This window comes from Magnolia sinica, chromosome 1 (assembly GCF_029962835.1).
Source record: "Magnolia sinica isolate HGM2019 chromosome 1, MsV1, whole genome shotgun sequence".
In the NCBI taxonomy this organism is placed as follows: domain Eukaryota; kingdom Viridiplantae; phylum Streptophyta; class Magnoliopsida; order Magnoliales; family Magnoliaceae; genus Magnolia; species Magnolia sinica.
In genome coordinates this window covers 27,164,302-27,236,390 of record NC_080573.1, presented here as the reverse complement: position 1 = coordinate 27,236,390, position 72,089 = coordinate 27,164,302, and the positions used below count along the sequence as shown (strand labels likewise).

At 40.5% G+C, this 72,089-nt stretch overlaps 3 protein-coding genes and 1 pseudogene across 4 annotated transcripts; 2 read left to right on the top strand and 2 right to left on the bottom strand.

The window, feature by feature from the left end:
• Positions 1–18,644: 18,644 nt before the first annotated feature.
• LOC131245168 (phospholipase A1-Igamma1, chloroplastic-like) lies at positions 18,645–19,409 on the bottom strand. Its single transcript, XM_058244442.1, has one exon. It carries the CDS (start codon positions 19,407–19,409, stop codon positions 18,645–18,647), a length of 765 nt encoding a protein of 254 aa, XP_058100425.1.
• A 95-nt stretch (positions 19,410–19,504) lies between these two features.
• LOC131245160 (peptidyl-prolyl cis-trans isomerase-like) lies at positions 19,505–27,207 on the top strand (annotated as a pseudogene).
• A 27,668-nt stretch (positions 27,208–54,875) lies between these two features.
• On the bottom strand, positions 54,876–55,556 carry LOC131245155 (phospholipase A1-Igamma3, chloroplastic-like). The gene has a single exon (XM_058244417.1). It carries the CDS (start codon positions 55,554–55,556, stop codon positions 54,876–54,878), a length of 681 nt encoding a protein of 226 aa, XP_058100400.1.
• A 4,969-nt stretch (positions 55,557–60,525) lies between these two features.
• LOC131238216 (probable sugar phosphate/phosphate translocator At1g06470) lies at positions 60,526–62,070 on the top strand. 2 transcript variants are annotated; one of them, XR_009167775.1, is made up of 4 exons: positions 60,526–60,628; positions 61,143–61,312; positions 61,765–61,850; positions 62,016–62,070. XR_009167775.1 is itself a non-coding variant. In XM_058236191.1 (4 exons), exons 1-4 carry the CDS (start codon positions 60,917–60,919, stop codon positions 62,019–62,021), a joined length of 375 nt encoding a protein of 124 aa, XP_058092174.1. In that variant the 5' UTR covers positions 60,856–60,916; the 3' UTR covers positions 62,022–62,070. The 2 variants fall into 2 exon arrangements, 1 of the variants encoding a protein (XP_058092174.1); XM_058236191.1 differs by lacking the exon at positions 60,526–60,628 and adding an exon at positions 60,856–61,029.
• The last annotated feature ends 10,019 nt before the right edge of the window (positions 62,071–72,089 follow it).

Here is a 72,089-nt window from a genome sequence, read left to right as displayed (position 1 = left end):
GAAAACAATACTAATTGGATATCCACCATTAAAATCCTCCTAAGGCCCATTGTACTGTTTATTTGACATCCAATCTGTTGATTTGGTCAGACAGACCTAGATGAAGGGAAAACACAAAAATCAGCTTGATCCAAAACTTTTATGGCCACCAAAATTTTTTTAATGGTCGACGCTCATTCAACACTGTTTCCTGTAATGTGGTCCACTTGAGATTTGGATATATCTCATTTTTGGTCTCAAATATTACAATTATATGTAAAAATAGATGGACGGCATGGATGAAACACATACATCATGGTGGGGCCCATAGAGCACCGACCACCAGCCATTGGCTGGTGTCAGGGGGAGTAGCCAGTCCGTTCCCCCGTTTGGCTGGGTGGATTGAAAGGGATTGAAAGGTATTATGGTGGATGGCCTGGATTTCTAGGTATTGATGGTGTTGTCAGTGGATTGTCTTCAGATACATGGGATTGCTATATCCCTGGATTGATATATCCAGTCTGTTTAGCACACCCGGCCAATACTGGGATTAAACCTTCCCATCCCTTCCAATCCCTCGAGCCAAACGCTTCTCAGGCATTGGCTGTTGATCACCGACTCTGTTTGGCACGCCCGACCAATCCCAGGATTTAACTTCCAATCCCTTCCAATAACATCCAATCCTTTCCAATCCGACCGGCCAAACGGCCCTTAGATTTCAGAAACAGAAGGGGCAAATCCTTCCAATCCCTTCCAATAACATCTAATCCCTTCCAATCTGACCGGCCAAACGGCCCTTACATTTCAGAAATAGAGAGAGGGGAATGCGGATTGAACCTCTGAAAGATTTGAGAAAGAGATAAAGAGGGAAAAAGAAATATACTCACCGTACGATGCTTCTTCTTCTTCTACTTCATGCAGCGAAATGGGTTTCGGGAGATGCGGAATGCGGCCTTGAGACAGTGAGAGAGGGTGAGGGAGATCGGGAGATGAAGAGAGGGCAAGGGAACGAGAGAGACTGAGTGCGAGAGAGAGAGAGAGAGAGAGAGAGAGAGAGAGAGAGAGAGAGAGAGAGAGAGAGAGAGATGGAGATGGAGATGGAGAATGGGTTTTTGTTTTGGAGGGCGGGAGATAATGGCGTTGGGTTTTGTTTTTGGAGGGAGAGGGGGTTTTCGACGGGCGCGTGACGGACAGCCCTGAGCTGTTTTAGGATTTTAGTTACGTGGGGCCCACTGTGATGTATTTCATATATCCACTCCATCCAATAAATTTAAATTATTATTTTAAGGATGATAAAAAATTCATTTAGATCAAATCTTTAAGGTGACCACACAACAAATTAACAGTAAACATTTAATTTCTATTATTTCTTATGGTGTGGTCCACCTAGATATTCAATCCACATAATTTTTGGGCTCATGCAACAAAATTACATATCCGAATTTTTGGACGGCTTAGATCAAATACATATATTCCAGTGGACCTCATGGATCTCCCTAAGCACCATATAGGTTATAGGTTGAGAGGTACGTTTTAGCTACAGAGAACCTAGGCTATAGCTACGGATTAAATCCGTAGCTATTTTGCTACGGATTTAATCCGTAGCTAAAAGCTTTCAACTTCCATAGCCATTACTCGATTTTTTGGTAGTGCACGGTACCATAGCCTACCCACTTGGGGCTTTATTAAACTATTCACTAACAAAAGCTTTAACTATTCATAACTTTCACTTACTCAACCTAAAATTTATTCAAAGACATAATTAAAGGAATAACATGAGTTCAACCAGATATGTTAGTGATTTAACATATTCAACTCGTTTTCATCAAGATAAGGCCATAGCCCTTATAAATTGTCTATCGGTTCATCCTCCTACCCTGAAACTCAAGCAGTTGTTTCATAGTGCACTAAATTTGTACAATTTTTCCATCAATAAAATGTCGGCTGGCTAGGCCCAGTGAGTGAACCCATCATGTTTCACATATATCATAATTAAAATAAAAATGCATGGATGCGTGAATTCATCAAGTGGGTTGATTAGTCCACTTGCTTGACTTGGATCCCATCAACCCGCATCTCTCCTTTTTTGGGGTAGTGTCACGCCCCAGACTCGGTAACCGGACTCACAAGGAACCCGATGGCCGGTTCTGGCCGCAACAGCCTCCGTAGTACCCCATTCTCGGCTCCTGAGGTAGGTTCCGATCCTGGGATCCTACAAGGAGGATTTTCATAACAATATAATCACTTCCAATGCGAGCATACCCAAGATCACAGCAAGTACATCTGAGAATAACAAAGGCACACATCACAAAATCCACTAAAAATTTGAACTTTTACAATCATCCAAAAGGTCTAAAAGGACATACATGAGAATAAAAGGAAAAGAGAGAGAAATCAGCAACACTGGAGTCCTCACTGCTCAACTCTACTCCATGCTCTGCTGCTATGGCGCCTACCTAGAGTCTCCTGCACGTATCAATCGTGCATAAGCTTATAGAAGCTTAGAGGGTGGTGTAAGTGTGTGACAATGGTGCACAGAAGAATAGTAGGAGGTATAAGGAGAGAAGCATAATCAATGAACATATCACTAGTCTTACCAAGGCTTACCATGAATGCGATGCAATAAGTAATGAGTGCCATACCAAGGCAATGTATGAAAGGGGGGCTTGTACAGCCAATGCTAATGCGATGTAAGTGATGTCAATGCTCATATCCAAACCATAAGTCAAGTACATTTTCAATCATAAGGAAATCACCGGGGTCCATTACACTGCTGAATGACTGCCGCTCTGCAGATCCCGCACAGTCAAACGAGCGTAAGAGACCTCACTACCCACCTGTGGACAACCAATCACCAACAAGGCCTGAAGGTAGCGGACCCATTCACGAGCTGGTCAGACTCAGCCTAGCAATGCCTCCTCACACCTGGCAGGTAAGGCCACACCCCTATCCAACCGACTACACGACAGTGGGAGTCGCGGCCTAACGGTATAAGGCCCTCGTGCGCTCATGTATTCCACCCGGTCACGGCGTTGGAGCAGATCCTTGGTACCATGGAAGTTTTGGGAATCTCACCCATGGGCATCCTATGCACCCAGTATGCTCAAGAAATATTTCCGGTGTCCACACATGCGGCCATCCACAAATGTCCCTGTGGAGGCAAGGCCCTGATGAAGCAAGGGCGGTATCCTCATGAAATGCGATGCCAATGCATGAGTCGCACACACAAATCATGCACAAGTTTCAGGCACTCAATGTGCAAAAAGGAAGAAACTCCATCCCTGAATGACCACTATACAATGCAATCAATTCATACAGATGATGCATATGGGTTGCAACGATGTAAGTGTGCTACCTGAGGAATATGAAATCGTCTGTCCCAAGGAGGGTCAAGATCTAGGCACATCGACAGGTATTCTAAGAAGAAGAGAAGTCCTCTAGTGGGAGCCCAGTACTTTGGGATGACCCACAAACTAAGAGAGTCAAAATCTTAAGGAGGAACAGTCCTAGCCAGGCCCAAGGTGGGCCTTTAACCACCTATAAGGGCCTCTATGGGCCTACCTTAGGGCCACCAAGGAGGACATCCAACCTCAACTGGGTCCCAAAAGGTAGCCTACTATATATGCAAAGAAAGGTCCAAGGCACAATCAACCCATGGCCTAGTGGGCCATACACTAAGCCCAAAAATAAAGGCAACCTGGTGGGCCCTTAAGCAAGGTTAGGGCCCAACCATAAGGGTCATAGGTTCATTCATTGTGGTAGGCCTAATGGGCAGCCCATTATCCCAACATATGGAAAATTCTTAAATTTTTAACACATGTAAGTTGGGCCTCACATCTCGGCCCAAGTATGGATTTATTATAGTGGGCAAACAAGGGCCCAACTACTTGAGTATTTAGCCCATAAGGCCCATCACAATGACATGGTAAATATAGGACCCAAGGGTTCAATGGGCCTATCAAAAGTTCCAGCCCAACCAAGGCTATAAGGCCCTTACTTAACTAAGAGACTAGCCCAAGAAGAATCCTATTTGGGATGGGCCTTTAATCATACACTAATTAAGCCCAAAAAAAATAAAAATTAAGATGATAAGATACTGACATAAATCCTCCTCAAATCTAGTGGGCCATATTGCCCCAAAGAACATCTATAGGCAACAATTATTGGGCTCAATGCCAAATTCCAGCCCACCCAAATTTCTGGGTTGGTTGGAGTTCAGCATTAGAAGTATTTCTTAGTATAATTAATTCTGGATGGCTCACACACATCACTGTGGGCCCCACCAGATGAGAGAGGATATACAATACATATATGAAATGGGCCAGACTGTTAGAATGCAAGCCCAGCAGTAGCCTAAGGTAGGGATGTCCCATGTGTAGGCAGTCCTATGGGCCTGGGGTATATGGCCCAAAAATCCACCTAATGTGTTCTAATTGAATAAAAAGGGGGCAAGTATGATCAATCCCCTAAGGACCCTACATGGATGGGTGGTGGGACATTCAACACATCGAGATGGGCCTACGAAGCAGGCTAGATGCCCCAGCCTGGGCGTCCCTGCCTAGCAGACCACTTCCAGCCATACCACGGGAAACTCAAATGTATTTTGGATCTGAAATTTTACAAAGTGATACTTCCATAGGTGACCTACACCCCCACAAAATTTCAAGATTTTTGGACACTTATAAATATTTTAATTTATTTAAATAAAATAGACTGTCCAGAAAATCGGACTGACCTGGACGTCCCAACGTGGTGGGCCAGTCCGGCCCTTGCCACGGTGTACACAGAGGTCCATTGGCCATGAAATTTGGTAAGTGGGTCCTAGAATGGGTGGAACATATCTCCACAAAATTTCAGAATTTTTAGACATATATAAATATTTTAATTTATTTAAAGAAATCAATCTGTCCTAAAAATCGGACTGATCTGGACACCGTATTGTAATGGGCCAGTCCAGCCACCACCATGGTGTGTACAGGTGTCCATTGGCCCCAAAATTTTGTAGGTGGGTCCTACTATAAGTGAACCACCTCTCTGTAAAATTTTATGATTTTTGGATACTCATAAATATTTTAATTAAATTAGGAATTTCAATCTGTCCAGGAAGGGATGTTGCTGTCCATGCATTGTTTACCCAATAAGGTGGGCCCAACCTTCATCCAAGAGGGGAAAAATGGAGGTTTAGTATTTTCTTCATAAAATAAAGTAAGGTGGGGTCCATAAAAGTGGCCCATCCTTCAGAGAAACCAAGCTCAAGTGTATGTTTTCCCTCCATACATGTGGGTTGGACAGCCCAACAAGGTGGACCGCCCACCCCTATGGGCCTCCTTTTTGGGTACCATATCATGGACCATCTGAGGTATGACCCATCACACCTCATGGTGGGGTCCACACCTTCTCATTACACTCCATACTTATAAAGAAAATAATGACAATCATGATCCAAAAATCCATGCCAAAGATTGAACATGACAATCCATGCAACAGTCCAAGTTTTTGGACAGCAATACATGGCTGGACACATCAGCCTATATCTCAATAGTCTCAGCCATAAAAAGGGTGTGTGGCCTTCCTCAGTGGGCCCCACATAAGTCCAAATCACATACTAGAACTAGGACACTTGCATGCATTTGATTAAGGTGTCCGATGATCATGGAGTTAGGTGATAAGAGCATCCCACCTTGCTGGATTTTTATTTTTATTTATTTTGGGACATCCAAGGCCCACTATAAATGGGCCACACACACACTATCATCCATACATCAGAGAAAGAAAAGAAGGAAAGAGAGTAATCCGGCCATGGGGGTAGGGCCCCGCCACTAGTGGGCCCTCCCAAGAGTGAATCATACCCATACAACTACATTGATTTTACATGCAACATAAAATCACTACATGCATGATATATAATTGTTATGGATGGTTGGGATGCCATCCCAACATGATCCTTAGGGTCTAGATGACCTTAAGATGGAGTGGATTATAAAATACATCATGATGGGGTCCATGGAGAATGGCCTCATCATGGATCATGACATGCATGTAGGATGGGCCAAAGGGCCACATCCATGGGATCAAATGGGATCCCCACCATGGATTGGTGGGTCCCATATGATCCATCTAGAAAGAAAAAGATCAAAGGTTAGAAAATAAGATCAACAATTATAATCACCCACATTGAATCTTCAAGCTACCACCAACACTAGGTACTCCAAGCTCCAAGCTTAAAGGTTCAATGGTCAAGATGAGTTTGTGATGGCTAGATGGAGGAAGAAAGGAAGGGAAAGTTGCTGGAAATTGGGAGAGGGAGGGCTGGAAATTCTTCCATGAAAGAGGAAAATGAGAGAATGAAGGAGGAGAGAGAGAAAGGAAAGGTTGTAGGGGAGTCATCATTACTCTCCCTCCTTGGTTAGAGAAAGAAATCATAACCTATGGTGATACAAACAATGCTTGCTAGGGTAGGTTAGGTGTGGGTAGTGTTTAGGATGGGTAGTGTTTATTCCATGGGAATTGTAGTGTGTGTGGGTGGTGTGCATGGGAACTTGTGCCGGAGAGTGGTCCATATGCTTTTGTACAAAAAGTGGGCCACATGATGAAATGCTCACAACTTTTGATCTATAAGTCGGATGAATGCACAAGACGCGTCGTTGGAATCGCAACGACGATGCGGTCACAATGGTATAGGTCTCAACTCGATCCGAGTCGGGTCTTCATGATTGGGCTCACGGATGACCGCAAACACTATCCAAGGGTCACGGGTCGCCGGGATTCGACCGGTAGGACCGCGGGATCAAGATGGACGGAATGCATACTCACACACACACATGCACACATGCGAACTCGGGTCGGGTCTCACAACCCTCCCCACCAACAAAGAAATTTCGTCCTCGAAATTAAACAATCTTAGACAAAATAAAAGACAAAACACCACCATCATATAGCAATCATCATATAAGGAAGGCAATACAAACAATCATATATCAATCAATCATCAAACAAATGGGGATAACGCTCTCTAATCTCGGCCTCACGTTCCCAAGACGCCTCGGCCTCGAATGATGACCCCATTACACCTTCCCAAAGGGAATGACCTTGTTCCTAAGACTTGCTCCTTCCGATCAAGGATACGAATCGGCTGCTCAATATAAGAAGCATCCTCACGGACCTCAAGTGGCTGCCAATCAATCACAGGAATAATGTCCGACCGACATCTCCGCAACATAGAAACATGAAACACGTCGTGGATTGCAGACAACTCAGGAGGTAAGGCAAGCCTATAGGCCACAGCGCCCACGCGCTCGGTAATCTCAAAAGGTCCGATGAATCTTGGGGCAAGCTTGCCCTTCACACCAAAGCGAACCACGCCCTTCATAGGCGAGACCTTGAGATACACCATGTCCCTGACTGCGAACTCGAGGGGTCGACACCGATGATTAGTAAAAATCTTCTGCCGGCTCTGAGTTGTGCGCATCCTATACCTAATAACATCAATACCCTTTGACGTCTGCAGCACAAGCTCGAGACCTAAGAGACGACGCTCTCCAACCTCAGTCCAACAACTAGGAGATCTGTATGGCCTACCATAAAGTGCCTTAAAAGGAGCCATGCTGATAGTCACCTGATAGCTGTTATTGTATGCGAACTTGGCGAGGTGCATATGCTCGTCCCAACTACCCGCAAAGTCGATCACACAAGCCCTGAGGATATCCTCAAGGATCTGGTTGACCCTTTCGGTCTGCCTATCTGTCTGTGGATGATAAGCGATGCTGAGATGCAAAGTGACCCCCAATGCCTGTTGAAAACTCCTCCAAAACTGAGACGTAAATCTGGAGTCTCGGTCTAAAACGATCGAAACTGGGATGCCGTGCAGTCTCACTATCTCCTCAATGAATATTCTCACTAACCAGTACATCGAGCTGGAGGCACATCTTAGAATGAAATAAGCCGACTTCGTCCGCCCATCGACGATAAACCGAATGGTATCGTGACAACACTGAGTCCTCGGTAAACCTGCGATGAAGTCCATCGATACATGCTCCCACTTCCACTCTGGAACGCTCAACGGCTGCAAGGGACCAGGGGGTCTCTGATGATCGGGCTTGACATGTTGGCATGTGTCACACTCGGCCACAAAACTCGCAATCTGGCGTTTCATCCCCTGCCAGAAGTACTGCCTCCTCATATCACGATACATCTTCGTGGAGCCCGGGTGGATAGTAAGTCTCGATCGGTGTGCCTCGGTCATCAAATCATGACGCAACTCTGGCACATCCGGGACACACAACCGGCCTCTGAAGCATAATCCACCATCAGAACCAATCTGCCAGTTTGACTGCTCCATGGATGCGGCCTCTGCTCGGTACTCCTTAAGTGACTCGTCCGTCTACTGAGCCTCGCTCACCTAGGCCACGAAGGAGGGTTGAATCGACAAGCTCGAAAGTTGAACAATGGAAGACTGCAGACCGAACTCAAAGTCAACCTCGCTACATCCTCGAGCATCCGCCACTCACGCACCATCATCTGTGCCACCAGGCCTCGTGGCTGACGGCTGAGCGCATCCGCCACCACATTTGCCTTACCCGGGTGGTACTGAAGGTCAAAATCATAATCTTTCAGCAACTCCATCCATCGCCTCTGTCGCAGGTTCAACTCGGACTGAGAAAATAGATACTTCAAGCTCTTATGATCCGAGAAGAGCTCGAACCTAGCCCCATATAGATAATGCCTCCACACCTTCAGTGCGAAGACGACTGCTGCGAGCTCCAAATCATGAGTGGGGTAGTTCACTCATGGACCTTGAGTGGCGCGAGGCATACGCCACCGCTTCCCATGCCGCATCGATCGACACCCAAGCCAACTCGGAGGCATCAGTAAAAACAACAAAACCCTCACTCCCATCAGGAATAGTGAGAACAGGAGCGGACGTGAGGCGGTCCTTCAACTCTGTAAATGCCTTCTCGCAAGCGTCACTCCAGATGAACTCGACGCCCTTCCGCGTCAACCGGGTTAGCGGTGCTGCAATACGGGAGAAACTCTCGATAAACCGTCGGTAATATCCCGCTAGACCAAGGAAGCTGCGAATCTCGGACGCGTTCTTGGGCTGGCCCCACCGACGCACTGCATCAACCTTCGAGGGGTCCACAGCGACACCCTCCCTCGTCACCACGTGACCGAGGAACTTCATCTCCTCCTGCCAAAACTCACACTTCTCCAGCTTCGCATACAGCTGGTGGGCACGGAGGGTCTCAAGCACAATCCGCAGGTGCTCAGCATGGTCTTCTCGAGTCCTCGAATATACAAGAATATCATCAATGAATACCACCACGAATTGATCAAGGAACGGTCGAAAAACCTCATTCATCAGCTGCATGAAGATAGCGGGCGCATTGGTCAGTCCAAATGACATGACCAGGAACTCGAAGTGACCATAACGTGTCCGGAAAGCCGTCTTCGGAATGTCCTCCTCTCGGACCCGAATCTGATGGTAACCAGAACGCAAGTCTATCTTAGAAAAATACTGTGCACCCTGCAACTGATCGAACAAGTCATCAATACGTGGAAGCGGGTATCGATTCTTAATGGTGACTCTATTGAGCTCACGATAATCTACACAGAGTCGCAACGAACCATCCTTCTTCTTCACAAACAATACCGGGGCTCCCCAAGGTGAACTACTAGGACGAATGAAACCTAACTCCCGGAGCTCATCCAACTGCTCCTGCAGTTCCCTCAACTCCAATGGTGCCATCCGGTAGGGGGCCTTCGAGATGGGCGCAGTACCGGGCACCAAATCAATCTGGAACTCCACCTGCCGACGCGGCGGTAAACCCGGTATCTCCTGAAACACATCCGGGTACTCACAAACAACTGGCAGCTGCTCAATACTCTCTGCCACAGAATCCTCAATGACCGAGCCCAAGAAACTAGATAATGGCTCTTCTCTGGGCTCGGCGACGAACTGGAACACTGGCAAGCCTGGAATGTGAAACGTAACCGTCCTCGCGGCACAGTCTAAGATGGCACCATACTCTGCAAGCCAGTCCATACCTAGAATCACATCAAAACCTGACATCGGCATCACAAACAGATTGGTAGGAAGGAACATCTCGCCCACTAACACCAGACAAGAAGGACAACGATGGGTCAACATCATAGACTTCTCCATGGGAGTCGAAACGGTCAAAGCCTCAAACATGGACTCCGATGGAATACCGGTCGATCAGTAAAACTGCTCGTCCACAAAAGAATGGGAGGCACTAGAATCAAATAAAACATGAGCAATGCAGGAAGAAACAAGAAGAATACTCTCGACGACTCTGCCGGTCGATGACTACGGGTCCTGGCTTGGGGCCTGCTACGTGGGATAAAATTGACCCTGAGCTGGTAGGGGAAGTAAACTGAAAGACTGTGGATCTGGAGTCTGTGCCTACTAGGCTGCAATACACACTCGACCCAAGGACTAAATATATGGATAACCCCTCTGCTGATACTGCTACTACTATCTCTACTACTACTGTCTCTGCTGGGGAGGTCTACTAGGCTGCCTCTGCTACTAAGGAGGATCCTTAAGAGCGGCGGCTGGAAGCTGCGCTCGCTGCTGCTGCTGAGGAGGACGAGGAGGAGGTAACTGCGGTGGCCTCTGCTATTGTATGGGGAGAGGGCAATCACGCCTCCGATGCCCGGCCTGTCCACAACCGAAGCAAACATCGAAAAAGGGGCTGGAAGATGAAGCGGTCAGCGGTGCTAATGATGATGAAGAAACTACTATCTGAGCCACAGGCTACCGAAACTTTGCTCTGCCCCTCCTTCTCTACTGACAGTGCTGCATGGAACTACCAGCCGGTGCTCTCCTCTTCCGGTCTCCACCGGAACTCTTCTCTCTCGATCTCAGGGTCATATCCTAGTCCTCCTCATAAACCAGTGCCCGATGCATGACCTGGTCGAACGTCTCCAAACAATGCCCAACCACACGGCTGCGAAGTGCAGGACGCAAGCCAGTCATAAAACAACGAGCCTTCATCTTCTCATTGCTAGTGAGATGAGGAGAAAATCTAAAAAAGGCCAAGAAACGGGCCTCATACAATACTGACAAATCACCTTAAACTAGGGTCTCAAACTCGATCGCCCGCTGAATCTGAACGTGCTTGGGGAAGAATTTCTAGTGGAAATGTACCACGAACTCCTCCCATGTCCAAGCAAACTGAGGCCCGACCATCCTAGATACGGATGACCACCAGTGACGGGCCTCACCCTGAAGAAGATATGTCGCAAGGGATACTCTCTGACCCGCAGGACACTGAATAGTGTCAAAAATCCTCGCGAACTCAGTGCGACAAGCCTCAACGACAGAAGGGTCTGATTCACCACTAAACCTTGGGAGATCATGCTGCCGGAACTCTTGAGCTATTACACTAGCACATGGTAAATCAGACTGCCCATAAACCTCAGCTGTAGCTGTCTGAAAGGTCTGCAATGCTGTGGCAACAAGGTGCATCAACTGCTAAAAATTCTCGGCTCCAATACGTACAGTTGGAAAGGCAGGGGTGGCACTCGCCTCAGGCGGAGGCACGGGTGCGATCGGCGGAACAGGAGTCTCCGAAGCCAGAACTGCAGGCTGAGGAGGGGGGATGGTGGGGAACCGAGCAACCGGAGGTATGGGCGCTACGGGCTCAACTGGAGGAACAGGCCGGATCGGGACCTCAGGAATCGGATCCTCAACAACGGGAGCCGGATGTGCTCGAGTAGAAGGGGTAACTCGGGCACCTCGTCCACGTGCACCACGACCACGGGTGCCACGACCACGGGAGCCACGTCCACGCGGCATCGTCTACAAAATAATGACGACTCAAGGAATCAAGACAATTACAGGCTCAATACGGAGCGAAAGGAAGGATCTCGGGACACTACTTGTCCCATGTTCTTAGTAGACCTGCGATGTCATCCTTAGTCTTTCCAGAATTACCTGCTATGCTCTGATACCAACTCCTGTCACGCCCCAGACTCGGTAACCGGACTCACAAGGAACCCGATGGCCGGTTCTGGCCGCAACAGCCTCCGTAGTACCCCATTCTCGGCTCCTGAGGTAGGTTCCGATCCTGGGATCCTACAAGGAGGATTTTCATAACAATATAATCACTTCCAATGCGAGCATACCCAAGATCACAGCAAGTACATCTGAGAATAACAAAGGCACACATCACAAAATCCACTAAAAATTTGAACTTTTACAATCATCCAAAAGGTCTAAAAGGACATACATGAGAATAAAAGGAAAAGAGAGAGAAATCAGCAACACTGGAGTCCTCACTGCTCAACTCTACTCCATGCTCTGCTGCTATGGCGCCTACCTAGAGTCTCCTGCACGTATCAATCGTGCATAAGCTTATAGAAGCTTAGAGGGTGGTGTAAGTGTGTGACAATGGTGCACAGAAGAATAGTAGGAGGTATAAGGAGAGAAGCATAGTCAATGAACATATCACTAGTCTTACCAAGGCCTACCATGAATGCGATGCAATAAGTAATGGGTGCCATACCAAGGCAATGTATGAAAGGGGGGGCTTGTACAGCCAATGCTAATGCGATGTAAGTAATGTCAGTGCTTATATCCAAACCATAAGTCAAGTACATTTTCAATCATAAGGAAATCACCGGGGTCCATTACACTGCTGAATGACTGCCGCTCTGCAGACCCCACACAGTCAAACGAGCGTAAGAGACCTCACTACCCACCTGTGGACAACCAATCACCAACAAGGCCTGAAGGTAGCGGACCCATTTACGAGCTGGTCAGACTCAGCCTAGCAATGCCTCCTCACACCAGGTAGGTAAGGCCACACCCCTATCCAACCGACTACACGACAGTGGGAGTCGCGGCCTAACGGTATAAGGCCCTCGTGCGCTCATGTATTCCACCCGGTCACGGCGTTGGAGCAGATCCTTGGTACCATGGAAGTTTTGGGAATCTCACCCATGGGCATCCTATGCATCCGGTATGCTCAAGTAATATTTCCGGTGTCCACACATGCAGCCATCCACAAATGTCCCTGTGAAGGCAAGGACCTGATGAAGCAAGGGCGGTATCCTCATGAAATGCGATGCCAATGCATGAGTCGCACACACAAATCATGCACAAGTTTCAGGCACTCAATGTGCAAAAAGGAAGAAACTCCATCCCCGAATGACCACTATACAATGCAATCAATTCATACGATGATGCATATGGGTTGCAACGATGTAAGTGTGCTACCTGAGGAATATGAAATCGTCTGTCCCAAGGAGGGTCAAGATCTAGGCACATCGACAAGTATTCTAAGAAGAAGAGAAGTCCTCTAGTGGGAGCCCAGTACTTTGGGATGACCCACAAACTAAGAGAGTCAAAATCCTAAGGAGGAACGGTCTAGCCAGGCCCAAGGTGGGCCTTTAACCACCTATAAGGGCCTCTATGGGCCTACCTTAGGGCCACCAAGGAGGACATCCAACCTCAACTGGGTCCCAAAAGGTAGCCTACTATATATGCAAAGAAAGGTCCAAGGCACAATCAACCCATGGCCTAGTGGGCCATACACTAAGCCCAAAAATAAAGGCAACCTGGTGGGCCCTTAAGCAAGGTTAGGGCCCAACCATAAGGGTCATAGGTTCATTCATTGTGGTAGGCCTAATGGGCAGCCCATTATCCCAACATATGGAAAATTCTTAAATTTTTAACACATGTAAGTTGGGCCTCACATCTCGGCCCAAGTATGGATTTATTATAGTGGGCAAACAAGGGCCCAACTACTTGAGTATTTAGCCCATAAGGCCCATCACAATGACATGGTAAATATAGGACCCAAGGGTTCAATGGGCCTATCAAAAGTTCCAGCCCAACCAAGGCTATAAGGCCCTTACTTAACTAAGAGACTAGCCCAAGAAGAATCCTATTTGGGATGGGCCTTTAATCATACACTAATTAAGCCCAAAAAAATAAAAATTAAGATGATAAGATACTGACATAAATCCTCCTCAAATCTAGTGGGCCATATTGCCCCAAAGAACATCTATAGGCAACAGTTATTGGGCTCAATGCCAAATTCCAGCCCACCCAAATTTCTGGGTTGGTTGGAGTTCAGCATTAGAAGTATTTCTTAGTATAATTAATTCTGGATGGCTCACACACATCACTGTGGGCCCCACCAGATGAGAGAGGATATACAATACATATATGAAATGGGCCAGGTGTTAGAATGCAAGCCCAGCAGTAGCCTAAGGTAGGGATGTCCCATGTGTAGGCAGTCCTATGGGCCTGGGGTATATGGCCCAAAAATCCACCTAATGTGTTCTAATTGAATAAAAAGGGGGCAAGTATGATCAATCCCCTAAGGACCCTACATGGATGGGTGGTGGGACATTCAACACATCGAGATGGGCCTACGAAGCATGCTAGATGCCCCAGCCTGGGCGTCCCTGCCTAGCAGACCACTTCCAGCCATACCACGGGAAACTCAAATGTATTTTGGATCTGAAATTTTACAAAGTGATACTTCCATAGGTGACCTACACCCCCACAAAATTTCAAGATTTTTGGACACTTATAAATATTTTAATTTATTTAAATAAAATAGACTGTCCAGAAAATCGGACTGACCTGGACGTCCCAACGTGGTGGGCCAGTCCGGCCCTTGCCACGGTGTACACAGAGGTCCATTGGCCATGAAATTTGGTAAGTGGGTCCTAGAATGGGTGGAACATATCTCCACAAAATTTCAGAATTTTTAGACATATATAAATATTTTAATTTATTTAAAGAAATCAATCTGTCCTAAAAATCGGACTGATCTGGACACCGTATTGTAATGGGCCAGTCCAGCCACCACCATGGTGTGTACAGGTGTCCATTGGCCCCAAAATTTTGTAGGTGGGTCCTACTATAAGTGAACCACCTCTCTGTAAAATTTTATGATTTTTGGATACTCATAAATATTTTAATTAAATTAGGAATTTCAATCTGTCCAGGAAGGGATGTTGCTGTCCATGCATTGTTTACCCAATAAGGTGGGCCCAACCTTCATCCAAGAGGGGAAAAATGGAGGTTTAGTATTTTCTTCATAAAATAAAGTAAGGTGGGGTCCATAAAAGTGGCCCATCCTTCAGAGAAACCAAGCTCAAGTGTATGTTTTCCCTCCATACATGTGGGTTGGACAGCCCAACAAGGTGGACCGCCCACCCCTATGGGCCTCCTTTTTGGGTACCATATCATGGACCATCTGAGGTATGACCCATCACACCTCATGGTGGGGTCCACACCTTCTCATTACACTCCATACTTATAAAGAAAATAATGACAATCATGATCCAAAAATCCATGCCAAAGATTGAACATGACAATCCATGCAACAGTCCAAGTTTTTGGACAGCAATACATGGCTGGACACATCAGCCTATATCTCAATAATCTCAGCCATAAAAAGGGTGTGTGGCCTTCCTCAGTGGGCCCCACATAAGTCCAAATCACATACTAGAACTAGGACACTTGCATGCATTTGATTAAGGTGTCCGATGATCATGGAGTTAGGTGATAAGAGCATCCCACCTTGCTGGATTTTTATTTTTATTTATTTTGGGACATCCAAGGCCCACTATAAATGGGCCACACACACACTATCATCCATACATCAGAGAAAGAAAAGAAGGAAAGAGAGTAATCCGGCCATGGGGGTAGGGCCCCGCCACTAGTGGGCCCTCCCAAGAGTGAATCATACCCATACAACTACATTGATTTTACATGCAACATAAAATCACTACATGCATGATATATAATTGTTATGGATGGTTGGGATGCCATCCCAACATGATCCTTAGGGTCTAGATGACCTTAAGATGGAGTGGATTATAAAATACATCATGATGGGGTCCATGGAGAATGGCCTCATCATGGATCATGACATGCATGTAGGATGGGCCAAAGGGCCACATCCATGGGATCAAATGGGATCCCCACCATGGATTGGTGGGTCCCATATGATCCATCTAGAAAGAAAAAAGATCAAAGGTTAGAAAATAAGATCAACAATTATAATCACCCACATTGAATCTTCAAGCTACCACCAACACTAGGTACTCCAAGCTCCAAGCTTAAAGGTTCAATGGTCAAGATGAGTTTGTGATGGCTAGATGGAGGAAGAAAGGAAGGGAAAGTTGCTGGAAATTGGGAGAGGGAGGGCTGGAAATTCTTCCATGAAAGAGGAAAATGAGAGAATGAAGGAGGAGAGAGAGAAAGGAAAGGTTGTAGGGGAGTCATCATTACTCTCCCTCCTTGGTTAGAGAAAGAAATCATAACCTATGGTGATACAAACAATGCTTGCTAGGGTAGGTTAGGTGTGGGTAGTGTTTAGGATGGGTAGTGTTTATTCCATGGGAATTGTAGTGTGTGTGGGTGGTGTGCATGGGAACTTGTGCCTGAGAGTGGTCCATATGCTTTTGTACAAAAAGTGGGCCACATGATGAAATGCTCACAACTTTTGATCTATAAGTCGGATGAATGCACAAGACGCGTCGTTGGAATCGCAACGACGATGCGGTCACAATGGTATAGGTCTCAACTCGATCCGAGTCGGGTCTTCATGACTGGGCTCACGGATGACCGCAAACACTATCCAAGGGTCACGGGTCGCCGGGATTCGACCGGTAGGACCGCGGGATCAAGATGGACGGAATGCATACTCACACACACACATGCACACATGCGAACTCGGGTCGGGTCTCACAGGTAGACTCCCACCATCTTGGTAGGCTTCCACATATTGTGGCCATCTAAGGATGGTCCCCTAGGTTACTCGGTACTGTAAGTATGAACCTACAGGTCATTTAGGGAGTGCCCACAGGTATTCAACACAGTTATGCAATGTACGACATGGATGCATAAGAATGACTGGTGCATTGTATTAATAGTTGTCACACGCGCGCGCGCACACACACCCACACACAAACAACAACAACAACAACGACAATAACATATGACATTTCAATTCTCAACAAATTCAACAAATATTCAATACAAAAGATCACAATCATCAATATAATGGGATGAATATTTTAATAATAATGAAGAGGAAACATGTTGGGATCACTCACCAATATTTTGGTGATGTAGATTTCGAATTGTCGCTTTAAAAATAATTAAGTGACAACCACCTAAATATATAATACAATAAAATATATTTATGGCTTTCAATAGTTTATATAATCCATCTCAACTTGTTAATTACCTAATTTAAGACCCACACGAAGAATTTAACAATTGATTTGAATCCCTTCAACTTTCATTCTTAACATGTGATCATGGATGATTATTCTTCACTGTGGGGCCCACTTGATTAACCTAAGGTGATCTGACCACACTGGCATTTTAAGATGATTTCCACTAGACCTCATGGTATTCAGCCAAAAATAATAAGTGTCCCATTTGCCTGAACCAAGTTGTTCACCTAAATTTTCTAAGCATCTTTCTTGTTGGACACGACTTCCAAAACTCATCGGATCAAAAGTTATGATCAATTACTATAAATAATAAAAACGAAAATAAAATGAATTTTCGACCGTTGATCTGATGGAATCTCACAAATTCAGCGTGGGCAACCCCGCACTGCCAGGTTGGGTGACTAAAGTAGCTTCTCCTACCTCAAAATCATATGGCTTAGATAACTCATTCCAGTTTGCGAGATATGCCCGTCTTAAGATCCTAATGGTCTGGATCACTTCCGCCTCCGATTGGGCCTTTTCTGGTCCATATTGTCCATGAAACTGTCTGCGAACCGCTCTACATACATGTGGAAGATTAAGGGAATGAAAGAAGAAGAAGAAGAAGAAGAAGAAGAAAAAGGGAATTGTTACAAAGGGCTTTTACATGACAAAATTTGGGTTTTCTGCATTCCTCCTGAGACTCACCATATATATGTACGTAACAATTCTCTATATATCATATATAACTTTCACCCGATTTCTGGAAACTCTACACCTCTGGTCTCGTAGATGCATTTCCACGCATCTTCTTCACTCGGTTCTAGATGCTTTTCCACGACCTTTTTCACGTACTTGCACAAATATTTCTTGACTAAGACGTTTTTTTATTATTATAGATATTTTGAACATATTACAAATTTGAAATTACTTTTCAACAGAGCTTTATTCACAAATGGCACATCCACCGAGCATCCACATGGAAGTTCGGACGCTGAACTATCGGAACCATTCACAAGGGACAGTTATGTCTTTATTTTATGTGCTTTGGGCATAGTAACTTCATCTGCATCCAGCGTCAATGGGGTCCCAACATGTGTGAACAGTGGATTCTTCCGCCCAAATAGTTTGAACACCCTGTCCATTACATTATCCTTGATAAGGGGCAACATCGGCTCCAGGTCTTGCTCTATCACAACCCGCAGTGTCTTCACTTGCATTTGGTCGAGCTTGTCTCTAAATGCCCCGTTACCGACTTGTGGGGCCCCGAAAGCGATGACGCTGAAATGGCAGTTGAGGTCATGGAGGGAGGAGGCAGCCTCGTAAGCGTTGAGGAGAGAGAAAGCTCCACCTAGGCTGTGACCAGTAATGGTGAGGCCCACCTCTTCACCTTTCTCTTTGTACGACTTCACAAGACCTTTCACTGCTTCCATCACTTGTTCTGATGTACTTAACTAACTGGAAGAGTCACTCCTGGATTTATAGATGCTATGGAACCCAGATGCCAACTCCACATAGACATCATTGCCAAATGGAATAAGATCGATTTCAATGTCCTTAAACCACTCCAAGAGTGCTTTGATACCACGCCACACCACAGCAATGTCCCTACGTCCAATCTGGTGTGACTTATAGTTGTCACTGAAAGCTACATAGCCAATCAAATTTGTATCTTTGCTCCCGTTGCCAGACCATTGGGGCATCCAACTGGGCCCATCAATGTGGGCGTAGATGAACTTGGCCACTTTGCAACCATGCTTAATGAGGCAGATTTGCTCCAAGACCATCCCCAGATGGTGTTGACAGCTCCCACAGTATGAGTCTAGTTTGAAAGCCATGGTCGTGGCCTTTGCGAATTCTCCATAACGTACGATCTCCTGTGGGAGCCACAGGTCTGGTAGATCAATCAGGCGTGTTCCACCAGACGGACTGTAGATCTCTTGGCATTTCGCATGTATATCTTTCTTGGGAGACGGCATTGGAATTATCGAATTATCCATGTCTGGGAGATGTATTGGTCCCATAATCTGAGTGCTGGTGCAGTTGGAGAGGTGCGTATGTGGAGATGGGTGAGAATTTAGAATAATTGGGGAAGATGGATGCGCTGATTTCTCCGGTGGGTCAATCAGGTGGGTCGAACTGGACGGACTGTGTATGTCGCGCCATTTTGCAGGGATATCTTCCTTCGGGGATGATATGGGAGTGAACCAATTGTCCATGTCTGGGAGATGTAGTGGGCCAGTGATCTGGGGCCCTGCGTGGTTGGAGAGGTGCGTAAGTGGAGAAGGCCGAGGTTTGAGAATAATTGAGGGAGATGGAGCTGCTGATGTCTCTGGTGGGGAACTGGACGTGCTGTGGATCTTGCACTGTTTTGCAGGGATATCTTCCTTGGGGGACGACATGGGAGTCTTTGAATTGGCCATGTCTGGGGTATGTAGTGGGCTGGTGATCTAGGGTCTGGTGCAGTTGGAGAGGTGCGTAAATCCAGATGGAGGGAGATGGCCCTGATTAGGCCTCTGATGTTGATGTGGATTAAAAGCGATTACCGGAGTCGTGCGGATACTCAGCAGACCCGGTTCTTGCGTGATCACTGTTGGCAATGTGTTCACCGGTCTTACGGTTTCTGAATTAGAATAATGGAAAATATAGAAAGAACGTGAGGAACTTTCAAACATAACGACTACAACTAACGTTGCCACCACGCGTGGCCATCTTCTGAGGAAACGGATTGGATACTGACCCCGCCACTAGTCAATGAGCTGAAAAACGAGTTTGATCCAAATCTCAAGTGGACCACACAGTGTTGATTGATCGCCCACCATTAAAAACTTCCCGGGGGCGCAAAAGTTCTTGATCAACCTGATATTTTTTTTTCCCCTTCATCCAGGTCTTTATGACCTAATCAACAGGTTAGATTTCAAATAACCATTACAGTGGGCCCTACCAGGTGTTTACTGGTGGACTATCAATCACTAATGTTTTCCCATGGTGTGGTCCATCTGATATTTAGATGTACATCATTTTTTAGTACCAAGCCTTCAATTATATATATATATATATATATATATATATATATATATATATATATATATATATATATATATCAGGTGGGCCACACCCTGAGAAAATAGTAGTGATTGAATGTGCACTACTAAAAACCTCCTAGCACCTACTATAATGGTTATTTGACATTTAACACGTTGATTAGGTCATACAGACTCGGATGAAGGCAAAAACAATATATCATCTTGATCCAAAACTTTTGTGGCCCGTAAGAATTTTTTAACAGTGAGCGTTCAATCAACACTGTGCGATCTACTTAAGAATTGGATCAACCTCATTTTTGGGCCTGTATCATAAGATTGTATGGAAGAATGGGTGGACAGCATGGATGAAACAAATACATCATGGTGGGCCCACGGAACACCAACTACTAGCCATTGGCTAGTGGCAGGGTGAGTAGCCAATCCGTTTCCGTTGGTCACGAGAGTAAAGGAAGCCGATTGGCTGGTGTACCAAACGTATAGCTATATAGCTGTTGTGTTGAGGTCAAGTTCTTTGGGCCCCATCATGAGGTATGTATTATATCCGAACTGTCTATCCATTTGGTTAGCTCGTGTTAATGCTTGAGCCGAAAAATAAGATATACAGAGATCAAGTGGACCACACTGAAAAAAGTAGTAGGGAATTGAACGTCTACCATTGAAACCCTTCTGGGGTCACAGAAGTTTTGGATCAAGATAAATTATTTTTTTCCTCTTCGTCCAGGCCTTTGTGACCTTATGAACAGGTTGGATGGAAAATAAACTTTATGATGACCTTATGAACAGGTTGGATGGAAAATAAACTTTATGATGGGCCCTGTAAATTTTTTAACAGTGAAAGTCATTATTCCGTTGCTATTTGTATTGTGGTCCATTTGAGCTTTGGATATGATTCTGTTTTTAGCTAATACTCTAAAATTATCTCGACAAATGGATGAACCGTGTGGATATAATAAATACATCGTTTTGAGGCCATATAAATTTGATCTCCTTTAAACCGTTGTCCTAGGAGCTGGAGGAGCGTCAGCGCTCGTCTTGGCAAGACACGTACCCACACCAGCTATATAGCTGATGTGGGTCGTACACCAGCCAATCCGCTTCCGAGAGTAAATGTGAGAATGGATCCTGTGATCAGGTGGACCCCTTTGTGCCTACACCCTAGCCCAGTAGTCAGTTCGATCAACTCGCTTTAGGTTGACCGCAAATGTACGATCAACAAGCAACGGGAGAGGATTAGGTGAGACCCGACTCAGGCAAGACGGTGCAGCACTTACCGTAGGGCCCACTTTGATGTATGTATTCTGCATCCTCACCGTCCATCCATTTTCCAGATCATTTTAGGGCAGGATCCGAAAAATGAAGAAGGTCTAGATGTCAGGCGGACCACACTCTATGAAATAGTGGTGACTGAACACTTAAACATTAAAAAGTTCTTATGACACACCTTTATGTTTCTTTAGTGTTTATTTGCCAACCAAATGGGATTCGTATTCCCGCATGAGTCTAATTTGAGTCATACTAAAATCAACTAACCCAAACTCAATTTCAACCTAAATAAAAACCCAAAAAAACAAAGTTAATTATAGGTTTTGTATTCTGTTTTGTTTTGTATTAGACTAGCAATAGATCATCACTTCTTTTTCTAAAAGGTGGTTCACCGTCCAGGTGACAATCTAGGCCGTTTAAATAATTGGCACCATTTTTCATGAAAAATATATTAGAAGTAATGCTAATCGAAATGAGTCGAAAGAACCCGATCCGACACTGAGCCATGCCAAATCCAAGGTCTTCTTCAACATGACCGTCGGTGGGGCCCCTGCCGGCCAGATCGTGATGGAGCTCTATGCGGACACAACCCCACGGATGGCTAAGAACTTCCGGGCCCTTTGTACCAGTGAGAAGGGCACAGAGCACTCCGGCAAGCCCCTTCACAACAAGGGCTCGAGCTTTCACCAAGTCATTCCGAATTTCATGTGCCAGGGTGGCGATTTCACTGCCAGAAATGGCACTGGCGGTGAGTAGATCTATGGCTCCAAGTTTGCCGATGAGAATTTCATCAAGAAACACACCGGCGCCGGGATCCTGTCCATGGCCAACGCCGGACCTGGAATGAACGGCTCCTAGTTCTTCATCTGTACGGCCAAGACGGAGTGGCTCGATGGGAAGCACATAGAACTGACAGGAGGGCAAAGCTTATTGTTTGAGCTTCTAGACAAGGGTGTTCAATGTACATTTAAGACAGTCGGATCAGAGATTTTCTGACCAAAACAGAGAGCTAAAAGAACATTTAAAGTTTCAGATGTGAACAGGTATGGCAGACTTAGAACTCTGAAGAGACAGGGCGAGACTATTGTAAAGGGGGCCAATGCTTAACGTCATCGTTTGGAATGCGCGTGGGGTGGGAAATGCTCCCACTATTAGGACTCTTAAAAGCCTAATCAGGCACCACAAACTAGTCATCCTAGCTATTCTAGAGCCAATGCTCAAGGAGGATAAAAGAGTTCGTATAGAACTAAAGTTAGGATATCATTCCTCCTGCTCAAATACTGACCAAGGTGGCAAAATCTGGGTGTTTTGGGCCTCCTTCTTGTCCACTACGACACTGGCAATCTTGGACCAAATGCTCTCATTGGACGTGGGTTGGAACCAAGCGCAGGATAAGGTGCTTATATCTTTGTCTATGCGAAATGCTCCCGTTTGTTGAGGAAGAAGTTATGGGAGGACCTGGCCACCATCAGCTCGGGGTGCTCCTCCCCTTGGGCAGTCTATGGCGACTTTAATGCTGTAATGTCGCATTCAGAGAGACAAGGATCCACAGCCTTCGATGCTAGGAGTACGACGGACTTCGTGGAGGCTCTAAATGTTGCTGGTCTTGCCGATGCTTTCTTCTCAGGTAATAGGTTTACGTGGGGTAGCAGTCAGTCGGGTCAGCCGAGAGTCTGGGCCAGGCTTGACAGAGTGTGTTGTAATGATAGTTGGCTGCAAAAATTTCCATCCTTCCAAGTCAATCATCTCCCCAGGCTAAATTCAGACCATGCCCCATTGCTTCTACACTCTCCTCCGCCTCAACAGGGGGGTCCAAGGGCTTTCTGTTTCCAAAGAATGTGGTGCTCCCACAATGGATTCCAAGTGCTGGTTCAAGAGGTCTAGGCAGCCCAAATGGATGGAAATCCAATTCAGATTGTCATTGCGAAACTGAAGGCAGTTAAGCAGGCCCTGAAGCACTGGAATAAGGCCACTTTTGGAAACATCTTTAGCCAGATTCAAGTCACTTCGTTGGAGCTATCCAGTGCTGAGGCAGCAGCAATGGTGGCTCTTAACCATGACATGCAGCAGGAAGTACAGAGGTTAAGGAATAACCTTTCTCGGTTGGAACTTTGCGAGGAGATTTTTTGGAAACAAAAATCTCGGACCAATTGGTTGGAAGAAGGTGATCGCAACACCAAGTTCTTTCATTTTGTTGCGGCTGCCAATAGAAGAAGAGCCTTAATTCAAGAAATCAAGCTAGCAGATAGATTAGTGATCTCCAACATCTCAGACATCCGAGAGGCAGCGGTTACGCACTTCCAGCAACTCCTCCAGGCTGAAGATAATCTAAGTTCTGAGAACTTCCTACAGACCATCCCAAACCTTGTGTCAGCTCAAGATAACGCCCTCCTGCTAGCCGAACCTTCCTTGGACGAACTTCATCAGGCGGTGAAAGCTATCCCGCCGGACGGTGCAGCTGGCCCTGACGGCTTCTCCGGGGCATTCTTCCAAGTTTGTTGGTCTATGATTTGCAATGACCTCCTCATGGCTGCCAGATACTTCTTTAGAGGAGTTGACCTCCCTCAAGCGCTCACAGCTTCCCTGATTTGCCTCATTCCCAAGATAAGTGCCCTGGTCTCCTTCTCTGAGTTCAGACCAATCAGTCTTTGTAATTGCTTGTATAAAATTTTTTCTAGTATCATTTCTGCGAGGCTGGGAGTTATTCTCCCCAGCATTGTCTCCATAGAACAGGTGGCTTTTGTACGGAGTCATTCCATGGCAGAGAGTACCGCCCTGGTCCAAGAAATTTTCAAGGACATAAACAAGAAAGTCAGGGGAGGAAATTTTCTACTGAAGCTGGACATGGAGAAGGCCTACGACAGGCTCAACTGGAGCTACTTGAAAGCGGTCCTCTAGAAGTTTGGTTTTCACATACATTGGATCCACCTGGTGGAACGTTGTTGGTCGAACTGTTGGTTCTCGGTCCTCTTAAATGGCGCGGCGGCCGGCTTCTTCCACTCCTCTAGGGGCCTAAGACAGGGAGATCCAATTTCACTAGCCCTTTTCATACTTACAGTGGAGGGGCTTAACAGAGGCTTCCATCGGCTGGTGGCTTCGGGTGCATGCCAGCCTTACAAGACTCGTCCAAATTGCCCCCCCATTTCTCATCTCTTATTTGCAGATGATGCGATCCTATTTTCCAACGGTTCTAGAAGGTCCCTCATCAAAATTAAGAATTTCCTTATCCAGTATGAAAACTACTCGGGTCAGAAAATCAACATCTCCAAAAGTTTCTTCATCCCCCCTTCAGCAACGTCAGAATCGAGATGCAGAGTTGCGGCCTCCATTCTTGGTTTCTCCAAGGCAGCGCCCCCTTTCTCGTACTTAGGTGTTCCTGTCTTTCAAGGAAGGCCTAAGAGATGCTATTTTCAGGCATTGTTTGAAAAGTTCCAGGCCAGAATTTCTACATGGCAAAACAGAATCTTATCACAGGCAGGAAGGGCCACCCTCATCACTCACGTCCTCAATAGCATCCCGGTGCACATCCTTGCGGCCACGGAAGTCCCTTCCAACGTCCTAGCTGATTTAGAAAAATGGTTTGCTGATTTTTTTCTGGGGGTGGACAGGGCCTAAGAAGAAGTGCCATTGGCGCAAATGGAGTAGTCTTCTATTGCCAAAATTGAAAGGTGGTCTGGGCCTAAGACCCTTGAAATCGGTGATGCATGCTTGTTGTTTAAAGCTTGCTTGGGTAGTCCTGTTCCGGGGCAAGAGCAGCTGCTGGTGCAAGTTTGTGAGAGCAAAATACGCTCCTGATCTTGCTTCTGTGCCGTCTTCTCCTGCTGCCCCCAACGCAGCTCCATTTTGGAAGAGAATCAGGGCAGCGTTCCCCTTGCTCAGGGAAAATTCTAGATGGCTGATCGGGTGAGGGGCCATCGATTTCTGGGCTGAGGATTGGTCCGGGCTAGGTTTCTTAAAAGATTTACAGCTTCATCAGCAGTCTGATACTCCATCCTCTGTCTGCGACTGGATCGACCCCTCGGGATGGATTGATAGTGCCAAGGCATTACTGTTCCTGCCTCTGGCGGTGTTGGATCACATCACCGCTGAAGGATTCTGCACGTCTGAGATGGAGGACAGACGTATTTGGCTTGCGGCAGGGAACAGAGAGCTCATAACTGCCTCGGCCTAGCATAACCATTAGGCCCACTACTCCAAAGGTCAACTGGGCTTCCTGGGTATAGCACCCCAAGGTTCCTCCAAAGGTCTCCCTCCTAACCTGGAAGATTATTTACAACGCAGTTCCTGTTGACATGAACATCCAACGCAAAGGCATCAGTTTCGCCTCCATGTGTTCCTGCTACCCTCCACCTGCTCTCTCAGATTGTGAATCAGTGGACCACCTCTTTGCCATGGGGTCCTTTGCCAGTGGGGTTTGGGAGCGTTTTCAGCGGGATTGTGGGATCCCCCACCCTTTGCCCCTAACTCTGGCTAGCTGAGCTGCTCTCTGGTGGGATTCTTCTCGTGCATCGACCTCGCCGCTAAAAGGCTTGATCCCCATGTTCATTTTCTGGGAATTGTGGCAAGCCAGAAACTCCATCCGCTTTGACAACGCTTCTTCCAACGTCTCCACCATTGTGAAGTGCATCCTTCATTGGGCCCAGCTCCTTAGTCCCAGGCTTCTTGCTCCAAAAACTCTCCTCAGCTCAGTTGCCTCCATGTATAGGGACTAGCGAATCATGAACCTGCATCTGAGGCAGCCCAAAGTCTCTATAGTGAAATGGTACAGACCTCCTTCGAGCTGGATCAAATTGAACGTGGATGGCTCCTCTAGGGGCAACCCAAGGCCTTCTGGAGGAGGTGGGGTTGGGAGAGATGAGGCAGGGAGATTCTTGTTCGCGTTCGCCAGGGACTATGGTTACGGAACAAACATGCGGGCTGAGACGAAAGCAGTCTTTCATGCTCTTTTGTTGGCACTCCAGCTAGGTCACACTAAATTGCTTCTTGCAAGCGACTCCTTGGTGGTGGTGAAGGCCCTCTGTGACTCGGCTAATGTCGGCTGGCATTTTTGGTATTGGAAGGCTAGAATCTCCCTCCTCGCCCGCTCTGTCCAACTCAAAATTGTGCATACTCCAAGGGAAGCAAACTCGGTAGCTGATGCTTTGGCCCGTCGGGGGAGCGAGGCTCAGGCCAACGAAAATTCCCTATCTAGGGACACCCTCCCTCAGATAATCAAAGGCTACTGTTTCTTGACAAAGTTGGGCTAGGTTCTCTTTGCCATTCTTAAGTTCCCCTATTGTTATCTTCTTGTTTTCTCATATGATAGGAGGGCTCAACCCCTTTTTTGTTTGTTGAGCCATCCTGAATTTCTTGTAAGCTAGTCTCGGCCTTATGTTCAATGAAATTCTCAGCTTGAAAAAAAAGCACGTCGTGTTCGGTCAGGTCGTTGAGGGTATGGATATCGTGAAGGTAATTGAGAAAGTGGGGTCCTCGTCTAGGAGGACCTCGAAGCCAATTGTGATCGCCGATTGCGGTTAGCTCCGTTGAGATGGACGGTTGGGATGATGATGCCCTAGGAAATTAGGGTTTATGACTTTGGGTTTAGAGTCTTGTGATCTTTTTACACTTTTGTCCTTGAGAAGGGAGTAAATGACTGTTTGGGTGTAGAAAGGGTTCTTTCTTATAATAAGATTAGGGTCTTGCATTTTCTAAAAAAAAAAAAAAGTAATGCTAATCGAAATCATCTGGTACCTAACGTTGGCCATTTTACCTTTTACCATCAAAATTGATAGTTACCATTATTTATATATGAACTCAATTATAATTTCTACCAATAAATGTTAATAATTGTATTTGCTACGATTTAAGTTTTTAGTTTATACATGCTCCTGACCTAATCTGACCCATTTACACTCCTAGGCTAAACGTCAACACCTCTACTAGTTACCATTCAGGTTTATAGTTTGTATAGGTGGGCCTACTACAGTAACTCGAGCCTTTGATCATAAATGGCCCATGCATCAAAATTCCTCACATTTGATGGGCCATTTGTGAATCACTCTCAACCCTAATTCTAAACCTATCTATTAAAATAAAAGTTCTAAAAATTAAAAATAAATAAAATAAAATCTGAAATAAATAGAGCAAGATGGTTGGAAGGGTAGTATCTGATTAATGATTATAGGTTAAATTTTACAAAACAAAATAAACAAAAGCAATGTTAGTATTTAAAAATCTTTAAAAATTCTAATATAAAAATGCAACAAAAATAAATCCTAATCCTATACTAATTCTGATACTAAAGTATTTCAAAAAGACACAGTTGAAGTCCTCGGCAACGACGCTAAAAATTTGATTAGAACAAACCCCAAATGTAAGACTGCAATGTAGTAATAACTCTGTGAGACTAAGGCCGTTCCCACAAGGACTTATATTTGCGCGATTTCTGGAACACTTTAAAATTAAAACTATATCTAACTTGTAAATTTGAATTTTAAGAAGTAATGATGTAATTGATAAGGAAATCAACGAAAATAAAGCACTAGATCATCCAGGATCCACTTATAGTCATTTTTAATATTTAATTCACTTTATTCAATCATATAACTCAACTGGAATTGAAGTCATATCCTATTCAGCCGAATAATAGAGAGGTTAAATCATCATTCATATACCAACATATATTTGAACTTCAATTGAATTGGTTCCCACGTAAAGTATCAAAGTTTTGGTTGCAAGGAATTCAAAGCATCTATAATACCCTTAACATACGGTAGATCAATGGATTTTACAGATCAATCCCTTGCCAAATAGGTAAGTAATTATTTCTAGCTTTTTTAAGCATCCAATGTGCCCGAAGTCGACAATAAATCAAAGTAAACTAAAAAATATATCCTCATTCAAACCAATGACATGAATCAAAGTAAACTATAACATTAAAAATAACTACAAGCTTCACCTCTTAACCGTGGCTAAGAGATTTAGCCAAACCATAGACATGATTGAATTAAAACTCAAACGAAAAATAAAAAAACTGAAGAAGAACCGAAGGATTAGAGAAGAAGGTGGACTCAGTAGAAGCTCCGCAAATCCTTGCACTTTCTCTTCTATCATAATTCGTGTTTAGGAAGGCTAGATTCACCCCTTTAAATTAAAAAAATTTGCATTGACATGAACCAACTTCAATTTTACACACTTATGTTACACTTCAGTCGCATCGACGACAACCTTCAATTGTAGCCAAACATACATTCGGTCATGCAAAATTTTCTCTCAGTTATAGCCGAATTTCTCCAAAATAGATTTGAAGTCTTTATCAACCTCAAGTTGAAACGAACTCTCCTTCTGTGGCATTGAACATGGCTTCGGTTGAACCTAAATGTCAAGCCGAATTTCTTCCGAAAATTATAGTTTCTTACTAGATTGTTCTATGCGCATTCAGTCGAAGGTTAAGCAAACTCTCCAAGTATGGAACAAGAAAATCTTCGGCAACGTCTTCCATCAAGTTAGACTGGCTGAAGAGTCCGTAGTCAACATTGGACATTGGATGCAAAATTCAATTGATGAGGGCCTCCAACGCTAATTCATTGAGGCCAAACATCATCTGGCTCACATGAAACTTAGGGAAGAAATATTCTGAAAGTAAAAGGCTAGAAATTCATGGCTTCAAGAGGGAGATAAGAATACAAAATTCTTCCATGCTTCCGCTACAGACAGGATGAGGAGAGCGGATAACCAACATTGAGTTGGGGGGATCCATCAAAACTGAAGCTGTGAAATTCTTCAACTCCTTATTCAGGTCGGAGGTTTCAGTACTAGCGCACAATCTCTATCAGTCCATCCCAAGCCTTCTTTCTATAGAGGATAATAATTTCTTACAAGCCTCTCCATCCCTCCAAGAGGTCCACCAAGCGGTGTGCGCTCTCCCTAAAGATAGGGCTCTAGGTCTAGACGAATTTATCGGGGCTTTCTTTACAACTTGCTAGCACCTAGTGGGGCAAGACCTCCATAAAGCGATGGTTCATTTGATTCAAGGGGGAAATATCCCCAAAGCAATCTTCCCTCATTTGTATGATTCTAAAATCTGCATCCTCATTTACCTTCTCAGACTTCCTCCCAATCAGCCTCAGCAATTATGTATACATGATCTTCTCCATGATCATAGCCTCTAGATTAAACAAAGTGCTGCCAACGCTGAAAGCATCACCCTTGCGTAGGAGATGTTCAGAGAAATAAATAGAAAAGTTCAAGGTGGTAAAATTGTGCTAAAATTAGACTTGGAAAAGGCGTACGATAGGGTTGAGTGGAGCTTCCTTAGTCAGGTCCTTAGCTGCTTTAGATTTAGCGAGAAATAGGTGATCCTGACAGAAAAATGCTTGGCAAACAACTAGTACTCGATGCTTATAAACGGTGAAGCGGCGGGATATTTCAAATCCTCCAAAGGCCTCCACCAAGGAGACCCACACTACGCCAAAACTGCGAAAAAAGGACGGTCCAAAACTGTCTCAAATGACCAAAAAGGACGGTCCTGGACCGTCGCAAGGGCCGTCAAATTTTGACGTGTCGTATTACTTAAAGGACGGTTGAAAACCATCATTTTTATTGACGAAAAAAGGACGGTCATGGACCGTCCCAAAAAAGGACGGTCGTGAACCGTCCTTAAAAAGGACGGTCTGGGACAGTCTCTTATGAGCCTTTAAAGGACGACCATGGACCGTCCTTTAAAAGGACGGTCATGGACCGTCCTTAAAAAGGACTGTCATGGTCCGTCTCTTATGGGCCTTCAAAGGACGGCCACAGATCGTCCTTTAAAAGGACGGCCACAGACCGTCCTTTAAAAGTATGGTCATGGACCGTCCTTAAAAAAGGACTGTCATGGACCGTCCTTTAAAAGCATGGTCATGGACCGTCCTTAAAAAGGACTGTCATGGACCGTATCTTATGGCCCTTCAAAGGACGGCTATGGACCATCCTTTAAAAGGACGGTCATGGACCGTCCTTAAAATGGACTGTCATGGACTGTCCCTTATAAGAGGGTCAATATACACCCGTTACATCATCATATACACCTATTACAATATATTTCATCGTATTCTTCCTGATATACACCGTTATATAATATATTTCATCATATTCACATTCACATCCATCTAAACCTAAACTACGTAAATCCAGCATAAACTACATTCATCCAAACATAAACTACATCCATCTAAACCCAAACTACGTAAATCCAACATAAACTACATTCATCCAAACATAAACTACATCCATCCAAACACAAGCAATCTTATCCACATTACATTCATCCACACATAAATACATATAAGTTTAACATCATAAATTAAAAAAGAAAAAATCAGCAACAATTTTCTTTTTGTCTTTCACCTGAAAAAAAAAAATTTTAACCAACAAAACATTATAATTCAGAATCATGAAGAATTGTATAAACTCCTTCCAAAAAAATGAGCACTTATTAAAAATAAAACTGATTATTAAAATAGGTTTAGGTTTAGGTTTTAGGTTTTAGGTGTTAGGTTTTAGGTTTAGGTTTAGGTTTAGGTTTAGGATTAGGTTTTAGGTCATAGGTTATAAATTTAGGTTATAGGTTATAGGTTAAGGTTTAGGTTATAGGTTTTGGTTAAGGTTAAGGTTAAGGTTTAGGCTTAGATTATAGGTTTAGGTTAAGATTTAGGTTTTAGTTATAGGTTTTAGTATATAGGTTATAGCTTTAGGGAATTGAGAATAGGTTAAGGTTAAGGTTTAGGTTTAGGAAATCGGGTCCGAGTTCGGGATCGGGTTTAGGTTTGGGTTATCAAGTTTAGGTTTAAGTTTAGGTTAGGGAGTTGAGATTAGGATTAGGTGTAGGTTTAGGTTCAAGGATTTAAAAATACATTTTGATTTTAGGTTTAGGTTTAGGTTTTAGGTTATAGGTTCAGGTTATAGGTTTAGGTTATAAGTGCAGTTAATAGGTTTAGATTTATGTTAGGTTATAGGTTAAGGTTTAGGTTTAGGAAATTGGGTTCGGGTTCGGGTTCGGGATCGGGTTGAGGTTTGGATTAGGGAGTTGAGATTAGGATTAGATGTAGGTTTAGGTTTAGGGATTTGAGAATACATTTAGGTTTAGGTTAAGGTTTAGGTTTAGGTTTAGGTTTAGCTTATAAGCAATAGGTTTTAGGTTTAGGTTTAAGTTATAGGTTTAGGTATAGCTTTAGGCTTAGGTTTAGGTTACAAGATAAAAGGTTTAGGAAATTATTGAGAATAGGTTAAGTTTTAGGTTTAGGAAATCGGGTTTGGGTTCGAGATCGGGTTTAGGTTTGGGTTTTCAAGTTTAGGTTTAGGTTTAGGTTAGGGAGTTGAGATTAGGATTAGGTGTAGGTTTAGGTTTAAGGATTCAAGAATACATTTAGGTTTTATGTTTAGGTTTAGGTTTAGGTTTAGGAAATTGAGAATAGGTTAAGGTTTAGGTTTAGGAAATTGGGTTCGGGTTCGGGATCGGGTTTAGGTTTTGGTTTTCAAGTTTAGGTTTAGGTTTAGGTTAGGGAGTTGAGATTAGGATTAGGTGTAGGTTTAATTTTAGGGATTTGAGAATACATTAAGGTTTAGGTTTAGGAAATCGGGTTGGGGTTCGGGATCAGGTTTAGGTTTGAGTTTTTAAGTTTAGGTTTAGGTTTAGGTTAGGGAATTGAGATTAGGATTAGGTGTAGGTTTAGGTTTAGGGATTTGAGAATACATTTAGGTTTTAGGTTTATGTTTGGATTATAGGTTATAGATTTAGGTTTAGGTATAGGTTTAGGTTTCGGTTTAGGTTATACGCAATGGGTTTAGGGAATTGAGAATAGGTTAAGGTTTAGGTTTAGGAAATCGGGTTCGGGTTCGGGATCAGGTTTAGGTTTGAATTTTCAAGTTTAGGTTTAGGTTTAGGTTAGGGAGTTGAGATTAGGATTAGGTATAGGTTTAGGTCTAGGGATTTGAGAATACATTTAGGTTTTAGGTTTAGGCTTAGGTTATAGGTTACATGTTTAGGTTAAGGCTATAGGTTATAGGTTTAGGTTAAGGTTTAGGTTTAGGTTTAAGGATTTGAGAATACATTTAGGTTTTAGGTTTAGGTTTAGGTTATAGGTTACAGGTTTAGGTCTAGGTTTTGGTTTATGCTATAGGTTATAGGTTTAGGTTAAGGTTTAGGTTTAGGAAATTGGGTTCGGGTTCGGGATCGGGTTTAGGTTTTAGTTTTCAAGTTTAGGTTTAGGTTTAAGTTAGGGAGTTGAGATTAGGATTAGGTGTAGGTTTAAGTTTAGGGATTTGAGAATACATTTAGGTTTTAGGTTTATATTTAGGTTATAGGTTACAGGTTTAGGTTAAGGCTATAGGTTATAGGTTTAGATTAAGGTTTATGTTTAGGTTTAAGTTTAGGTTATAAGCTATAGGTTTAGGAAATTGAGAATAGGTTAAGGTTTAGGTTTAGGAAATCAGGTTCGGGTTCGGGATCAGGTTTAGGTTTTGGTTTTCAAGTTTAGGTTTAGGTTTAGATTAGGGAGTTGAGATTAGGACTAGGTGTAGGTTTAGGTTTAGGGATTTGAGAATACATTTAGATTTTAGATTTATATTTAGGTTATAGGTTACAGGTTTAGGTTAAGGCTATAGGTTATAGGTTTAGGTTAAGGTTTAGATTTAGGTCTAAGGATTTGAGAATACATTTAGGTTTTGGGTTTTGGTTTAGGTTATAGGTTACAGGTTTAGGTTTATGCTATAGGTTATAGGTTTAGGTTAAGGTTTAGGTTTAAGTTTAGGTTTTAAGCTATAGGTTTAGGGAATTGAGAATATGTTAAGGTTTAGGTTTAGGAAATCGGGTTGGGGTTCGGGATCGGGTTTAGGTTTGAGTTTTCAAGTTTAGGTTTAGGTTTAGGTTAGGGAGTTGAGATTAGGATTAGGTGTAGGTTTAGGTTTAGGGATTTGAGAATACATTTAGGTTTTAGGTTTTTATTTAGGTTATAGGTTACAGGTTTAGGTTAAGGCTATAGGTTATAGGTTTAGGTTAAGGTTTAGGTTAAGGTTTAGATTTAGGTTTAAGGATTTGAGAATACATTTAGGTTTTGGGTTTAGGTTTAGGTTATAGGTTACAGGTTTAGGTTTAGGTGTATGTTTATGCTATAGGTTATAGGTTTAGGTTAAGGTTTAGGTTTAAGTTTAGGTTATAAGCTATAGGTTTAGGGAATTGAGAATAAGTTAAAGTTTAGGTTTAGGAAATCGGGTTTAGATTTGAGTTTTCAAGTTTAGGTTTAGGTTTAGGTTAGGGAGTTGAGATTAGGATTAGGTATAGGTTTAGGTTTGGGGATTTGAGAATACATTTAGGTTTTAGGTTTATGTTTAGGTTATAGGTTATAGGTTAAGGTCAAGGCTATAGGTTATAGGTTTAGGTTAAGGTTTAGGTTAAGGTTTAGATTTAGGTTTAAGGATTTGAGAATACATTTAGGTTTTAGGCTTAGGTTTAGGTTATAGGTTACAGGTTTAGGTTTAGGTTTATATTTAGGTTATAGGTTATAGGTTTAGGTTAAGGTTTAAGTTAAGGTTTATGTTTAGGTTTAAGTTTAGGTTATAAGCTATAGGTTTAGGGAATTGAGAATAGGTTAAGGTTTAGGTTTAGGAAATCGGGTTCGGTTTCGAGTTCGGGATCGGGTTTAGGTTTGAGTTTTCAAGTTTAGGTTTAGGTTTAGGTTAGGGAGTTGAGATTAGGATTCGGTATAGGTTTAGGTTTAGGGATTTGAGAATACATTTAGGTTTTAGGTTTAGGTTTAGGTTATAGGTTACATGTTTAGGTTAAGGCTATAGGTTATAGGTTTAGGTTAGGTTTTAGGTTAAGGTCTAGGTTTAGGTTTAAAGATTTGAGAATACATTTAGGTTTTAGGTTTAGGTTTAAGTTATAGGTTACGGGTTAGAGGTTTAGGTTTATGCTATAGGTTATAGGTTTAGGTTAAGGTTTAGGTTAAGTTTTAGGTTTAGGTTTAAGTTTAGGTTATAAGCTATAGGTTTAGAGAATTGAGAATAGGTTAAGGTTTAGGTTTAGGAAATCGGGTTCGGGTTCGGGATCGGTTTTAGGTTTGAGTTTTCAAGTTTATGTTTAGGTTTAGGTTTAGGGATTTGAGAATACATTTAGGTTTTAGGTTTAGGTTTAGGTTATAGGTTACATGTTTAGGTTAAGGCTATAGGTTATAGGTTTAGGTTAAGGTTTGGGTTTAGGTTTAAGGATTTGAGAATACATTTAGGTTTTAGGTTTAGGTTTAGGTTTTAGGTTTAGGTTTAGGTTATAGGTTATAGGTTAGAGGTTTAGGTTTAGGTTTAGATTTATGCTATAGGTTAAGGTTTAGGTTAAGTTTTAGGTTTAGGTTTAAGCTATAGGTTTAGAGAATGGAAAATAGGTTAAGGTTTAGGTTTAGAAAATCAGGTTCGGGTTCGGGATCGGGTTTAGGTTTGAGTTTTCAAGTTTAGGTTTAGGTTTAGGTTAGGGAGTCGATATTAGGATTAGGTGTAGGTTTAGGTTTAGGGATTTGAGAATACATTTAGGTTTTAGGTTATGTTTAGGTTATAAGTTATAGGTTTAGGTTAAGGTATAAGTTTAGCTTTCGGTTTAGGTTATAAGCAATTGGTTTAGGGAATTGAGAATAGGTTAAGGTTTAGGTTTAGGAAATCGGGTTCGGGTTCGGGATCGGGTTTAGGTTAGGGAGTTGAGATTAGGATTAGGTGTAGGTTTAGTTTTAGGGATTTGAGAATACATCTAGGTTTTAGGTTTATGTTTAGGTTATAGGTTATAGGTTTAGGTTTAGGTTTAGGTTAAGGTATAAGTTTTGGTTTCGGTTTAGGGAATTGAGAATAGGTTAAGGTTTAGGTTTAGGAAATCGGGTTTGGGTTCAGGATCGGGTTTAGGTTTGGGTTATCAAGTTTAGGTTTAGGTTTAGGTTAGGGAGTTTAGATTAGGATTAGGTGTAGGTTTAGGTTTGGGGATTTGGGAATACATTAGGTTTTAGGTTTAGGTTTAGGTTATAGGTTATAGGTTTAGGTTTAGGTTTGGTTTTGGTTTTGATTTAAGTTATAGGTTTTGGGTTTAGGTTTAGGTTTAGGGAAAGGTGGTTTTGATTTAGGTTATAGGTTATATGTTTAGGTTAAGGTATAAGTTTAGCTTTCGGTTTAGGTTATAAGCAATTGGTTTAGGGAATTGAGAATAGGCTAAGGTTTAGGTTTAGGAAATCGGGTTCGGGTTCGGGATCGGGTTTAGGTTTTGGTTTTGAAGTTTAGGTTTAGGTTTAGGTGAGGGAGTTGATATTAGGATTAGGTGTAGGTTTAGGTTTAGGGATTTGAGAATACTTTTAGGTTTTAGGTTTAGGTTAAGGCTATAGGTTACAAGTTTAGGTTAAGGCTATAGGTTATAGGTCTAGGTTAAGATTTAGGTTCAGGTTCAGATTTAGGTTTAATGATTTGAGAATACATTTAGGTTTTAGGTTTATGTTTAGGCTATAGGTTATAGGTTTAGGTTTAGGTTTAGGTTTAGGTATAGGTTTTGGTTTCGGTTTAGGTTATAAGAAATAGGTTTAGGGAATTGAGAATAGGTTAAGATTTAGGTTTAGGAAATCGAGTTTGGGTTCAGGATCGGGTTTAGGTTTGGGTTATAAAGTTTAAGTTTAGGTTTAGGTTAGGGAGTTTAGATTAGGATTAGGTGTAGGTTTAGGTTTGGGGATTTGGGAATACATTAGGTTTTAGGTTTAAGTTTAGGTTATAGGTTATACGTTTAGGTTTAGGTTTGGTTTTGGTTTTGATTTAAGTTATAGGTTATAGGTTTAGGTTTAGGTTTAGGGAAACGTGGTTTTGATTTAGGTTATAGGTTATAGGTTTAGGTTAAGGTATAAGTTTAGCTTTCGGTTTAGGTTATAAGCAATTGGTTTAGGGAATTGAGAATAGGTTAAGGTTTAGGTTTAGGAAATCGGGTTCGGGTTCGGGATCGGGTTTAGGTTTTGGTTTTCAAGTTTAGGTTTAGGTTTAGGTGAGGGAGTTGAGATTAGGATTAGGTGTAGGTTTAGGTTTAGGGATTTGAGAATACATTTAGGTTTTAGGTTTAGGTTAAGGCTATACGTTACAGGTTTAGGTTAAGGCTATAGGTTATAGGTCTAGGTTAAGGTTTAGGTTTAGGTTTAGGTTTAGGTTGAGGTTGAGGTTTAGGTTATAGGTTAAGGTTTTAGGTCATAGGTTTTGGTTTAGGTTAAGGGTATCGTCCCTGCAAATACAGATATAAACACGGCCATCCGACACAAATTGTCAGGCCCTTCCAATGCTGTCCATAAAAAATGGACAGCTTCATCATGGTCATAATAGCGGTTCCCTCTTTCCAGGGAACCCCGCTCTTCCGGATAGCTCCGACGCACATCCAGGTCTGCTCCATCAATTTCAAGTTAATACATAAACATGGCCTGTCCAAATGATCAGGCCACTCCAATGCTGTCCATAGGAAATAAACAGCTTCATCATGGTTATAACAGTGGTTCCCACCTTCCAGGGACCCCCGCTCAACATCCGGATAGCTCCGACGCACATCCAGGTCTGCTCGATCAATTTGTATTAAATACATAAACATGGCCTGTCCAAATGGCCAAGCCACTCCAATGCTGTCCATAGGAAATGGACAGCTTCATCATGGTCATAACAGCAGTTCCCACCTTCTAGGGACCCCCGCTAAACATCCGGATAGCTCCGACGCACATCCGGGTTTACTTCATCAATTTCGAGCTAATACATTTAAAAACAACATAATTATATCTAAAAGCATCTGGATACCTGGAGAAGGCCTCCCATATTTGTATTGTTGGTTACTCATCCCTTTGTCTATAAGCCACAATCGACCAACACTTTCTATTGCTACCTGTACTCTGAAACCAACACAAATATAACTGGGAAACAATATAAGGAATAAGAAAAAAATCAAGAAAATATTTACTAAATAAAAATTTTCCAATTTATCAATAAGGTTCAATTTATTAGTCAGATACATCCAGCTAGACCAAATACTGCTTCTTTTTTTTCTAGATTGAAACAGGATAGATAGTTGATGATCTTTTCATATATAACCAATGTGACATATGGAGAGATGGACTCACAATTATGCCATGTGCCTCACTCAGACATCTCCTAACAAATTTTCTTTCTAATACAACAAAAAAGCTCATCACTTGTCCATCCTCTATTCATGAAACAAAATGAAGGTTCTTCTTGAAACAATGCTGGGTTTCAAAATCAATTTGGAAACACTATATATAAGCGTGTTTTGCATAAATGATAAAAGCCATATATATAAGATCTTGATGTCACCAAAGAATATATCAAAATCAATTTGAAGGCATTGTGGATAAGTGCATTTTGCAGATAAGTATGATAAAAGGGTGTGAAATACCTACAGAGAATGTCCAGACATCACACGAACATATCATACTGCTATCCATAACGAATATAACAAGATCTGGTTTCTACAACATCAAGGAACTTAAATGTGATATAGATAGCATGTTGGCAACCAACATAAATGAATAAGAGTGATAAACCTTTAGAATAAGAAAATGAATACCGTTGCTTCAAACACTTGGTGCATTTCTTCAAACAGAGCCGCTTCCTATTTGTGGTGTCCACTTGTGTCTACAATTATCAGATCACAATTTTCCTTCTTAAACCGTTCTACACCTTCTGCTGCAATTTTTACAGGGTCTGACTCCATGTAGCTGTGGATACAGCACAAATGATTTTTTATGTGAAAATGTTAGGGAAAGCACAAAATGAAACAAGCAGTGTTATGTAGACATAAACATATTTTATCTGACCAAAAGACAAGCAGCACTGGCAGCATTAACAAATTTGGAACTAATGTACATATTTGGAACTCATTCAAATATTCCAGGACCTAAATCGGGTTTCACTATGATGACCCATTCTCCATGGTTGCTTTTGAACTCATACCTATGATTCAAAATTTTTGAGGCATCAGCACCTAAAAAAAAAAGTTACATTCAATTTTTATAAGGGAGTCATGATAATAAATAATAATACCACACTGCCACTGCTGTGTATATTTCATGAAACAAAATAGATACACCTAGATAGGGGATGGCCCTAACTAACCCCTCAATACAAAGCTATATAATGAAAAAAAAACAGACCTCTATGCACAACCGCAACACTTGGATCCCTAAAAAATCAAACATCAAAGGATCAAGAGAATTGTAGCTTCACATGTACAACATGCAAGCACAGTAGCTCTCAAAGATCCCCATAACTTTCCAGCTATTTTTCTTGGGATCCAGGCCGGGTTAAACATTTCATTTAAAGCAAACAAGGGCCTTTTTTGTTCAGGTCCTAATAGTGTTCCAGACAGAATGTACAGCAAAGCTAAAGAACTTGAAAATAAAGACACTTGACCAGGATCTCCATGAACCAATCGGATTCAGATCAGTTTGATGAAGGAAGAAAAAGTCACACTATGATGTCAAGAAAAATCCTGCAACTGCTGATTACATCACATTTGTATGTATCCAGAAAATAGCATCTTGAACAGGACAACCATGCAAATTTTTTTCTTGTATTTACAGAGCACTTTGTAAGAATGCAGATAGCCATGCAATTTTTCTTATATTTACAGAGCTTTGAAAAGGCAACGCACAGTCACATGTCTAGGTCATCTGAGAAAACCATCAGATAGCCATGCAATTTTTCTCAGAAAATCAATATCATTTGCAAATCCTCATTTCCTTTGCACCCAATAAGATTTTATATGTATTTTTATTTCGTTCTTAAGGGATGAATAACAAAACAAACATTGTACAGTTCTCAAAATGTCTGATTGGTTAAGACCTAGTACACTAAATCTGTGTATGCTTCTTGTTACAGTGTTTTGCAGATTGCATTGAAACAATGTCGCGAAACTCACTGCCACTTCTGCTTCAATGAATTTCCAGCAAATAGTATACCCTGTTCGTCATGTATGATTTCAATGTATTGCTCCCAGCATTGCCAAGAACAGGCAGGAGGAATACAATCTTGGAACAGTCAGCTCAAAGATACTATGCATGAGCACATATCAGACAAATTTCTGCAGAAGTGCTTGTACAAGTTCTGCATCTCTATTAATGTCAGATCCGAAATGTGAATTACATAAACTGAATTTTAGAGTGTAATCCAAGTTCATGTAATTATAAGATATGAATTAGAGATCGACTAAAAAGATATGAATTCATTTTAAAGTGGAACCCAAACAGGTCCTTAGAATTTACATTCAAAAAAGTCTTTTTCCTATTGTGCAGGAGAACCATCTATGCACATAAAATTGCTGGCAACTATTTTTTTTTTTTTTTTTGGTGTATTAAAATCCTCTCATCCCAAACAGGTGACTTTCCTCCCCCAAACGCCAACTGTAACTACGTCACCTGTAACTTACTTACATTTTAGAAAAGTTACAGGCATCCAAACAGGCCCTTAGTTGCATTCTGCTTCAACTGATCAAAAGCACCAGCTCTAATTTTTGGGATAAAGCCCTAAAATGATCTGTAAAAATGGATGAATGGCATGGATACAATATATACATCATGGTGGGGCCATAGATCATGGTGGTGCTGCAGACAAAATCGGATTGCATACTGAGTTACTCAGTATGCTCTTATTGTACTGAGTAAACTCAGTAGAGCCCACCTTAATCCCAAAATCCCTAAATCCCCATATCCCAAAATCCCTAAGGGCCCGTTTGGCCGGTCGGATTGGAAGGGATTGGATGGTATTGGAAAGGATTAGAAGTTAAATCCCGGGATTGGCCTGGCGTGCCAAACAGAGTCATGATCTAATCCCAATCCCATGGGTCTTAAGACAATCCACTGACAAAATCATTATTACCTTTAAATCCCATCCAATCCACCCTAATCCGTTCAAATTTGCCAGGGACGTGTTTGGCTCCAGGGATTGGAAGGGATGGGAAGGTTTAATCCCGGGATTGGCCGGGCGTGCCAAACAGACTGGATATAGCAATCCAGTGATATAGCAATCCCATGGATCTCAAGACAATCCACTGACAACACCATCATCACCATGCCATCCACCCTAATACCATTCAATCCCTTCTAATCCACCCGGCCAAACGGGCCCTAAATCCCCAATCCCCAAATCCCTAAATCCCCAAATCCCTAAATCACCAAATAGTTTCAATCGGTCTTGAGATTGAGAGAGAGAGAGAGAGAGAGAGAGATACCTCATGTGGATGTACGAGAGAGAGAGCACCGAGAGAGAGAGCACCGAGAGAGGGCGCGGTGGAGAGCGGACCGAGAGAGAGAGGGCGCGGTGGAGAGCGGACCGAGAGAGAGAGAGGGCGCGGTGGAGAGCGGACCGAGAGAGAGAGAGAGGATGCGCGTGAGTGAGAGAGGGCGGCGAGGAAGGGAGGGCGGCGAGGGAGAGAGAGAGAGAGAGAGAGAGAGAGAGAGAGAGAGAGCCCTCGCCGAGGGAGGGCAGGGGTGAGAGAGAGAGAGAGAGACAGAGAGAGATGAGGGAATGTGGGCGCGCGGCTCTTTTGAGCGCGCGCCCAAATTTGGGCGAGATTGGACGGTGCTCTGTGGGCCCCACCATGATGTATGATTTTCATCCATGCCGTCCATCCAATTTTACAAATCATATTAGGCTCTATGCCGAAAATTAAAGGGAAATAAATCTCAGGTGGTCCACACCACATGAGAACAATAGTAATTGGATATCCACCATTAAAATCCTCCTAAGGCCCACTATACTGTTTATTTGACATCAAATCTGTTGATTTGGTCATCCAGGACCAGATGAAGGGAAAAAATAAAAATAAGCTTGATCCAAAACTTTTATGCCTATTGATCATATTTTTAATGGTCGACGCTCATTCAACACGTTTCCTGTAATGTGGTCCACTTGAGATTTGCATATATCTCATTTTTGGTCTCATAATGTAAAATTATCTGTAAAAATATATGGACAGCATGGATGAAACACATACATCGTGGTGGGAGCCATAGAGCACTGAACACTAGTCATTGGTTAGTGTCAGGGGAGTAGTCAATCGTTCTCAAGCGTACAGAGTAAATCCTATGGGGGCCACCATAATTTATTTATTTTATCCACTCCATCTATTCATTTTAACATATAATTTTATTACATAAGTTCAAAAATGAAGCCTATAAAAATCTGAAGTGGACCACATCATAGGAAATAGTATAAACTGAACATCTACCATTAAAATAATTTGTAAGGCCACCGAAGTTTTGGATCAAGTTGATACTTTAGTTTTCCCTTCATCCATGTATTTGTGATCTATTGAACAGGTTGGATGACAAATAAAAATCATTGTAGGCCATAGGAAGATTTCAATGGTGGAAATCATTATTCCTAATGTGTTCCTGTGGTATGGTCCATTATGTCCACGTCATCCATCTGAGAGAGAGAGAGAGAGAGAGAGAGAGAGAGAGAGAGAGACTGTGTGAGAGGACAGAGAGTGAGTCTCTCTTACGAGCGGTCATGGATCACATGGTCTGTGCTCTGTGGGCCCCACCATGATGTATGTGCATGTTTCATCCTTGTCATCCATCTATTTTTCATTTTATTTTATGATATGAGACAAAAAATGAGGTATATCCCAATCTCAACTGGACCACATTATAAGAAACAGTGTTGAATGAGCGTCGACCATTAAAAACCTTTTGGGGGCCATATAAAGTTATGGATCAATCTGATATTTTTTTCCCCTTCATCTGGGCCTGTATGACCTAATCAACAGATAGGATGTCAAATAAAAGGTACAGTGGGCCTTAGGAGGGTTTTAATGGTGGATATCCAATCACTATTGTTTTCATGTGGTGTGGTCCACCTGAGATTTATATCCCTTTCATTTTTTGTATTTTGCCCTAATATGATTTGTAAAAATGGATGGACAGCATGGATGAAACACATACATCATGGTGGGACCCATAGAGCACCGACCAACATCCAAAAACGGTTACTCGCCTCGAACATATTTCGTATGAGAAAGATATTGGGCAAACAAGATTGATTAACAATTTGAGTGAATTTTGATTTAAACATCTGCAATTTTTAGGATGTCTTCACATAGTTTTAAATGGTATGGCCCACTCGAGTTTCGTTTACCGATGATTTTTGAGATATCTCATAACTATAAATGGGACACATCAAATCCACGATGTTGATGTTCGACACACATCATGACGAGGCCCACAAAACTTACTAACATCAATTCTTAGGTTCTCACAAGGTCAGTTATAAGTTGGGTCACAATTTTAACCAGAATATTTGGCCCATTTCACATGTCTAGTTCATTCACTCTATTTTACTAATTAATTCTCAATTTGACTAGTTACTCGCCTCAATCAGGCTAGATATATATGAGAAAGATATTGGGCATACAAGATTGACCAACAATTTCAGTGAAATTTGATTTAAACATCTGAAGTTATTTACTCTTCAATTTGAACTGATTAGATTGTCTAAAAACGATTAAAGGTTCAATTAGTGGATGTGCCTAATAATTTAGTAATTTTATTTTTCACAAATGAATTTAACATTTTTTTTTCAAAATGTATATATTTTTTCTCTTTTAACTAAATATCATTTTTATTATAAATAAATTTAACATTTTTTTTTTTAAAAAATTTTGTTTTGTTTTTTAAAAAATATATATTTTTTACAATTTGTCAATTTTTCACAAATTTGTTTAATTTTTTAAAATTTATTTTTCAAAATATCATTTTTTAAATCTCACTTTTGTTATAACTTTTTAATTTTTCTTGTCAAAATACAAAATCTGATTGGTGGACTTGGTATGATTTGATGGATGCCGGTCGTCTTTTTTTTTTCTTTTTCTTTTTAGATTCCATTTGGCTTAAACTATATTCCAATTCCTTTTTAATTAACAAGCAGCTTAAACTATATCTAAGTTGTGCAAGTTTACATCTCATTGCTTTGGAGACGAGTTAATAGCCGAAAAATGATAACATGAGAATGGCCTATACTAATGTATGCATTTGGTACCAATTCTTAATGTTGGCAACACCTGACATACCTGTACCTCTCCAAAGGTCACACTGATTGAATGATCTTAACTGTTTGAAATTGCCATTGGATTAATTTGGACCATTTTCTTTTTGACTATCCTGAAGAACATTGACTTGTACTATTCTTTTTAAACATCTATATGCTTCAATCTCCTTTGGTCTGCACTTATGTTGAAGGGCACATCTATTATGTTGGGTAGAACACTTATTTTAATATCACAATGACTGGATAATCTCAACCATCTGATATTACCGTTGAATTTAGACCATTTTCTTTTTTACCAAGGTATTAAGGAACTTTGATTTGCACTCCTCTTTCTTAAACGTGTATATTTTTTTTTAACCTCGAGTTAACACTCTTCTTCTTTTTCTTTTTCTTTTTTCTTTTCACGTTTACATGTTTTTAATCCCACCTTGTGTATTGTAGGCCACATCCATTTAATTTGGTATAGATCATTTTTTTTATTCAATTTTTCTTGTCAAAATACAAAATCTAGTTTTCTTTTTTAAAATATATATTTTTTTACATTTTTTCAATTTTTTCACAATTTTGTTTAATTTCTTATTTTTTTTTTTCAAAATATCATTTTTTTAATCTTATTTTGTTATATAACTTTTTAATTTTTGTTGTCAAAATACAAAATCTAGTTTTCTTTTAAAAAAAAAAAAATTTTTTTTTACAATTTGTTAATTTTTTCACAATTTCATTTAATTTTTTAAATTTTCTTTTTCAAAATATCATTTTTTTATCGAAATCTTGTTATATAACTTTTTAATTTTTCTTTTCAAAATATAAAATCTAGTTTTCTTTTTTAATATATATATATATATATATATATATATATATATAATTTACAATTTGTCAATTTTTTCACAATTTTGTTTAATTTTTTAAATTTTCTTTTTCAAAATATAATTTTTTCAATATCACTTTTGTTATATAACTTTTTAATTTTTCTTGTCAAAATACAAAATCTAGTTTTCTTTTTTAAAATATATATATTTTTACAATTTGTCAATTTTTTCACAATTTTGTTTAATTTTTTAAATTTTCTTTTTCAAAATATAATTTTTTAAATATAATTTTTGTTATATAACTTTTAAATTATTATATTCAAAATACAAAATCTAGTATTCTTTTTAAAAATATATATTTTTTTTACAATTTGTCAATTTGTTCACAATTTTGTTTAATTTTTAAAATTTTCTTTTTCAGAATATCATTTTTTAAATATCACTTTTGTTATACAACTTTTTAAATTTTCTTTTCAAAATACAAAATCTAGTTTTCTTTTTTTAAAAATATATTTTTTTACAATTTGACAATTTTTTTACAATTTTGTTTATTTTTTAAAATTTTCTTTTTCAAAATATCATTTTCTTATCGAAATTTTTTTTTCAAAATTATCAACTTTATTAAAAGTTCTTAATTTTTATTTCAAAATCTAAATTTTTTTCTTAAACATTGTTAGTTATTTTTATAAGTTTTTTAACGTTTTTTTTTTTTTTTCAAAATTCATAATTTTTTTTTTTTTGTTTTTAATGTTTGAGTTGAGCATTAGTCTAATGTAGACGGTCGTTGACAGTCTCAAATAACCACAATAAGACGGCTAAGGACCGTCTCTAATAGAGACGGTCATTGACAGTCTCAAATAGGGACTGTTAAGGACCGTCCCTAATGCAGGTTCTTTTTCCGTACCTTGCAAAAGCAGTAAAAGACGGCCGTTGACTGTCTATAATTGAGACGGTCCATGACAGTCTCAGATTACCAATACAAGACGGTTAATGACCGTCTCTAATAGAGACGGTCCTTGACAGTCTCAAACAGAGACAGCTAAGAACCGTCCCTAATCCACTCTTTTTAACAGTCCTAAATTACAGGAAAAGACGGCCAACGACCGTCTCTAATTGAGACGGTCCTTGACAGTCTCAAATTACCAGTAAGAGACGGCCAATGACCGTCTCTAATAGGGACGGTCTTTGACCGTCTCAAATTCCAGCATATAAGACGGTCATGGACCGTCTCTTATTCCAGACGGTCAATGGCCGTCTTTTATCTGCAGTTAACGACGGTTTTCGACCGTCTCAAATGATTTGTGGACGTTCAAATTTTCAAGACAATAATAAGGACGGTCAAGGGCCGTCTAAAAGTTTAGAGACGGTTTACGGCCGTCTCTAAGTGTCTTTAAACCAAGCAATTTTAGAGACGGTCCAGAACCGTCTTTAAATCCGTCATTTTTTCCCATTTTTCACGTAGTGCCATTATCGTAATTTTTTTGTTCATTCTAGCAATAGAGATCCTCAGTAGGGGATTCAAGTCGTTAGTGGATAGGGGATTTTGTCATCCGTTCAAGCTCAGGCAGGGATGCTCGCTTATCTCCCATCTTCTTTACTCGGACAACACCCTCCCGTTTCTGAACAGGGGAAGGTCCTCCCTCCAAGCAGTGAAAGAGTTCCTCGAGTTCTTCCAAGTTGCTTCTGGCCAGATGGTCAATTGTCGAAAGAGCTCATTCTGCTCCGATAAGTTGCTCACTACTAGGATAAGGGCTATAGAACGATCCTTGGGGATCCATAGGTCCACTTCAGGGGCCAACTATCTGGGAATCTCTATTACTAAGGGAAGGGTGAAGAAAGCAAATTTTCAGATTTTGCTAGATAAGATTGAGGTGCGTATTAGCGATTGGAAGGAAAGATGTCTTTCTCAAGTAGGTAGGGCTACTCTAATTCACCATGTCCTGGGTAGTATCCTCGTGCACACGATGACGTCCCCTCCTATTCCGCTGCAAGTCTTGGTCGAGATGGAAAAGAGCTTTGCAAACTTCTATGGGGTTGGTCAGATTATGCATAAGAGTGATTTGAAAATGACCCCAAAGTGGAGCCGAACTGACGTAGCCAGGTTGCTGAAGAGGAAGAGATGGGTCAACGATTCCTCAGACAACCATTGATCCAGAGACATCCCGCAACACACACTTGGACTCCAGGTGTATCCCTCTAGACTGAACTCTTCCTTCTGTCAGGATGGCACCTTGCATCAGTTTCCATATGAAGGTAGAGATCTTGGGGGGCAATTTAGAATGCCATACTCACTTCGCCTATCTCCGCCTCTACCCGCCTATTCTATAGACCGGCCAAGCTAATTTGACTGAAAAACTACCTAACGGCTCTAAGGGCCAGAAGCAGGAGTCGAGGACATCCAAGGTGCAGAAACTGCCTTGGAATAAGAAGTCCAGTACCTCCTAGGGAAGGAAGGAGAAGATCGAGGAAGGGGGAGAGGGGCCGGCGGGACCTAAGAACTCCCGAACTTTCATGGATAAAAGGTTCTTTGGGATGGGCCTGACTGCCCGATGTTTCAGAGGGCCTAGGCCATACCAGTTATCTCGCCATAGGTTACAATCTCCCTGACCCACTTGCCATTGAACAATGCTTCCAAGAACTGGAATAAGGATTTGATGCTTTTCCACATAAGGGAAGGGGGAGCCGAGGCAGTAGCACCCCCATCTACTGGTTGGAGGTCGCGGTGGTATTTTTCTCTCATAAGGATTGCCCATTTGCTTCCTCCAGATCTAAACTTGACCACCCAGGCTAGCTTGAGACGCAGGGCCTTCATTACTTCTTTGAGGTTTCTGATTCCCAGCCCTCCTTCACTTCTAGGCTTGGAGATTAGCCGTGGAAGATAGATTACGCTAATGGTGGCTCGCCCCATCTCTAGGGGGCAGTATTGCTACCTTGCAAGGGCTGGTTACGAACATCATTCTTTGGGAAATCTAGAAAATATGAAATGAAATTAGATTTGATGATATCAAAATTCTTCCCTCAAGAACAATATATCGAGTTTCCTCATGGATTAACACCCTTAGTAATGGCATGCCGAAGCCAAGAACCAATTCTTTGATCAGTGATCTCACCTTTAAGGCTTTAAGGATTACGGCTCTGCCTCTACAGAGGATGAAGACAGAGCTAGTGAAGTGGTGGTTGCCGCCAGCTATTTGGAGCAAGGTAAATGTCGATGGGTCAGTGAAAGGAAATTCGAGCCTGTATGGAGGAGGAGGTATTTGCAAAGGAGAGAAAGGCAATTTTCTGTTCACGTTCTCGGTCGGTTATGGGATGGGATCAAATAACATTGTAGATCGAACTCAGGGTAGTCTGGGACGGTCTTATCTTCTGTTTGAATCTGGGCCTATCCAAGGTGGAGGTTGAATCAGACTCCAAGATTGTGGTGGATTTAATGAACGGCAAGTCCCAAGCAACTTGGTGCTGGAGGTACTGGGTATTCAGGATTGAGAAGATGAAACGCAGAGGTCAGTTTAGGTTTAGTCATGTGCTGAGAGAAGGAATGCCCCAGCGGATAGTTTGGCCCGCCTGGGGAATGATCTCTAAGCTTCTTCCCTTTTCCAGCAGGCTTCAGACCTCCCATCACAGATTCATGGTCTAATTCTGCTTGATAAAGTCAGGATGGGCTCCATTAGGTAGTTCCCTTGCTGATGTGGAGTCCTGCTTCCTAGTTAGTCCTTTCAGTGTTTTGCAGGCTCCTTATGATAGGCCTTCTCTCGATCCTTTTATCCAAGAGGTTGCCCAAATGTGTACAAGATGATGTAAAGTTATATATACATATACATATAATATATATATATATATATATATATATATATATATATATATATATATATATATATATATATATGACAGGGGTCTTAATTAAAAATAATTTTTTACAAGTGTGACTTTTATATTCCTATACAAAAGGAAAAAAGGCATTTCCTAAAAATTACATGGAACTCAATATTTTGATGAGATTTCAAAACACACTAAAAAGATAGATTTGAAATACCTTCCTTCCATTTACATCCAAATACAAAGTTGCCAAATTCTAAAAGCAACTATTTGAATTTGAAATAGACTCATTTACAACAAAATCGGAGGTGCACAACAGAGTGTAACTGTTGGACTACAGGGACCTTCAAGCCGCTCAACCTGACTCTCCATGGACTACTCCAGATAAGAAAACCTTCCCACCCAAATCTGCCTTGCAACCCATGATAAAAAGGGTCCACAACTAGCGACAGGCATCATCCTTATTTATTATTATTATTATTTTTAAAATGTTAGGTCTTCACACCTGAACACCTGAAAGTACAGTTGTTGGAGCTTCTTCTTTTTTTATTTTTTATTTTTAGAAGGTGGAATTACTCCACTGGCATTGTATTGCAAAAGAGATGTACAAGTGTGTATTTCAAGAGGGCACCACAAGAAAAAACATGCCTCACCTATCGTATAGCTAAAAAACATCAAGATAAGGGAAAAGAAAAAGGAAAAGGATAGAGAGAGAGAGAGAGGAAGAAGAAGAAGAAGAAGAAGAAGAAGAAGATCAAACAAGGAGGATGGATTGGAGCAGGCCCATATGGCTGGGCAATTAAAATGATTAGGTAGAAGAGGCCTGCTCATAGGGAGGCACGGGGAGTAGGCAAACACTGGCCAACCTAAGCCGAATGATCAAAGACATGATCATAATCGACTACATCCAGTCCTAGGCCAAATTGGAACCAATCAGAAATGTTGAGGGAGTTAGTACCTCCATGAGAACACTGGATAAGAAGATGAAGGGAAGAAGGGGCCAGGATGTGAGAGGGGTGGATCAGCCCACCCCCTTTTTTGGATTATCCACATGACCTGACCTGACCCAGGCCATAGGTTGAGTTATGTTTATATGAGAACTTAGGTCTCCACAACCTCACTCGATTTGTAAGATGCTTTTCCACACAATTCCATAAACATTTCTTGATTAAGACTCTTTTTAAAGATTTTTTAAAATCTAAAAAATAAAAAATCTTTCCACAGATTTCTTTTAGGCTTTTCTGTTGGCAGTACAAACCAAATTTATCGGCTTTATAAAGCCTCAAAACAACTTAGAAAATCTGATTTGTAGAAGGAAGGAAGAGATATAGCAAAACAAATAGAAGTTTAGAAATTCAAATATTGAAACTATTTCACTATTGCAAACTTGCTGTAATCGGATACACAACTCCTTTATATAGACATTTGCACCAATCGTGAAATGACTACAATACCGTACTAGATTCTTCCATCATTTAATGTTCTTAGAAACCTACATAGGTTTTTTTCTTCTTCCAAAACAACTCCTTTAGAGCTGCAATTGTTATGCATGGGGAGTTCAATAGTCACCAGCTATTGCTGGAAAATGCCAGTTTTAGTTTGCAACTCTAATACTCCCCTTCAAACCAAAACAAGCTTCATTTCGAGCATCAATCTAAATTTCTTGAATGTATCAGTCGGCAATGCTTTGGTGAAGATGTCCGCTACTTGTCCAGTGGTATGACAATACTCTAGCTTCACTGATTTCTGCTTCACTTGATCTCTCAGGAAATGATACCTTGTATTAATCTGCTTGCTCCTTCCACGCTGCATTGGATTTTTGGCAAGTTCGATTGCCGGCTTGTTATCCACGTATATAATGATGGATTCCTCCTTTGGATGTTTCAACTCCTTTAGCAGGTTCTTCAACCATATTGCTTCGCAGACTATGGATGATGTTGCCACATACTCTGCTTCACATGTGGGTAAAGCGAACACACTTTACTTCTTTAAGTTCCATGTGAAGGCAGTTGATCTGATATAGAATACATAGCCAGTGGTGCTTTTCCTTTCATCTTGGTGACCTCCCTAATCGCTATCGGAGTATCTATACAGAATCACATCATCAGCGTATGGATAAAAGAGATCAAATTCAATAGTCCCTTTGATATACATCAAAATTCTTTATGCAGCTAGCCAATGTGAGTCTTTTGACGCTTCCATATACTAGCTTAGAAGCCCAACACTATAGACTATATCTGGCCTAGTGATTGTGAGGTACCTTAGGCTTCCGATTAGGCTCTTGAATAAAGTTAAGTCAACATTTCTTCCTTCGTCATCTTTTGTGAGCTTTAGGCACGTTGCTATAGGCGTATTTATGGCATTACAATCGGTCATTTTGAACTTTTCAAGAAGTTCCTTTGCGTACTTCTTTTGTGATATATAAATGTCGCCGACTTGTTATTTCACTTCGATGCCCAAGAAGAAGAACATCAATCTACCATCAATCATCTCAAATTCATTAAACATAGCATGCTTGAATTCTTCAAACATCACCTGGATGTTTCCTGTGAATAGCAGATCATCAACATATAAACAAACTATAAGCATATTACTATGGACATTCTTTTTTATGTAGACAGTATGCTCATATGGACATTTGATGAAACCATTCTCTTGAAGATAGATGTCGATCAATGCACTCCAAGCATGAGAGGCTTGCTAAAATCCATTCAGGGCTTTCTTCAGCCGACACACCTTGTGTTCCTCCCCTTGCATGACAAAGCCTTCAGGCTAGTCAACGTAAACTTCTTCTTCAAGTACTCCATTTAAGAATGTGAATTTCACATCCAGTTGGTAGATCATCCAACTGTGATGAGCCGCAAGGGAGATAATCATCCTTACAGTGTCAAGGCGAGCAACTAGGGTGAAAACTTCTTCATAGTTTACCCTATATTTTTATTTATATCCCTTTGCTACGAGCCTTACCTTATATCATTCGATCTTACCATCAACATTTCACTTGATTTTATACACCCATTTGAGACCAATGGTCCTCTGGCCTTTAGGGAGTAAAATTAGCTCCCATGTGTAATTCTTCTCGATAGCATAGATCTCTTCTTCCATAGCATTTCTCTAATATTTTTCATTCACGGCCTCCTCAAATGTAAGAGGCTCATGATCAACATACAGGCAGAATAAATTTACTTCCTCAGTTCCTACATATATATCATTAAGGCTTCTCATTTGGATTAGAGCCATGGGTGAGGGAGAACTGGATGAAGACGTGCTAGCTGAATTTTGATTTGATGAAGTACTTCCAGGGGAGATGGAACGTTCTCTTAGACTTCTGCGATCCGAAGGGGGTGATGTAGGTGTCTCTGCTCCTGATTCACATGCCTCTCTTCTTCATATTCTTCGGCCTCGACCTGATTTTCTTTGGCCGAATCTTCCTAGTTCCACTTCCAGGCTTCTTCCTCGCAGAACACCACATCTCTACTCACCACCAACTTATTAGTTAGTGGGTTGTAGAGCTTAATTGTATGCCTTTAACTCTTCGTTGTAGCCGATGAAGATACATTTCTCACCACGAACATCAAGTTTTTTTCTTCTTGCTTTTGAAACTTGAGCGTAGGAAACACACCCAAAGATTTTAAGGTGTACCACGCTCGGCTTGTATTCACTCCATGTTTCATGTGGTATCTTGAATCTGACACTCTTGGTCGGACATCTATTGAGCAGATAGGCAGTATATGCAACTGCCTCTGCCCAGAAATTCTTTGACAGACTTTTCTCCTTTAGCATGGTTCTTGCCATGTTGAGAACGGTACAGTTCTTTTGCTCTGCAAATCCATTCTATTGTAACGTGTATGCTGCAGTGTGTTGTTGCTTGATTCCTTGATCCCTACAATACTCTCGAAAGGCATTTGAGGTGTACTCTCCACCTCTATCAGATCTAAGGGGTTTGATTTTAAGACCACTTTCTTTTTCAACAACAGCCTTAAAATTTTTTTAAATAGTAAAAGCAACAAACTTCTCTTTGATTACATACACCCATAATTTTCTACTGAAATCGTCAATGAAGGTAATAAAGTATTTATTACCTCCAAGAGAGATTGCCTCCAATGGTCCACAGATGTTAGTATGAACCAACTACAATGGTTCTTTTACTCTTCGAGATACTCTACTCGAACAGGATTTCCTTTGCTGTTTCCCAAGTGTGCACACCACACACACTTGTTCTGGAGCTTTAATGGTAAGTAAGCCATGCACTATACTTGATGACGACAGAAGTTTCAGGCTACTGAAATTTAGATGACTAAAGCGAAGATGTCACATCCAAGAATCATTTTTTTCTTTTCCATAAAAACACTTCTCGAGCATTATGTTTATATAGAGCGGAAACATACGATTCTTCGCCATCTGGACTTTCATAATCAAACGTCCATGTATATCTCTTATGGAAAGAGAAGAATTCTCTATGTGTATGACATACCCTTTTTTGAGGAGTTGTCCGAGACTCAGTATATTACTTTTCATGTTGAGCACGTAGTACACATTGGAAATGTAGTTTGGAACACCATTCTTCTGAAAGATTTTGATATTTCCTTTACCTTTCATTGGTGTCTTTGACAAGTCATCGAATGTCACATCACCGTAAACTCCTTCTGTGAGTTCCTCAAATAGGCTTTTGTTCCTGTACATGTGATTGTTTACACCTGTGTCAAGATATCATACATCTGGTCGATCACAGCCTTTCTCATGTACAAGGAGCATTATGGAGTCTTCCTGGTCATGAGTCGATGCTTCAGCATAGTTGAATCATTCACCATGATCCACTGGCTTGCTCCAACAATCTGAGGCATAATGGCCGAATTTGTTGCAATTCTATCATTGAATATTTCTCATATTTTTGCGACCGCATATGAATCAGCCTCTATTCCCTCTTCCATGGAAATTGGTAAATTTCTGTTGATTTTATGGATGGTTTAGATGATATCCACGTTCCCTTCCTCTTGCATTAGTGCTAGTGCCACGATCTCCATGATTTGTATGACCACTATTTTGGTCATTTAGAGTCAGCTTAGACTCTAGGACATGTTCCAATGTCGATGCGTTATTTTTCTGCATCCGTTGCTCATGCACTTGCAAAGATCCCATCAACTCTTCGACGGACAAGTTTTTCAAGTCGTTTGATTCTTCAAGGGCCACAACCACATACTCGAATTTGATTGTGAGACATCGGAATATTTTTTCTACTACCTTAATATCTTCAAACTTTTCACCATTTTGTTTTAAATTGTTAACTATAACAAGCAATTTTGAAAAAATAGTCTGAAATGGACTCACCTTCCTTCATATGTGCAGCTTCAAACTCGGCTCTAAGGGTTTGGAGTCAAACCTTCCTAATATGATCAACACCCTTGAATATGGTGCTGAGACTCTCCCATGCTTGCTTGCATGTCATAGCTTCGGCGATTCATTCAAAGGTGGAATCATCCAACCCTTGATATATAAAAAATAAAGCCTTCTTGTCTGTTTTCCTTTAATCTTTGAGAGCGGTCTTTTGTTCGGCAGAATATGAGGCTTCTTAGTTCGTTGTGGGTTCTACATACCCATCACTGACGATCTCCCATAGATCTTGAAATCCGAACAAAGCCTTCATCTGGATGCACCAGTTTTCATAGTTATCCTTAGATAACTTTGGAATATGCAGTTGGATCGAGGATGCCATCACTTCTTCACACCACGGATTAACAATAATGCATTTTTCTTGACGTAGCAACAACAACACCTTGATTACATGATCTGCACCTTCGAACTATACCCGGTCCTACAGGATCGTTTAGCTCTGATACCAGTTTGTTGGCCATACAAACCAAATTTATCGGCTTTACAAAGCCTCAGGACAACTTAGAAAATCTAATTTTGTAGAAGGAAGGAAGAGATATAGCAAAACAAATAAAAATTTAGAAATTCAAATATTGAAACTATTTCACTGCTGCACACTTGCTGTAATCGGATACACAACTCCTTTACTTGGACATTTACACCAACCGTGAAATGACTACAATACCGCTACTAGATTCTTCCATCATTTAACGATCTTAGAAACCTACATACGTTTTTTCTTCTTCCAAAACAGCTCTTTTGGAGCTGCAGCTGTCATGCACGGAGAGTTCAATATATAGTCACCGACTGTTGCTGGAAAATGCCAGTTTTAGTTTGCAACTCCAATATTTTCTTCAAACATATTTTCAATAATATTTTAAATATCAATTTACAAATTACAAATTACAAATTACAAATTACAAATTACTTTTCAACAGCTTTGTTCACCAAAGCCACATCAGGCCGAGCATCCACATGGAAGCTTGGATGCTGAACCATCGGAACTGTTCAGATGAGAAAGGTATGTCTTTAGGTTATGTGCTTCCGGCATGTTAAATCCAACTGCATCCAGCGTCAATTACTTTCCCACATGTTTGAACAGAGAGTTCTCCTGCCCCACTAGTTTGAACGCCCAGTTGTATAGATTCTCATTGATAATACTCCCTGGCCACATCGGGACCATATCTTGCTTAATCACCACTCGGATTGTCTTCACTTTCATTTGTTTGAGCTTGTCTCTAAATGACCCATTACCGACTTGTGGGGCCCCGAAAGAGACAACACAGATCGAGAGTTGGGGAAGGGAGGAGGCAGCCTCCTAAGCTTTGAGGAGAGCTAAGGCCCCACCTAGGCTGTGGCCAGTGATGGTGAGGTCCACCTCTTCACCCTTATCTTTGTACAACTTCACAAGCCTTTTCACTTCTCCCATCACTTGTTCTGACGCACTTGACTTGTTGTACATGGATGAGTCAGTCTTGGATGTGTAGATGTTATTGAACCCATCTGCCACCATCACATCATCATCATCGTCGATGTGTACAAGCTTAGTGTTAATAACTTTACGACCCTCCGACCATGTTTTGGTCCCACGCCATGCCACGGCAATGTCCCTACGTCCAATCCGATGCAACTCAACTTTATTGCTGACCGCTACGTAGCCAATCAAATTTGAATCCTCTCTTTGAGCGCCTGCCTCATTACCCATCGAACCAGACGAACCAACATGGGCGTAGATGAATTTGGTCACTTTGCAACCATGCTTATTGAGGCGTATTTGCTCCAAAAGCATCCCCAGATGGTGTTGACAGTTCCCACAGTATGAGCCCAGTTTGAAAGCTATACTCGTGGTTGTGCGAAATCTCCATAACGTAGGATCTCCTGTAGGAGCCATGGGTTTTGTGGGATCAATCAGGAGCGTGCCAGACGGACTGTGTATGTCGTGCGATTTTGCAGGAATATCTTCCTTGGGAGACGACAAGGGAGTGAACCAGTTGTCCATGTCTGGGAGATGTAGTGGGTCCATGATCTGAAACTCTGAGTGATTGGAGAGGTGCGTAAGTGGAGATTGGTGAGGTTTGAGAATAATTTAGGGAGATGGAGCCGCTGATGTCTCTAATGGGTCAATCGGCTGGGTCGAACTGGACGGTTTGTGGATCTCGTAGCATTTTGCAGGGATATCTTCATCGGTTGGAGAATTAGTGGGCTGGTGATCTGAATCAGTTGGAGATGTTCCTAACTCCAGATGAGTAAGATTTCAAAAATAATTGGGGGGGAGGATGATGGAGGCCCTGATTAGGCCTCCGATGCTGATTTGGATCAAAAGCTATCACCAGAGTTCTTGCCGTACGGGGATAATCGAATATATAGAAAAACAACGTGGAAAACTTTCAAAGAAACGATAACAACTAACGTTGCAAAGTCATGTTTTGGACTGGACTGGGTATCACGCGTGGCCCATCTTCTGCGTATCCAAATGCCAATGACTGTTACTCCACATGTTACCACTACAACAAATTATGGCTTAGCCGACTGATGGGCTTACCCTTTGCCCGCAGCCCGTTTTAACGGCTGCAGGCAAAGGGTCCTTTTCTATTAAACGAAAAAAAAAAAAAAAACATAAATGCCTATACATTTGCGCAGTATCTCCCTATCTCCCTCGTGTTTATCTTCTTTCCTTTTTTTCCTTCTTGCAACACCCGGCAGCAGCGATAAAGGTGAAAGCTCTGGAATTTTTCTCCGACCCGCTCCCTCGATTCTCTCAGAAAACCCTACTACCGATTTTCCATCTCTATCTCTCTCTCTCACTTTAAATGCTGGAGGAGAGAGCTCTCGTTTGGATTTGCAGATCTCAACGAGCTCATGTTTACAAAGGCGGACCCGTTTGGTTATCGCGTTCGCATCGGATCTAGGGTTTGTTTTACTTTCTCGCTTCCCGTTTTATCGATTCAAGGTAAGAGCAAATGCAATCTTTTCGATCTCGTCTTCCTGCATTGTAAGGTTAGGGTTTCATCGACCTGCATTATGTTTTCTAGGGTTTTTTGAGTCACATTTGTGTTCTGCAACGATTTTTGGGGGTTTCTGGTACTGCATTTTGATGTTGAGATCGTTTCATAGGATTTTTATTTTTATTTTTTAAAAATTTTGTCTGATGTTTTTCATTTGTGCTTTGATGATGTAGATCTTTTGAGTATTAATTAATTTATTTTTTAAAATTTTCTTTTAATTGAGGGATTTGAAATTTCTGGGGAGGAGATTGTTTTTTGGTGTAGTTCTTTGATTGGGAGGAAAAACAGAGAAATTGAAAAAAGAAGGGAGTCATGTAGTGGTCTAAGCTAATAAATTTTTTCTTGAATGTTTTTCCCTTCTTTTGGTTTTTTCATCACTGCATGTGACTGATGCCTATCGTGTGTTTTTCCCCTTGTGATTTGGTTGTTCGATGCATTTACTATGTAATATTTTTTTCACTTACGTCAGGTTTCTTGATTTCTCCTTCCCCTTTTTGGATGGATCAGTGCCTTTTTTTTGAATTAGATTGAGGACCAAACTGCGTTTTTTCTGATCAACCAACTGTGCTTATTTGACTTAGATTGGGGACCAAACTGCATACTTTCTGGTCAACCAACAGTAAAGGCGGGATTCAGCTTTTACTCGTGTGGATTGATCATCTCATTGGCTTCATAATGTATCTATCCTAAGTGGGATTCTGTAGCAGAGACACTTGATGGTGGGCCAATTATATTGACAGACAACAAAAAGGTTTCAAATGGCCTTTTTGCTCTATGGAGCCATCATATAGCTGCTTGGTTTCATCAATCAGATCTATTTCTGTTCAGCAGCTACTTCAGCAGTTGAAACAGATTGAAGTCAGTCTTGAATTGGGAGAGCTTTATGTGTGGTTGCTATTTCAAAAATAATAGAAAAGGCATTGTCTTTTATGTATTTTCTTTCTTTCTCTCGTTTTTCTCTGATGTGCTTAAAAACCTCTGTGCTTTTTTTTTTTTTTTTAATAACAGAACTATGTTTTCTAGATCTGGTTGCTATTGGTACTCAATATCCATTGAATTAAATGTTGACAATCCAATCAATGGATCATCTTATTGAAGGGCCTGGCCAGAATATTGCACTAATCAGATGATTCTTAATTCCTGCAGTCAATGGAATTTTATTTTGCCCCTAATTTTTCCTAGGCTGTCCGATAGTAGTTTTTTTTTTCCCTTGGATTGATATCTATAGGCTAGTAATCAGATGTGTAACATGACGTTTGTGCAACTTGATGTGATCATTGATTGAATGCTATGGATCTCTCAAACTTGTGAGTGTGGCTGTTAATCCTTGTTCTTTAGTGTAACTTTTCCAAGCATTTATTCAAGACTGGTAAGTGGCACGTTCAGTGCCCAGCACTGTATGAAATTTACATGCAATGAGTGTTATGCATGCCCTTTTCATAAGTTTTCAAATTCTAATTTTGATAAAAACACAACAGTGATTAGGGAGGAAAAAATTACCTACCTTACCATGAAAAGATTGAAAGAGAAATAAATGATTACGGAGAGTGAAAAGATTGTAACATGTATCTCTTTAATAGAATCCTAAAATTTTTAGGAACATTTTAGAAAACAACAGCCATGTTTACTTGTGTTACTACAAGACCATTTTGAAAAGGAAACACAAAATTTATCAATTTTTCAACAAAATATTGAAATGAAAGAACAAAAGATAGAGGACTGGAAGAGTGCTAACCTTTCTGATACAGTTGGTTGCGAGCATTGAAACTATGAATCCAGAGAAATCATGTACTTGTATAAATTGAAGTTATAGGAATCAGGGAAACGGGATGTGTACAACATAGTAAATCGTGCCTTTTGGACCCTAGAGGGGGTGATAGTTTGAATTTTGGAACCTTATTTAAGGAAGACATTAACTCTTCTGAGTTTTTTTATTTTATTTTATTGGCATAGACCTCTATAGATTAGTGACACTGCAAGAAAGTGGGCCATTACCAACTCTTTTTTTTGCCGATGACCAATATGAACTGCGGGCAAAGGTAAGAATTGTTGGGCTTCGTGTGGCTGCTGACGATAGAACTGAAATGTAGATGAACTGTTTGATCCTTAGCCTCAAGATATACAGCATACTCATTTTCAGTTTGTGTAATGTTCTGTTATCTAGACCGTTTGTCAGCTGGGCCCCACTTTGGAAGGACCATTGCTTGAAAAATTCTCCTGGATAGGACCATCCTAAGTTCAATAATTTGGCCTGTAAAGTGACAGTTTAGAAGTGAAATGCGGCAATGGTCCACATTCGGCTTTCAATCTAGGAGGGTTGGGAAGTGTAGTCCATCCACAACAGGTCACATACCCAAGAATATATAAAGCATGCTTGACTCTTCAAGTTAAGCTTCCTTTATTTCAGGTATCGTCAGATTTCAACGAGTGGGGCCTAGGACTGGATATGAGCTCAAGTTTTTTGCTGATTTATTTGGGCTTATCAGGCCAAAATCTCTTTGAAATTCGTGTGTGTGTGTGTGTGTCACCATCAATGTAGAGATTTAGTTTATGTGTGTGGTCTCTTTACCTTTATTTCCTGAAAACTTGGCTGAGGAGAAGTCCTGTGCTCAACTATGGCTATTATGATTGGATCTGCCCATTTTTGGTTTTTCCTTTGTAATAGGGGACTTCACTTCTTTATATTTTACTGCATCGATGCTTGTCCATTTCTGTGCACCCAACAATCCTGTATGCGGCTCATATAAAGATGATTTTTTTTTTTCTTTCTAATTGTTTAGTACATTTCATTTTGGTTAACTTGTCATCTGAAGCTTACAGTTCAAGTTTTGTGATATTCTTACATTTGCAACTTCTTTTACTTTGACTTCTTTATTACTTATATATGCAATTTCTTATTTTCATTTTTTTGATAAGTATTATTGTTTAACACATTTTTTTGAATCATCTTCTCCACTAAACTTTCCTTTAATTGAGCACTAATCCCCACCAAACTTTCCTTTATGTTCCTATCTCAGGCTAAAAGAAAAGAATGGCCAATTGAGAAGCTGAGGAAGTTTGAGGTCCCCAAAGCTCCAAAATATATTTTCCTATCATTTGTCTAATGGGACATGCACCAATACACTCTACCAACACTCTTATGTAACCTGTCTTGCTGCAGCAGGAAAAAAATGTAATTTCTATCTCAAAATCCTCAAGCAAATTTCATTTATTTTTTATATTAGTTTCATTTGATAGCATACGAAAGACACGTCTCTTCAATTTATACATTTTCTTGTGGAAGGTCTTTTCTTATTTGACAGGGAACTTTATTAACACAAGGATCTCTAAAAACATGCTTTCCCAATCTGAGCTACAATCAGATTGTAGGACACTTTTTTTTACCCTTATGTTTGTCATCCCCTGCTCAATGAATTGTTTTTTTGCATTAGAAGACTCACCAAATTCTAGTTATAAATGCCATAGTGTTCTTGCACCTGCCAGTTATGACAAAAATCTAGATTGCATGTGGTCGTATTACTGATGAAGTCTTCCGATTCAAAGCCTAAACAATTTGGGATATAAGATTTTCCGCTTTATTATGAACATGTGGTGCATTAGTGATGTATAATTTCCATTATTGGATGGTATTAACGATGTGGTTGTTCATTAGTTTGACAGGCTTCCTTTGTTTGTGCAGCTATGACTTAAATAGTACCTAACCATCTCATTTTATAGGCTATTTGTTGGATGATTAGAATATTTGATTTGTGTGGTTTTGAAGTGTGGTCCATTGTAGCGAAATGACACACTGTACAGATGGAGTACAAAAGCCTTGCGAGCATATAGGTTTGGATGTTAAATCATTATTTGGATGCTCATTTCAAGTTTTGGTTTGTATCAGCATACAAGTTTGAAATGATTGTTTTGGTTGTTCATTATAGATTTCACATTTACATATGTATACTGAATTTTTCATTTTTGCAGAGAGAGTGCAAGCTCCTCAGAGCAGCATTTCAACGGCCACATTGCTTCGGACATTGTTTTACATACTAGTGTGGTACACTTTCAGCACATGTTTGACACTGTGAGTGGATCATCTTACACACCCAACTGATATTTGTTGTTTCTTTTTAGGAAATATAAAATGTTATTGCCTTAGCCGACCCCAACTAGTCCCGATAAGGCGTTGTTGATGATAGATGATGGTGATGATACATTGTTATCGCCTTCCAACAAAAATGTTGTTGGGCCCACCTTTTGGTGATTTAGATGCTGATATCGTGGAACAAATGGTGGATGGGCGCCACTCAGAAGATCTTTCATTGGATGATCTTAAACATCTGATGTGGCTGCCATCAAATGAGGGCATTCCATGCAACTGAAAATTTCTTTGGATGGCAAAGATCATCTGAAAGAAGAGATGGCACTGAGACGTGTCCCAATCCATGATGGGTCCACTAGAACAACTGTTCAGATGATCAAAAGGTGGGACCCATCTTTACTATTCCTGGGTAGAGCATAATGCATACCTTCTTCCTTGTCAATTTTATGCTTGTTGATTTTTGCTGAACAGGTCTCCCCTTCTCTTCTGTGAGCAGGTATAATAAAACACTCTTAGGCGATAAATTGGGGAAGTTCCCAGCTCCCTTCTTGATGAATACTATTCATTTTGGCATGCAAGCCATTTTATCCAAGGCCATCGTGCGATTCTGGTCTCAAAAGTTGCAACCTAGTGTAAAAATGTCATGGAGGGATTACTTTCTCAAAGGTTTTCCATTATCTCTGCTTCCCATTGCCTGTGTTTTCTGATCTATATTTTTTCATTATCATGAATTACTTAAGAACTATCTATATATATGTTTTCAAGAAGCTGGCGGAGACAGTGCAGTGTGTGTGGGTGATCCAGGGTTCAAACCCTAGTAGTGTTACCTTTCAAAAAGAAAAATGTTTTCAATAAGCAGATGCTTGGCTTTGCCTTTTTTCGTACTCAGGTTTTGAATTTGAGTTTATGTTTTCCTACCTTCACATTACCTTTTTTGGGTTTACCATTGTTAGCATGCATGAGCACTTATGGGAAATTCATATCTGTGCTCCTATGTATCTCTCTTATTGATGAAAACACGCTTTAGCCTTTAAAGAAATACCGTATCACTACTCTGGAGGAACTGTCAGGTATTGAGGCCAGTTGCCTGATGCAAAGATGTGCTTTCTCTTTTACAGTTGTACCAACGGCTATTGGAACAGCGCTGGATATAAACCTGAGTAATGTCTCCCTTGTTTTCATCTCTGTCACATTTGCCACTATGGTCAATTGTCTTTTTCTTCTTTGTAGTAATTTTTGTTATGATGACCGACCTTCTTTTGAATAGAATTGTCCTTTCTGCTATGTATGTTGTACACATTACTTATGAAACAACAAGATTCCCAACATAAAAGTGATTATTTATCCTATATGCTCCTTTCTTTTGCAGTGTTAATCCGCCTCTCCAATATTTCTCCTTCTGTTTGCTTTTGCATTCAAGTGAGTCTCTATTTGTATGACCTCTGTAAATGATATGATTGTTCCATTTGCAATCTGTTTATGAAAATCCTGCCATGCAAAAGTTTCCTGTATTTAATTTCATTACCATTCAAAAAAAGGAGTTTCCTGTATCTCTTAAAATCTTTAGGTAGTTGGAGGCATTGAGACAACAAACTAAAGTAATTTTTACTGTTTCTTGTTTAATCTTTTTTGGGGTACAATTTGTCTCACTGTAAGGCTATTTTTACGACTATCATGCTACTATCAGGATTCAGATCTTGATAGATACATGTTTTCATATTCATATTGATCCTCTTTTGTTACTTTGATTTATTCAAGTAATTGGATGAAGATGTTACTTGATGTATGAGTCTTCTCCTTGTGGTTTCTTTTCCTGTTTTGTCAAATCTATGGATTTATGGGGGGTTAGAATTGGTAAATCCACAGGTTCTGTAAATCTTGACTATAAAACAAGTTGAGGAGATTTGAAATCTGTGGATTTCAGTAATCCATGATCTTGATCCCTCACCCAAAACAACTTAATATGCATAATCAACCTTCATAGGCTTCCTGGTCTTGTTTGCAGATTAGATTAGGCTTTTAGGCCCATGACATGGAGATGCAGCTTTTGTGTCCTGAGTCCATGACTTGAAGATACCAGTTTCTCCAGATGGTTAAACAGCAACAATTTGCATTCTACAACTAGAATCTTCCAATCCATGGGAACTTTTGGTTCATTGGCTAACCATGACCAGGCCCAGCATATTAATGGATTGTATCACTAAACCATGGCCCCACTTGCATGAACTAAAAACCCAAATGTACTGTATTTAAAAACCAAGTTGAAAAATTGGTGGGAACACATCACACTTAAAGTCCTTTAAAGAAGAAGAACATGTATGTTTTCCTCGTTAGAGAGTTAAAACTACAATTCATGCATTAATTTTGAATTCTTTCCTCTCTAGCTTTTCTTAATATACAAATGAAGGCATTGCCTTCTTTTTTTGTGATTGGTTCATATTTAAAGATCCTTTTGGTGTTGTTGTTACAACCCAGGCTGAAAATGTAAAGATTCTTCTTTAGTGGGTCACAGATATCTGATGTGGTTGATTAGGAAGTCTGCAAGCTAGATGAAAAGTTCAAGGAAGGGAGTCATGTTCGAGTTCGTGTTCTTGGCTTTAGGCGTCTATAAGGATTGACAATGGATTTTTTAAAGTAAACTAGTTTATTTTCCCCTAGAATAGCAAAAAGTGTGTTTGGTCCGGTCCCATCCACTATTGATCCATTAGATCAGCATTTTGGATTATCTACATGGACCCCACTTCTCCAAAATCAATGGTCATAGTATTACTCTAGAAAAAAAGTTATATTTTTGTTTTGTTTTTTGTCTATTTTCTGACTTAGACCTAGAATCTTTTCTTTTTTGTTTTTCTGTGTGTATGTAGTGTTTCTAATTGTCTTACAAATTCCCTGCTTTATCTTCAAACAGGTGACAAAGGCACACTTCCTTTTCTCTGCCATTATTATATTATGTCAAGGTAAATTTAAGACGGATCTGTGTTTTACATGTCACAGCCACTCAGAACACAATGAATGGTGATTTGGAGTGTGAGCTAATTTTAACTGCTAACTGGTGCTGATGCCTTTTACTGCTACACAGCTCACCAAAGATCGACAGAAAAAACCATTCACTTGGAAACAATGGCAATCATTGGCAACAAGGAGATCATTGACATTAACCAAGGTATGTCACCTTTTCTTTTCTTTTCTTTTTTTTTTTTTATAACTTTTTGATAAGAAAGAATTTCACTGTGGCTACGGATTGTCAGTGGCCCTGACCTCTGTAGCTACGAATATAAACCGTAGTAATGTTTTAAAGAGCTAGGCGCCAATGGTTACGGTCGCTCCATTCTACGGATTTTAACCGTAGCTTCTGACTATGTAGCGGCGGCACAACCGTCAGCAAAGGTCCTGACTGCTGGTAAAGCCTTTACCGACTGAGGCTTTACCGGCTGTTAGCTGACCGCGGGCAAAGTATTTACCGGCTGTTTCTTGGTCTTTGCCGGTGGATTTGACCGCCGGTAAAGTCCATTTTTCTTGTAGTGTACATGCATCCGTACATCAACTAAACCACCGATATCTTGTCCATTACTTGGAACGGATCTCATAGAAAAATCCAGATTGAGTTGACTGACCTATCCTTAGTTTCTAATAATTACTCATTAAATTTGGACCGTTGATCTGTTACAGTTCAGACAGATAGAACAATCTATTTAGTAAAAGGTTTAAACCATAATTATTCCAAAACATCCTACACAATTTTGACATCTTGGATCAAGGTAAAACTATACCACCTGTGCAGAAGCTAGCCAAAAGTGTATGAATATCCATGCTCTGCCAGTTTATCGAAAAAAAACCTCTGTCACGTAAAACTAGGGCTGTCAAAGGGCCGGGCCTGGGTAGGGCTCGGCCCGAATTTTGAACTGTTTCGGGCAGGGCTTCTGACAGGCCTATGAAGATAATGAACTGGAAGGCCCGAGCCCGGCCCACTGACACCCCTGCGTAAAACACACCTTGTACGAAGCTTCGATGCCGTCGCTACCGTTGAACGTGCTTTCTTCGCCAGCCTTTTTTGACTAAACGAAACAAAAACAAAAGCAAGTCGTTGGGAAGACTGCCTATAAAAAGCAAGTCGTTGGGAAGAGCCTTTTACAAGTACTGCCATCTCATCTGTTTCTATCCAACTGAAGAGTGGAAAATTGGAAAAGCTTGCAAAGCTTTCTTCCCCACAACACAGATAAATCGAAAGCATTCATTGCACTTGTTAGAAAATCTATATTATACAGATTTGTGGACCCCACTCACATTCCGTTCTTGACGCCTCCTTGACGTGACAAAGGTGTCCACACGCTGTGGTGCATTCACTCGCACGTGCTGCCTACTAAGTAGGCTCGGATTGCGTTGTCTATAACACAACGTGGATTATTCTGTGTTGGCGTGGCTAAGATACCTTAGCCGCATGATGTATATGTTATATCCACACCGTTCATCTATTTTTTTCAGATCATTTCAAGTCATAAATACAAAATTGAGGCAGATCCAAATCTGAAATAGTCCACACTATGGTAAACAGTAGGAATTAAATGCCTATCATTGAAAATTTCTTAGGGGCCGCAGAAGTTCTGGATCAAGCTGATATTTGTATCTTCCCAGGGCTGTGTGAGCTAATGAATTGGTTGGATAGCAAGTACACATCATGGTGGGCCCTGGAAGCTTTCAATAGTGGAAGTTATGGTCTCCACTGCTTTCTTGGGTGTGGTCGAATCAGAGGTTTGGATCTAACTATTTTTGGATCATGCTTATGCTTTGAAATAACTCGACAAGATGAATGAATGGTATGGATATAACAAATATTTCATGGTAGACCCCACGTAATCTTACTTCGTAAACACAGTACACTCGTGCTGCGTTTACACTACGCAATCCAAGTCCGGTTAGTGCTGGAAAAGTTACATGGAACCCACCATTTTGCCAGTTCATTTTAGCAGATAAGCTCGAAAATAAAGTAGATCAATTTAATGTTGGGGGCCTTGAACAAATCCTTAGGATCTAGCCTCCCGAAACAAATCAGAATTATGGAATAATAGAGCATTGAACTAAATCAAAACATAAACCACACCACACCAGGGATTTTTACTTGGAAAATCCTCAAAGAGGTAAAAACCATGGGACCTCGTCTAGATCAACAATCCACTATAAAGCAGAACGTTACAACCGATCACAAGCACACACCGCTTGGATCAAACATTCTTCACTCACACATGAGTGGATAAACAATAAGAGAAACAAAGAAGACGGAGAGATCTCACCGATTACGAGGACGTAGAAGCACTGAGATATGGTAGATCACCTCTATGAGCATAGCCTCCCTTCCACAAGCTTCCTCTCTCTCTTTCTCTCTCTCTCTCTCATACCTTTTGATAGCCCTAAGTCCTCTTAGAGTACCTTTAGGAAGCCTTAGAAAACCCTAGAATACACCCCAATCCCACATACACCCCTTTATATAAGAATAGAAAGAGGTAGAATCAAAATAAGAAACAAAATCCACAAAATCTGCGTTTCTACAATCGCATCTGCGGAACTCTTCGATGATATCGACGGTCTCTCGATGACAGCCATCGATATCATCTAAGGTCCTTCAATGATATCGAAACAGGACCATAACTGTCCAGCAACCAGGGGTGAAAATTTTGACAATTATCGATGTCATCGAGCCACTCTCGATGAAAGCCTCGATATCAACTAAAGTCCATTGATGATATTGACAGGACCAAAAAACTGTCCAGCGACCAGTGGTGAAAAATTCAGCAATTATCGATGATATCGAAACTAGTTCGATTTCATCGAACCTAGCAATGAGGAGAAAATTCCCATCAAATCTCTTCCTTTTAGACTCAGGAGGAATCCACCTTCTTCAAGCCAGCCCGGTTTCTACAAACCTCAATACTACCAAAAAAAGGGGCAAAGGTTACGGATAAAATCCGTAGCCATAGACCTATGGCTACGGTTTTAGTCCGTATTTAGTCCGTAACATGACCGTCGTCATAGGTGCCATAACAATAGGTCTGGAACCTATGGCTATGGATTTAATCCGTAGCTATAGGTTAAATAGCTACAGATATAATCCGTAGCAATTATATATGTAGCAAAAACTTCAAACAGCTACGGATATTATTTGTAGCTGAAAGTCCATAGCAATAAGCCAAAATTGAAAAGGCTACACCTGTCTGATTAGTGGCCACGGATTTAATCCGTAGCTATAGGTTAAATAGCTACAGATATAATCCATAGCAATTATATCTGTAACAAAAACTTCAAACTGCTACGGATATTATTTGTAGCTGAAAGTCCGTAGCAATATGCCAAAATTGAAAATGCTACACCTGTCTGATTAGTAGCTACAGTCAATATCCGTAGCTATTTTGTACATTGAAAAATTAAATCATTTGTTCATTCAATTACCACCTGTACAATCATTCATTCATTCAATTACAATCATTCATTCATTCAATTACAATCCTTCATTCAATCAATTACATCATTCATTCATTCAATTATAATCCTTCATTCAATCAATTACAATTACAATCCTTCATTCAATCAATTACAATTACAATCAATTACAGTTACAATTACAATAATGTTGAAAATACAAATCTTTGGCTTCATTAGAGAAATTTGCTCGACTTCACCCTGAAATTTCAACAGCTTTGTATATTCCATCATCCTACAAATAGTCATGTCATTCATAAATTAGCATGCCCATTGGAGAAAAGAAAGACAGTGAAAGAAATGCATCACGTATAACCACTTTTTTTTTTCTTAATGAATTAAAAAAAAAAAACTCAAAGAGGAATGAAATTGACACAAAAGAAATGGTCTCATCATATGATTATAGGTTTTGGTTTAGGTTTAGGTTTAGGTTATAGGTTTAGGTTAAGGTTAGGCTATAGGTTATAATTAAGTTTAGGTTATAGCTTAAGATTTAGGTTATAGGTTTTGGTTTAGGTTTATGTTAAGGTTTAGGTTTAGGTTATAGGTTTAGGTTTAGGTTATAGGTTATAGCTTTTGGGAACTTGATTATAGGTTAAGGTTTAGGTTTAGGAAATCGGGTTCGGGTTCGGGATCTGGTTTAGGTTTGGGTTTTCAAGTTTAGGTTTAGGTTAAGGAGTTGAGATTAAGATTAGGTGTAGGTTTGGGTTTAAGGATTTGAGAATACATTTAGATTTTAAGTTTAGGTTTAAGTTAAAGGTTTAGGGAAAGGTTATAAGTTTAGGTTTAGGTTTAGGTTTAGGTTATAGGTTATAGCTTTAGGGAATTGAGAATGGGTTATGGTTTAGGTTTAGGAAATTGGGTTCAGGTTTGGGATTGGGTTTAAGTTTGAGTTTTCAAGTTTAGGTTTAGGTTTAGGTTAGGGAGTTGAGATTAGGATTAGGTGTAGGTTTAGGTTTAGGAAATTGAGTTTAGGTTATAGGTTTAGGGAGAGGTTAGGTTTAGGTTATAGGTTTTGGGATTTGGGAATAGTTTTAGGTTATAAGTATAGGTTTAGGTTAGGTTATAGGTTAAGGTTTAGGGATTTGAGTTTAGGTTATAGGATTAGGTTACGGTTTAGGTTTAGGTTATAGGTTTTGGAATTTGAGAATGGGTTCGGGTTTAGGTTATAAGTTTTGGTTTTGGTTTAGGTTATATGTTTTTAGATTTGAGAATGGGTTCGGGTTTAGGTTATAAGTTTTGGTTTTGGTTTAGGTTATAAGTTTTGATTTAGGTTATAGGTTATAGGTTTATGTTAAGGTTTAGGTTTAGGTTAAAGGTTTTGGGATTTGAGAATGAGTTCAAGTTTAGGTTATAGGTTTTGGTTTTGGTTTAGGTTATAGGTTTTAGTTTAGGTTTAGGTTATAGGTTTTCGGATTTAAGAATGGGTTCGGGCTTAGGTTATAGGTTTTGGTTTTGGTTTAGGTTATAGGTTTTGGTTTAGGTTATAGGTTATAGGTTTAAGTTAAGGTTTAGGTTATAGGTTTTGGGATTTGAGAATGGGTTCGGGCTTAGGTTATAGGTTTTGGTTTTGGTTTAGGTTATAGGTTTTGGTTTTGGTTATAGGTTATAGGTTTAGGTTAAGGTTTAGGTTTAGGTTATAGGTTTTAGGATTTGAGAATGGGTTTGGGTTTAGGTTATAGGTTTTAGTTTTGGTTTAGGTTATAGGTTTTGGGATTTGAGAATGGGTTCGGGTTTAGGTTATAAGTTTTGGTTTTGGTTTAGGTTTAGGTTATAGGTTTTTGGATTTGAGAATGGGTTATGGTTTAGGTTTAGAAAATCGGGTTCAGGTTCGTGATTGGGTTTAAGTTTGGGTTTTCAAGTTTAGGTTTAGGTTTAGGTTAGGGAGTTGAGATTAGAATTAGGTGTTGGTTTAGCTTTAGGGAATTGAGTTTAGGTTATAGGTTTAGGAAAAGGTTAGGTTTAGGTAATAGGTTTTGGGATTTGAGAATAGTTTTAGGTTGTAAGTATAGATTTAGGTTAGGTTATAGGTTAAGGTTTAGGGATTTGAGTTTAGGTTATAGGTTTAGGGAAAGGTTAGGTTTAGGTTATAGGTTTTGGGATTTGAGAATAGTTTTAGGTTATAAGTATAGGTTTGGGTTAGGTTAATAGGTTAAGGTTTAGGGATTTGAGTTTAGGTAAGAGGATTAGGTTACGGTTTAGGTTTAGGTTATAGGTTTTGGGATTTGAGAATGTGTTCGGGTTTAAGTTATAGGTTTTGGTTTTGGTTTAGGTTATAGGTTTTGGTTTAGGTTATAGGTTTTTGGATTTGAGAATGGGTTCGGGTTTAGGTTATAGGTTTTGATTTAGGTTATAGGTTATAGGTTTATGTTAAGGTTTAGGTTTAGGTTAAAGGTTTTGGGATTTGAGAATGAGTTCAAGTTTAGGTTATAAGTTTTGGTTTTGGTTTAGGTTATAGGTTTTGGTTTAGGTTTAGGTTATAGGTTTTGGGATTTGAGAATGGGTTTGGGCTTATATTATAGGTTTTGGTTTTGGTTTTGGTTATAGGTTTTGGTTTAAGTTATAGGTTATAGGTTTAGGTTTACATTATAGGTTTTGGGATTTGAGAATGGGTTCGGGTTTAGGTTATAAGTTTTGGTTTAGGTTTAGGTTTAGGTTATAGGTTTTTGGATTTGAATATGCGTTATGGTTTAGGTTTAGGAAATTGAGTTCAGGTTTGGGATTGGGTTTAGGTTTGGGTTTTCAAGTTTAGGTTTAGGGAGTTAAGATTAGGATTAAGTGTAGGTTTAGGTTTAGGGAATTGAGTTTAGGTTATAGGTTTTGGGAAAGGTTAGGTTTAGGTTATAGGTCTTGGGATTTGGGAATAGTTTTAGGTTATAAGTATAGGTTTAGGTTAGGTTATAGGTTAAGGTTTAGGGATTTGAGTTTAGGGTATAGGTTTAGGTTTAGGTCTAGGTTTAGGTTTAGGGAATTGAGTTTAGGTTATAGGTTTAGGGAAAGGTTAGGTTTAGGTTATAGGTTTTGGGATTTGAGAATAGTTTTAGGTTATAAGTATAGGTTTAGGTTAGGTTAATAGGTTAAGGTTTAGGGATTTGAGTTTAGGTTATAGGATTAGGTTACGGGTTAGGTTTAGGTTATAGGTTTTGGGATTTGAGAATGTGTTCGGGTTTAGGTTATAAGTTTTGGTTTTGGTTTAGGTTTAGGTTATAGGTTTTTGGATTTGAGAATGGGTTATAGTTTAGGTTTAGGAAATCACGTTCAGGTTCGGGATTGGGTTTAAGTTTGGGTTTTCAAGTTTAGGTTTAGGTTTAGGTTAGGGAGTTGAGATTATGATTAGGTGTAAGTTTAGCTTTAGGGAATTGAGATTAGGTTATAGGTTTAGGGAAAGGTTAGGTTTAGGTTATAGGTTTTGGGATTTGGGAATAGTTTTAGGTTATAAGTATAGGTTTGGGTTAGGTTATAGGTTAAGGTTTAGAGATTTGAGTTTAGGATATAGGTTTAGGTTTAGGGAAAGGTTAGGTTTAGGTTATAGGTTTTGGGATTTGAGAATAGTTTTAGGTTATAAGTATAGGGTTAGGTTAGGTTAACAGGTTAAGGTTTAGGGATTTGAGTTTAGGTTATAGGATTAGGTTACGGTTTAGGTTTAGGTTATAGGTTTTGGGATTTGAGAATATGTTCGGGTTTAGGTTATAGGTTTTGGTTTTAGTTTAGGTTATAGGTTTTGGTTTAGGTTATAGGTTTAGGTTATAGGTTTTTGGATTTGAGAATGGGTTCGGGTTTAGGTTATAAGTTTTGATTTTGGTTTAGGTTATAAGTTTTGATTTAGGTTATAGGTTATAGGTTTATGTTAAGGTTTAAGTTTAGGTTAAAGGTTTTGGGATTTGAGAATGAGTTCAAGTTTAGGTTATAGGTTTTGGTTTTGGTTTAGGTTATAGGTTTTGGTTATAGGTTTTGGGATTTGAGAATGGGTTCGAGCTTATATTATAGGTTTTGGTTTTGGTTTATGTTAATTATAGGTTTTGGTTTAGGTTATAGGTTTAGGTTTAGGTTTACGTTATAGGTTTTGGGATTTTAAAATGGGTTCGGGTTTAGGTTATAGGTTTTGGGATTTGAGAATGGGTTCGAGTTTAGGTTATAAGTTTTGGTTTAGGTTTAGGTTTAGGTTATAGGTTTTTGGATTTGAGTATCCGTTATGGTTTAGGTTTAGGAAATTGGGTTCAGGTTCGGGATTGGGTTTAGGTTTAGGTTAGGGAGTTAAGATTAGGATTAGGTGTAGGTTTAGGTTTAGGGAATTGAGTTTAGGTCATAGGTTTTGGGAAAGGTTAGGTTTAGGTTATAGGTTTTGGGATTTGGGAAAAGTTTTAGGTTATAAGTATAGGTTTAGGTTAGGTTATAGGTTAAGGTTTAGGGATTTGAGTTTAGGCTATAGGTCTAAGTTTAGGTTTAGGGAATTGAGTTTAGGTTATAGGTTTAGGGAAAAGTTAGGTTTAGGTTATAGGTTTTGGGATTTGACAATAGTTTTAGGTTATATGTATAGGTTTAGGTTAGGTTATAAGTTAAGGTTTAGGGATTTGAGTTTACGTTATAGGATTAGGTTTAAGTTTAGGTTTAGGGATTTGATTTTAGGTTATAGGTTTAGGTTTAGGTTTAGTTTAGGTTTGATTTAGGTTATAGGTTTTGATTTAGGTTATAGGTTAACGGTTTAGGTTATAGGTTTTTGGATTTGAGAATGGGTTCGGGTTTAGGCTATAGGTTTTGGCTTTGGTTTAGGTTGGAGGTTTTGGTTTAGGTTATAGGTTATAGGTTTAGGTTTAAGTTTAGGTTTAGATTATAGCTTATAGGATTTGAGAATGCGTTCGGGTTTAGGATATAGGTTTTGGTTTTGGTTTTGGTTATATGTTTTGATTTAGGTTTAGGTTATAGGTTTTGGTTTTAGGTTAAGGTTATAGGTTTAGGTTAAGGTTTAGGTTTA

Bases quoted from the DNA above. Each gene is read 5' to 3' on its own strand.
- LOC131245155 (XM_058244417.1), bottom strand. From the start codon at position 55,556: ATGGACAACTGGTTCACTCCCTTGTCGTCTCCCAAGGAAGATATTCCT.
- LOC131238216 (XM_058236191.1), top strand. From the start codon at position 60,917: ATGCAACTGAAAATTTCTTTGGATGGCAAAGATCATCTGAAAGAAGAG. The intron at 61,030-61,142 runs GTGGGACCCATC...TTCTGTGAGCAG, and splicing joins ACTGTTCAGATGATCAAAAG to GTATAATAAAACACTCTTAG. The intron at 61,313-61,764 runs GTTTTCCATTAT...TCTCTTTTACAG, and splicing joins GAGGGATTACTTTCTCAAAG to TTGTACCAACGGCTATTGGA.
- LOC131245168 (XM_058244442.1), bottom strand. From the start codon at position 19,409: ATGGACAATTGGTTCACTCCCATATCATCCCCGAAGGAAGATATCCCT.